Source organism: Narcine bancroftii, chromosome 11 (genome assembly GCF_036971445.1).
Source record: "Narcine bancroftii isolate sNarBan1 chromosome 11, sNarBan1.hap1, whole genome shotgun sequence".
In the NCBI taxonomy this organism is placed as follows: Eukaryota; Metazoa; Chordata; class Chondrichthyes; order Torpediniformes; family Narcinidae; genus Narcine; species Narcine bancroftii.
In genome coordinates this window covers 35,116,628-35,177,575 of record NC_091479.1, presented here as the reverse complement: position 1 = coordinate 35,177,575, position 60,948 = coordinate 35,116,628, and the positions used below count along the sequence as shown (strand labels likewise).

At 45.1% G+C, this 60,948-nt stretch overlaps 2 long non-coding RNA genes across 3 annotated transcripts; both read left to right on the top strand.

Annotated features, from left to right (window-relative positions):
- The first annotated feature begins 2,409 nt into the window (after positions 1–2,409).
- On the top strand, positions 2,410–18,820 carry LOC138745167 (uncharacterized). 2 transcript variants are annotated; one of them, XR_011346083.1, is made up of 3 exons: positions 2,410–2,602; positions 9,899–10,039; positions 18,190–18,820. It is a non-coding gene; the product is annotated as an uncharacterized lncRNA (long non-coding RNA). The 2 variants fall into 2 exon arrangements; XR_011346084.1 differs by lacking the exon at positions 18,190–18,820 and adding an exon at positions 15,258–15,645.
- A 7,851-nt stretch (positions 18,821–26,671) lies between these two features.
- On the top strand, positions 26,672–31,417 carry LOC138745166 (uncharacterized). Its single transcript, XR_011346082.1, has 3 exons — positions 26,672–27,295; positions 27,955–28,035; positions 30,970–31,417. It is a non-coding gene; the product is annotated as an uncharacterized lncRNA (long non-coding RNA).
- The last annotated feature ends 29,531 nt before the right edge of the window (positions 31,418–60,948 follow it).

Genomic DNA, 60,948 nt, shown 5'->3' with positions numbered 1-60,948 from the left:
CCCTCCATCCAGACAGATGTGCTGATCAGCGAGTCGACTCCACTCATCCAGCACCACTGCCATTTCTGCTGCTCGGGCATTTCATCCCACATATTGAATTTGTTATTTCTCCTCTTCTTTTTTCTCAGCAAAGAGAATCAGGTTAATTTGATATTCTTTCTGAATCCCAGTGAAAGGTTATCGACCTGAAGGTTTTAGCTCCAATTACTTTTCCAGTAGATGATCCGCTGAGTATTTCCAGCATTGAGTTTTTATTTTACTGCCTTGGTATATTGTTGAGTACTTTGAATGGGAGAAGAAATGTGGGTTGGGTTAAGTAAAGATGTCTAGAATATGGAGTGGATTTAGAAAAATAGACGTAAAAATGGAGGGTCATGGAAATAGTTAATTCATCTTTTTGAATTTTGGAGTCTCCTGCCGGAAAGCGCAGAATACTCATCGGGCTTAATTCAAACCTGCCGGCAGCAAACTCTTAATGATGTTCCATCTTGTCCTGTGGAGCCCAGCACATATAACCATATGACCGTTTCCAGCATGGAAACGGGTCATATTGGCCCTTCGAGTCTGTTTCAGTTCACATGAACAACTCCACTAGTTTTCACCTCCAACACTCTGGCCATATCCCTCCAACCCCCTCATATCCATGTACACATCCAACCTTCTCTTAAATGACAGCAAGGACCCTGCCGCAATGATCTCTTCTGGAAGATGATTCCATTCTGCCACCACTCTCTGAGTGAAGAAACATCTTCTAAAATTCCTCCTAAAGTTTTGCACCCTTACCTTGAACTCATGCCCTCTTGTTCCAACCACCCCTGCCCTCAGGGGAAAGAGTCTACTCACGTCTAGTCTATCTATTCCTTTCATAATTTTGAATACCTCTATCATAACCCCCTTCATCCATCTACGTTCCAATGAATAAAGTCGCTGTCTCCTTAATCTTTCTCTGTCCTCTAGATGTTGTAAGCCATGTATCATTTTTGTAAATATTTTCTGCACCCTCTCCACCTTATCTATTTCCTTCCTATATTTGGAGACCAGAACTGAAAACAATTCTCCAAACCTGGCCTCACCAATGCCTTAAACAGTTGCAGCATCACTTTCCAGCTATACTCTGGTCTATGATATGATTTCTGAATCCCAGCAGACCATATCTCAGGATAAGACCCACTGTCTTAACGTCCCTCATATGGAAGATTTTGCCTCCCATCTGCACAATTTCTGTGCTTTCTCCATGGTTGATCTTATCATGAGATACCATCAGATCCCATCCATAAGGAAGACATTCCTAAAACGGTGATTATTACCCCTTCTGGGCTTTTTGAATGTCTTAGGATGCCACTTGAGTTGAAGAATGGTGTTCAAACCTGCCAGCGGGTTATAGACACATTGGGCAGAGATTTAGAGTTCCCTTACATCTACTTGGATAACATCTGGTAAAAACAACGGCTTCACGAATATGCTGTCCAGACTGACTATATATCATATTCAGGGTGACATTGATATTTCTGAATTAGCCAGTATCCAGGCAATGGACCCAGATGTTCAGGCATACAGTCTGGCCATTACTAACCTGGACATACAGCAGAGGGCAGCACAACTGGGTGGCCAACCTTACTTTGTGACATGTCTTTGGGCTACATTAGACCAATGTTTCCTGCATCTTGGAGGAAACACCTTATTGACCAGATACACAGCTGATCTCATCCGTCCATCAGAACATTTGTCAAGCGCATGTCAAATAAATATGTATAGTATGGACTGAGAAAAGGCGTCGTGCAATGTGTTTGCACATGTACCTCCTGCCAGACTGCCAAAATTCAGTGCCACACTAAGGCACCTCTTCAACATTTCCCGACGGTATGCAGACAGTTGGAACACGTGCATGTAGACCTGCTTGGACCATTGCCAGAATCTCAAAACATGAGATACATTCTAACAGTTGTAGAACATTTCACGTGCTGGCCAGAGGCCGTCCCGTTGCCATCCAGTGACACTGAGACAAGGGCCAGAGCATTCATCATCAACTGGATGGCTAGATTTGGTTTTCCCACATTAATTCAATCCGCGGAACACAATTCACCCACGTTCCCACCAGCAACTGAAGTCCACTTTTAAGGCCCAACTCACTGGTCCCAATTAGGTTGATGAGTTGCCATGCATTCTTTTGGGAGTGCGCACAGCTCCAAAGTAAGATATGTCTGCATTGTCCACAGAGATGGTTTATGGTACGGTCCTTACAGTTTCATGGGACATTCATTTCACAACCAACTCTGATCTGAACTTCCTTCCACAGCTTCGACATGGTATCGCGATCAGCAAAGCTTTTCCTACCCACTGGCTTGGATCCCCTTAACAGAATGTACCCCACCACTCCTGGATACTGATTTTGTTTTTGTGCGCAGACAGGACCTAGGAGTGCTGTTACAACGACCGTATGAGGGCGTTTTCCACGTGGTGAAGAAGGATGGTTTTGAATATACTTTGGACATTGGGGGACATTCGCAGCTGTTTAGTTGGGACAGACAAAACCTCTGCCCATTTGGATCCCGCTTCACCCTTTCATTGCCCCCAGCCGAGAAGATGAGGGTGTCCACCTAAGGTGCATGCAACTGGTGTTTTACTTTCTGGCGACGGTTCTGGTGGGGGGTGGGGTGTGTATCAGCTATGTAGCGGGCCGAGAGAGCCAGGTTCTTTGGCGGGCACATGAAATCATAAGGCAGACAGCTGGGAACTCATCCATTTAATTGACCGCATGCACGTGGTCCTGCGTGTCAAGGAATGGCACGTTGATCTGTGATTTCCCCTGCCGGAAGGTGCAGGACACTCACAGGGCTTAATTTAAACCTGTGGTCCCGTGGATCTGCAGCAAACTCACAAATGATGTCCCACCTTGACCCATGGAGCCCGGGACACGGTGTAAATAGAAGAAGCCTGTAAAGACCGAATAAAGCAGTTTTGTGTTGACTAACCTGGTATGTGTGTGTGTGTGTGTTGCTTTAGTTGCTCTATCGAAGAAGACGCTACATATATAAATATTTGGGAGGATGATCACCCTTACAGGATACTTTTCATCCATCTCACAGCCTGTGGGAAGAAGCTATTCCCCAGCATGTAAGTCCTGATTTTGATGATGGACGTGGTTAAAGATGCTGTTCACTAGATCAAAATGGTCTTTGTACTATTCCTTGAGCCCAATTTGAACAACACTCCCAGTAAATGTCATCTACAGAAAAAGGGAGACCCCAGTGATCCTCACTACTCTGCATCATTGCTGTCTGATGCTATACAGCAACTAGACCATCCAAAGGTCGAGACTCAACTGCGCTCCTGTAAAATCTCAGTTTGAGAGCCATTAGCCTTGACTTTCTCAGGCTCCTTGGGAAGTGTAGGCCCTTCCTGACTGATAAGGAGGTGTGATCGTTCTGTGTATTAATACATGTGCTGTATGGATGGGAATTTTATGTGATTGTATTGTCTATTCTTGCTCTTTAACAATCTTTAGTGGATAGAAGTAGTCATTGTACTTTAGGATGTACAATCATGTACAGATTGTCTTTAAATAGCCATTTGGCCCAGATGTCTATTCAGTCCAAGAATACTTTCCATCACAGGCAGATTTTAAGCAATAACACCATTCATACTTAAACAAACATTGTTTTTAATTTTCTTTTTAAAAAAAACAGGATCAAACTTTAACTTATCACTGTTAACAGCCTTCCATTACCCCCTTCTAATTCGAAGTGCAGGTGTATTTAATGTGCATAAAGTTCTTTGACACAACTCTAAGTTCACCGGTGTCTATCAATTCTTATACTGTGCATAGAATTCAACATTTATGAATTTGAATATGAATGATAAGCTCTGGTGCTTAAAAGTAAATGTTTACCCTCCAGGAAAGCTCTTGTTGGTTTCAGAGAGGGATTTCCTGCTCATTGGACACACATAAACTGATTCCCTCTGATCAGCCACTTTGGTGTCTTGCCAAAGAACCTTGACCCATAAGGGTTTTCCAAATGATAACCTCTTCTGCAGGTCACCATTGATTTCCTTTTGTTTCCCTTATTTCAGGTGAAACATCATTTCTAGCCAGCCATTTCCTGTTTTTCAACAGGCTGAACTGAGAACTCACGACCCGTCTTAAAAACAAGATGCTGGCTTGCCATCTCTCTCTCTCTCTCTCTCTCTCTCTCTCTCTCTTTTAGAAAAAGCCTATTTGGTCTCTCTTCTCTGCTTGCAAAACCACATGACCTTCTTAGAATAGCAAACTGGTATCAGCCAGATGACTGCACTGGACTCAAACTTCTGAGTCCATTAATCTGTTGCTTTAAAACAATAATCCATTTACACCTGCTTTTGAAATTCTTTAGCAAAACAGTCTCCTTGTTTTGTCTTTGTAAAGACTCTCGGCGCCTGAATGACTCACTCTCAACAAAGCTCTTGTATTTTAAATAAGAGCTGTTTTGTGCAGTGTATGTGTTTGTTTGTGACCTAAACGACTCCTCCAATCCATCTCTTTCAAAAACATCTCTATATACAATGTAAAATATATAATCTGTCACAGGACAGATGCAGCAGAGGAGCTGTGATAAAATCGATGGTGTCCTTGCAAAAACAAAAAGTGGGAAGAGGTATAAGCTGTTGAGTGGAGTTTGTAATAGTTTGAAACTTGAACCTCTCTCTATTTCAGGAGACAATTTACTGTCATGTAATTAAAAAGTGTCATGTCACACAAAATTGCTTTTTTCTTGCTATAAGGCAGACAGACTTACCTCTGGCAGAAATTTCCTGAAATGCTTCTTGCAGTCAGAGAAGGACTGAGTGCTCCCCCCCACCCCCACCACCCCAAACCCTGGGTCAAGTCACTGAGGGTCTGTGGATTCTCTTTTAATGCTCACAGATGTATGCTCCAGTTTTGAACCTCTGACATAATTAGGAACCATTTAGCACTCACTCGTATCCCAGGTCTGATACCTGACACCCTTTTAGCTAGTTTTGACCCAGTCTCTAGCAATCCACAGCCTGGTGTGAGTTCCTTGACTGCTTTGTCCAGAAGCCCACAGCCTGCGTGGGTTCCTCTCCTCAAGTCACCATCAGCCTGCCACCTATGTGGGTCTTTCAGCTACAGAACCCCCCACTGGTCTGCTTCCTTGGTCACTGACCCGTGGATTGAATCCTCTGCTTCTGAGATGTTGGTGGGGTGTGGTCTTTCTGTTTTCTGGTGCCCTGCACTAGTCGTCTGCTTCCCCAGAGTTCACAGTGGCGAAGAAATCTAACAAATCTAAATAAAAAAAAAATTAACTAAGAGGAGAATCTCACATGTCGAGAGGGATGGAAAGGGCATTATTACAAATTGAAGCCTGATATTTGAATATTCAGGTGCCAAATTTGCAAAAGCATAGAGTATATATTTCTCAAGCTATATGTAATTTTTTCCAAAGGAATACAACTTTGAATTTTTGCATGTCATCTTGGCATCCCTAAAAATATATGGGATTTCCAAGTAAGTTCAATACATGTCCTCATCACCGCTAACGTTAATTTAACAAATTTCAATTGATATATTAATAGATTTAATTTGGTCCTTGTTCCTTCCATATTTCTTAATAAAAATAAGGTCAGATTCTGTGGAAAAACATCTCCTATAACTTGTTCCATAAATATTGTAATTCTCCCCAAAAAGATCTTGCATTAGGACAAAGATAAGTTGAATGCAAGAAAGTTGCGATATCTTCACCACACCTAAAACATTGATGTGATAATTCTGATTTTATTCTATTCAATTTCACTGGTGTAAGAAGTAACTGTAGAAGAAAAACTAGTTGTGAATTCCTTCCTCACTGCTGCAGTGTGGAACTTTGGTCAATAGATCCAAAATGCTGCATTGAAGTGAATTAATACAACTCCCCTGGATCTCGTGATCAAGAGAGCAAAAATAAATTACCAAAGTAAGCTTGCGGCAAATATAAAAACCGACTGCAAAAGCTTTTATAAATATGTCAAGAGGAAAAGATTGGTGAAATCCAGAGTAGGTCCCTTGCAGTCAGAATCAGGGGAATATATAATGGGGTGTAAGGAAATGGCAGACCAATTAAATTCTTACTTTCATTCTGTTTTCACAAGAGAGGATACAAATAACCTCCCAAGGATGTTGGGAAACATAGAGACTAATGCAAGGGAGGAACTGAAAGAAATCAGTATCTCTAAGGACATGGTCTTGGGGAAATTGATGGGATTGAAGGCAGATAAATCCCAAGGACCTGATAATCTACATCGTAGGGTACACAAGGAAGTGGCCATTCAGATAGCAGATGCTTTAAGAATTATTTTCCAGAACTCGATAGACTCAGGATCAGTACCCATGGATTGGAGGGTAGCTAATGTTACCCCACTATTTAAAAAGGGGGGTAGAGAAAAAGCAGGGAATTATAGGCTGGTGAGCCTTACATCAGTAGTGGCCAAAATGATGGAATCCATTATTAAGGATGTAATAGCGGAGCATATGACTAGCAGAGAAGGGATCGGACAGAGTCAACATGGATTTACAAAAGGTAAATCGTGCTTGACAAATCTATTGGAATTCTTTGAGATGATGACAGGTAAAATAGATGGGGGAGAGCCAGTGGATGTGGTGTACCTGGACTTCCAAAATGCCTTTGATAAGGTCCCGCATCAACGACTGGCTTCCAAAATCAAGGCTCATGGGATTGGGGGAAAAGTATTGATGTGGATTGAGAACTGGCTGGCAGGTAGAAGACAGAGAGTTGGGATAAATGGCTCATTTTGTGAGTGGCAGGCGGTGACCAGTGGGGTGCCACAGGGATCTGTACTGGGACCCCAGCTATTCACAATTTACATTAATGATCTGGATGAGGGGATTGGATGTAATATCTCCAAATTTGCAGATGACACTAAGCTAGGGGGGTTGTGTGCACAGAAGAGGGGGGCAGGAAGCTCCAGTGTGATTTGGATAAATTGAGGGACTGGGCAGATACATGGCAAATGAATTACAATCTGGATAAATGTGAGGTTATCCACTTTGGTAATACAATCCGGAGGACAGATTACTATTTGAATGGCAATAGATTAAGAGATGGGGAAGTGCAGAGAGACCTAGGGGTACTTGTACACCAGTCTCTGAAGAGGAGCATGCAGGTACAGCAGGTGGTTAAAAAGGCAAATGGTATGTGGCTTTCATATCAAGAGGGTTTGAGTCTAGGAACAAGGATACCTTACTACAGCTGTACAGGGCCTTGGTGAGACTACACCTGGAGTATTGTGTGCAGTTTTGGTCACCTTATCTAAGGAAGGATGTCTTGCAATGGAGGGAGTGCAGAGGTGATTCACCAGGCTGATACCTGGAATGGCAGGAATGACTTATGAGGAAAGATTGCGCAAATTGGGATTGTACTCGCTGGAGTTTAGAAGATTGAGAGGGGATCTCATAGAGACATATAAAATTCTGGCAGGACTGGACAGAATAGATGCAGATGGGATGTTTCCAAGGATGGGAAAATCCAGAACCCGGGGCCATGGTTTGAGGATAATAGGCAAACCATTTAGGACCGAGATGAGGAGGAATTTCTTTACCCAGAGGGTGGTGAATCTGTGGAATTCATTGCCACAGAGGGCAGTAGAGGCAGGTTCATTAAATATATTTAAGAGGGAATTAGATCTATTTCTTCAGTATAAGGGTATTAAAGGTTACGGAGAGAAGGCGGGGACGGGGTACTGAACTTTGAGATCAGCCATGATCTCGTTGAATGGCGGAGCATGCTCGAAGGGTCGAATGACCTACTCCTGCTCCTATCTTCTATGTTTCTATTGCCAAATCAGCTTCCTGAGGAGGTTTTCAAATCCAATAGCCTGAGTCACCTGACTCCACGTGCAGCTTTCAGATAAAATCCTTGCTGATATCTGCTACATGACTGATGTAAAAACAATTATACTGAACTAGTTTATGTCTTGCATTGAGATCCTTATATGGATCTGCCCATATTTGCCAATCAATTAAATTATTCAGATCCATTTCCCACCTTTGTCTCAACTTATGAACTCCTCATTTAAAAGTTCCTACTTGTAATAAAAAGGACATCATCAAATAATTTTTTTTAACAATTCCTCTTATAGGGAGTTCTATTTCAGTACAACATGGTTGGTCCTAACTTATCCTTCAAATATGCTCTTAGTTGGAAATAGCAAAAAGATTGTTATGAGTTATACGATATTTATTTCTCAGTTGCTCAAATGACATTAATTGACCCCTTTCATAACAATCTTCAACATTTATTATCCCCTTACGAAACCAGCTATCCAGAAATTGATGATCTTTAGAAAAAGATACGAGGAATTTGAATCAAAGCCATTCTGGGTGATGTACATCCACTTACACCAATTTCATCATTTATTTTATTCCATATATTAATCAAATGTTTCAACAATTGTGTATCTTTATCACCAACCATTAATTTTGATTCCCACGTACATAAATTCTTCTGATTTTCCCTCTCCTATTTTATTTGATTCTATTTTAACCCTTTCAAAAAAAGAAGCAAGAAATCTCATTTGAGCTGCTCCATAACAATTTTTAAAATGAGGAAGCTGCAGTCCTCTCAATGCAGAATTTGCATTGGGTTACTTGTAACATGGGATTCAATCGGAAATGGATTCATGTGACATAAAACCACGATGCAGAATGTTTTCTAAGAATGGAATACAAGAGGAGGGTTGTCTAGGTCTCCAGCAGGATATAGATCACAAGATATAGGAGAAGAAGTAGGCCCGTCGAGTCTGTTCCACCATTCTTCCATTCAGCCCCACTGCCCAGCTCTCTCCCCGTTACCCTTAATTCCTTGACGTATCAAATACCTATTAATCTCTGCCTTAAATACACACAATGACCTCACGTGGGTTTCACGACCCATTTGCAAAATCAATTTTTCCACATTTGTTTTAAATTGACACCCTTTTATCCTGAAATTATGCTCTCCTGTCCTAGAATCCCCTACCATCGGAAACATCTTTGCCATATGTACTCTGTACAGGCCTTCCATTATTTGAAAAGCATCTGAGGTCCCCCTTATCCTTCTGTACTCCAACTAGTACAGTCGAAGAGTCGACAATTGTTCCTCATACACTAACCCTTTCATTCCTGATATCATTCCAGTAAATCATCTCTGAGCTTCTCCAACACCAGCACATCTTTTCTCAAATACGGCACCCAAAACTCTAATTCTGATTGAATGGAAAGGGAATTCTCCAATGACACAAACACAACGGTTACATGATATTATGTCTTGTTGATATTTACCACTCGGGAAGGTTCTTGTTGGTTTTCAGATAGAGGTGTGTTGTTCAGGGAAGCATGAGTGTTTTTGTGACTCAACGTCCCAGCATCTGAAGTCCGTTATCTCTTCAGAAAAGCTTTATAGCTTTAGCATGGAGCAGAGCTGAGCCACGACTTTGCAGGTATTTAAGGGAGTATGTGGGCAGGGTTTGTTCTGGACCAACAATTTAACCAAATGACTCTGCTTGAAATCAAGATTCAAACCATTTTGAGGAATACAACAGAAATTGTTCAACAAGAGCCTGATGTTCCCTGAGGAGTTTTCTTTCAATAGTGGAAATGATTTTTTGTAAAAAGCCCATTAATATTCCTGATACAGATCTTTGTATTTAACTTTCAGGTTGCTCTCTGTTGTTAACTTGGGGTGACTGGGTGGAATTTTTGCTTTAACCAAGCAGTTCTCTTGCAATTTTCCAGCTGTTGGATGCAATTCAGTTGTTTGCAAGTTTAGCAAGTGGGATTTTGATGTGAAATTGCAACTCACAGCATCATTTTTGTGTTTGAAAATGCCAATGTGAAAATTTTAACTTTAGTCTTCTTGGTTTGCTTAAGTTTAAAGAGGAGATGTTGCGTCAAGCTGAGAAGACAGAGTTGGATGCCCATTTGGCGAATCGGCTGGGCAAAGCAGAAAGCACAAAACGAGGGGCTGAAAAAATAATGAAGCAGACTGAAATGCCGTTGAACCAAACCCAGGTAAAGAATTTAATTTTGTGCAGCGTACTTAAGAGACCAAACAATTTGGGCTTTTAGTGGTGACCTATTTAAATGAACAAAATCTGATTAGAATTGAAGTTTATGGAATGTTTGGAAGTTGCCACAAAAAAATGGAGCATATAAATTAGATAAATGAACAATACAATGAGCCTGGTGTCACAGTATCTGCCTCCCTCTACCGTACATCACTGTTGAACCTTCTCCCCAATATGAACCTGATGTCACAGTATAGGTCAGAGTTTATTGTACATCACTGTTAAACCTTCTCACTACAGTGAATCCAGCATCAGTATATCTGTCCCAGTCTACTGTACATCACCATTAAACGTTCTCCGCACTGTGAACTTGTTGTCACAGAATCTGCCACAGTTTATCATACATCTCATTAAACATTCTCCCCACTGTGAACCTGGTGTCACAGTACCTGACACAGTTTATCGTACATTACTGTTAAACCTTCTCACTGCTGTGAAGCCAATGTCACAGTAACGATCTCAATCATCCATACATCAGCATTAAACCTCTCTCCACTGTGAATCTGGTGTCACTTTGCCTGCCACCCCAATATGAACCTGATGTCAAAGTATCTGACACTGTTAATCGTACATCAATGTTAAACCTTCTCACGAATGTAAATCCTGTCTCAAAGTTTCTGCCTCAGTCTATCGTACATCAACGTTTAACTTTGTCCCCCCTGTGAATCTGGTGTAATAGAATCTTCCTCAGTCTACCGTCCATAACCATTAAACCTTCTCCCCACTGTGAACCTGGTGTCACGGTGTATATCCCAATTTACAGTTTATCACTGTTAAACCTTCTCCCCCCCCCTGTGAACCTGGTGTAATGGAATCTGCCTTAGTCTACCGTCCATCACCGTTAAACCTTCTCCCCACTGTGAACCTGCAGTCACGGTATATATCTCAATTTACAGTATATCACCGTTAAACCTTCCCCCCAACGTGAACCTGGTGTCACAGTATCTGCCTCAGTCTACTGTACATCACCGTTAAACCTTCTCACTACTGTGAACTTGTTGTCACAGGATTGATCTCAGTCTATCGTACATCACTGATAAACCTCTTCCCCACTGTTCACACGGTGTCACGGTATCCATCTCAATTTACCATACATCACTGTTAAACGTTCTCCCCAATATCAACATGATGTCACAGTATCTGACACAGTTTAAAGTAAATCACTGTTAAACCTTCTTAGTACTGTGGAATCCATCTCACATTTTCTGCCTCAGTCTACCGTTCATAAACATTATGAACCTGTGAACCTGGTGTTAAAGTATCTGCCTCAGTTTAACACACATCACCATTAAGCCTTCTTACTGCCCTGAACTCAGCGTCACAGTATATGCCAACGTCTACTGTACTTTACCGTTAAAACATCTCCCCACTCTGAACCTGGTGTCGCAGTATCTCACACAGTTTATTGTACATGACTGTTAAACTGTGTTAATGTTGTGAACCCATTGTCTCAGTATCTCTTATCAGTCTACCATACATCATCGTTAAACCTTTACACATCTGTGAATGGGTGTCACTGTATCTGATACAGTTTATCGGACATTACATTTCAACTTTCTCACTTCTGGGAACCCAGTGTCACAGTAACTGTCTCAGTCTGCCCTACCTTATTGTTGAACCTTCTCCAACTGTGAACCTGGTGGCACAGTTCAGCCTCAGTCTCCCGTATATCACCATTAAACCTCCTCCCCACTGTGAACCTGGTGTCACTGTATCTGACAAAGTTCATCACTGTTAAACCTTCTCCCCACTGTGAGACTGGTGTCACAGTATCTGACACAGTTCATCACTGTTAATCCTTCTCCTCACTGTGAACCTGGTGTCACAGTATCTGACACAGTTCATCACTGTTAAACCTTCTCCCTCTGTGAACCTGGTGTAACAGTATCTGACACAGTTCATATTATATCACTGTAAAACCTTCTCACAAATGTGAATCCTACTATAAAATAATACTCCCCTTCTAAGTCTCATTGTATTCGAATCCCACCTATTTTAAAAATTCCAAAAAAAAGAGAAAAATCAATCCCAAAACAAGCTACTCAAAAGTAGTAGCCCCCTAAAAATCTGGGTGTGGTAAAGTCCACAAGTGGCAGGTGACTAAAGGACTCAGTGTCACCCACCCCCAGTCAGACTTTCACAAAGTCCTGAAACAAAAACATTCAACCCAGTGATTCCAGTCCCAATGATAGTTCCGGATCTTCAATATCGAGAAGACTTTGCGTCAATTCAACTTTTTTCCCATTCTTTCCATATTTTCCAATCTTCCCATTTCCATTCCCATTGACCCTTCCCTTCGGTGACAATGGTGACGATCGCCCATTTCCTCGTACATCTGGCAATGAATTAGCAAATATTAAAGCATCGTGGTCATTCTCAAAAAACTGAGATTGAAAATTCCCATAAAAATCTTTCAATGCTGCCGCATAACGAAAAGCAAATTTATATCCCTTTCGCCACAATACTTCTTAGGCTGAATTAAATTCTCAGACTCTTCTGATAATTTCTTGACTCAGATCTGCATTAAAAAAAAAACCCTATTATTTTGAACCATCAGTGGAGCCTGATTTTGCCGTGCTTTCTGCACCACCAATCGGAGGATCATCTCTCTGTCTTGATATTTAAAACAGCGAATCAAAACTGCTCGTGGTAATTGGCCCGGAAATGGTTTCTTCCTTAATGCTCTGTTCGCTCGATTTAATTCCAGTCCTTCTGGAAAGAATTCCCTGCCCTACACTTCTGGGATCCATTTCTTCAAAACCTTCACTGGATCCGAACCTTCCATATCTTCCGGAAGACCTACTATCTTAACATTATTTCTACGACTTTGGTTTTCTAATGAGTCAAACTTCTTCAATAATTCCTTCTTCTGAATACCCCAATCTACAAAAGGATCTTCCACTATTTCCATTTTTTTCTCTATTACGCTCCACTTGACTCTTGCAATCAAGAAAGCCTCCTCAATCTTTTTAAAATGTTCTTGCACAGTATCCACTGATGGTGTCCATCTCGTAACATCGCTCTTAACTACATTAATATCTTGCTTCATCAAAGTTATTTCTTCACACACAGTGTTCATTTTAGTTTTCATTTCGAAAATCCTTGAGTCATCTGATTAGTCATCTGCATTGATATATTTGATATATCTTCCATGAGTTGAGCAATCCCTTCCAGAATTGGAAACTCAGAATCCAGTCCAGGATCCATCACCTCCCTTTGAGGCTGACCTTCTTTTGCCGCAGTCCCCAGTTCTTCAAGTTCTAATGAAGTTGAGCATCCTCTTCCTCCATAGCAATAGGTCCTCTTCCGGTGCTGCTGCGGGTCTGGACACCCGACAACAGTGTGCCGACCTCGTCAGTTCACCATCGCTCAGGCTCCCCCACAGCCCACACCTTCTCCAAAGGTTTGTGGACCCTCGACGCACCACGCATGCCCGGTAGGGCCACCGACTGCGCAGGTGCGTCTTCTGATGCTACACTGTACCTCTCCTGACCACCAGGCAATGCTGCAGGCTCACGGGCCTGTCCTCGCTCAGCTGGCCCGCCCTCACGCCTGTGTTTACGAGTGCACGAGTCAAAACCGCTGAACTCATCACTAAGCTGGCGCCGACGAAATACTTTGCCGGGCAGGAGTCCTCTGAGGCTTGGGGAATCCAGTCGACAATTCTGTTGCTTCAACTTGAACTCGGCCTCAATTCTTCAACACTTTTGTAAGGTAATTTCTTCTGTAACTGAGTTTTCGATTTTTTCACATTTGCAGCCATTTTGATCCTCCACTATTCCAAAGTCTATAAACAGTATTTTTAATCACTTTTACAACTTTTAAAATTGAGCATTTAATAGTCTAACTGGGGAAGGGTGGAACCACACGTCTATCCTCTGCACCATCTTGTCACAGTATCTGACACAGTTTATAACACTGTTAAACCTTCACATTACTGTGAATGCTGACGCTCAGTTTCTGCCTCAATCTACCGTTCATCAACGTTAAACCTTCTCACCCTGTTAAATTGGTGTTTAAGTATCAGCCTAAGTTTACCACACATCACCATTAAACCTTCTCCCCATTGTGAGACCGGTTTTACTGTATCTGCCACAGTTTATCGTACATCACTATTATATCTTCTCACTACTGTGAACTCGGTGTTACAGAGCCTGCCAGTTTACCGTACATCACCAGTAAACCTTCTCGTCAATGTGAGCCTGGTGTTACTGTATCTACCACAGTTTAGTGTACATCATCATTAAAAATTCTCCCCAATATGAAGCTGGTGTCACTTTATTCGCCAAAGGTTGTCGTACAGCTCTGTCAAACATTTTCCCCACTATGAACCCGGTGTCACAGTAACTGTCTCAGTTTCCCATACATCGCCAATAAAGCTTTTTTTCCCACTCTGAGCCCAGTATCAACGTATCTACGTAGTCTCCTGTACATCACCATTAACCTCCTCCCCACTGTGAACGAAGTATCAGTATCTGCCACAGTTTATTGTACATCATTTTTAAACCTTCTCACCACTGTAAACCTGGAGTCACAGAATCTGCCTTATTCTACCATACATATCTGTTAAACCTTCTCAGTACTGTGAACACAGTGTCACAGTATCTGCCAAAGTCGTCGACTGTACATCACCGTTAAACATTCTCCCCAAGTTAACCCATTCATCACTGTTTTTGCCACCATTTATCGTACATCACAGTTCAACCTCCCCACTGTAAACTTGGAGTCACAGTATATTCCACAGTTTATTGCACATCACTGATATTCTTTCCCCTCGTTGTGAATGCGGTGTTACCATATCTGTGTCAGTCTTCCGTACATCACCATAAACTTCGCCCCAATGTGAACCTGGTGTCACTTTATCTGCCACAGTTAATATTACATCACCGTAAAACCTTCTTCCAACTGTGTACCTGGTATCACGGTATCTACCACAGCTTATCATGCATTACTGTTAAACCTTCTCACTACTGTGAACTTGATGTCACAGTATCTACCACAGCTTATCATGCATTACTGTTAAACCTTCTCACTACTGAAAACTTGGTGTCACAGTATCTGCCAAAGTCTACTGTATATCACTGTTAAATATTCTCCCAACTGTGAACCTGATGTCACAGTGTCTGATACAGTTTATCGTACATTACTGTTAAACCCACCAGATAAGCTCCAGATAGCGAAAGAGGAGTTCTCGCATCTGCAGGAACTGGGGATCATTCGTCCCTCCGACAGTCCTTGGGCCTCGCCGCTTCACCTGGTCCCAAAAGCCTCCGATGGCTGGTGCCCCTGCGAGATTATCGACGGCTTAATGACACGACAGTACCTGACCGTTGCCCCATCCCTCACATTCAGGACTTTATGGCCAATCTGCATGGTGTGAGAGTATTCTCCAAGGTCGATCTGGTGTGCGTGTACCATCAAATCCCATTGCACCCAGAGGACATCCCCAAAACGGCCATCATCACCCCCTTCGGCTTGTTCGAATTTTTATGCATGCCTTTCAGGCTCAAGAACACCGCCCAGACATAAGGCACCTCATGGATACGGTGCGCAGGGATTTTAATTTCGTGTTCATTTATCTGGATGACATTCTTGTCGCCAGCAGAGACTGGGCACAACACAAGTCTCACCTGCACACCCTCTTCTCCCGACTGGCCGAATTCAGCCTAATGATCAGCCCGGCCAAATACCAGTTTTGTGCAGAAGAACATTTGGATGGGATGAAACTAATCCAGAATCCATTGCACAAGATTGGAAAAATTAGATTGAGCGTCTTCAAATACTTGGAAGTTTTGACGTCAACAGACTTTGGAGTAGCCACATTTGCTCAGTTACACCATTTTTCTGATCTAAGTGAAGGTAGTTTTGATCCTGTCAGTTACTGAGTCCTGTGAAATAACCAAGTGCGAGTAGATGGTGGATTTGTAATGGGAAAAGCCAGAGTGGCTCCATTAAAGTCAGTCACAAGACCTTGAATGGAATTGACTGCTGCTATTATGGCGAGCAAAATGGACGCTATGTTAAGAAGAGAATTACAGATGGAGTTAGCAGATCCTGTGTTTTGGACTGATAGAACATCAGTGCTTAAATATATTAATAATGAAATCATGAGGTTTCATCTCTTTGTGACTGACAGAGAGAATGAAAACCTGGACAACAACAAATGGCAGATTTACCACAGGACAGAGTTTCACCTGATGAATTCTCATTTACATCCGTGGAAGTTGATTATTTTGGTCCTTTGCAAGTAAAGTGAGGACGAAGTGTTGAAAAACGATATGGAGTTATTTTCACTTGTTTGACTATGAGAGCAATTCATATTGAAGCAGCGTCATTGCTTGAAACAGACTCTTTTATTAATATTCTTTGGCGTTTTATTCCTAGACGTGGTCAAGTAAAAGAATTATGTTCTGATAATGGATCTAACTTTAAAGGAGCTGAACGAGAATTATGAAAAGTCATTCAAAATTGGAATCAACATCAAATTCCTGATGTATTATTTTAGAAAGAAATTAATTGGATATTTAATCCACCCATAGTTATGGGTGTGGTACGGGTAAGGGTTAGTTGGTTGTGGAGAACGTTTACAAAGGTCTGTACTGGGCAGTACTGGGCAGCAATGCTTAATGTTGTAATGGATGCGGAAGCTCTGGGAAGGGGTAAGGGAGGGACTGGCCAGGAAGTCTGCAGATGCTGGGGCCGAGGGCAATGCACAAACATGCTGGGGAAACTCATGGATAGTTTTGTGAGGAGCAGGTCCTGCATCACGAGTCAAATTGAGTATTTCGAGGAGGTGTCAAAGGAAATAGATGAAGGTCAAGGTCTGTATGTGCTGCACGTGGATTTTAGTAAGGTGCTTGACAAGGTCATCACGGTGGCTTCATTCAGAATGTCGGGAGGCATGGGATCCATGGAGCCTTGGCTGTGTGGATTCAGAATTGGCTTGTCTGCAGTAAACAGAGGGTCGTAGTAGATGGAACAATGACTAGTGGCGCACCAAAGGGATCTGCTCTGGGACCCCTGCTCTTTGTGATTTTTATGAATGATGATTGGAGTGGAAGGGTGGGTACGTCAGGGGATGACACAGAGGTAGAAATATTGTAGACAGTGTAGAAGGTTGTCATGGGGCATCCAGTTTGCAGAGAAGTGACAGATGGAGTTGAATCCTGTAAATACAGATGTACTTAAACAAGCTACTGGTACAGGTTTATTTCCAGAGTCATTTTCAAGGGCACGAATAAAAGTTATTCCAAAGAAGGTTGGAGACCCATTAGAATTAGCTTCATATAGACCAATATCTTTATTGAATGCGGATTACAAGAACGTGAGAGCAGAGCACTTGGTTAGTGACAGGATTATGAACAGTGTGCAGGACAGAGAAATATTTAGATCCTGCTCCATAAATCACTCAAGGTTGCTGTGCAAATTGAGAAGGAGTTTAAGATGGTGTATTGTGTGCTGGCCTTCAGGAGTCAGGGGATTGAGTTCAAGAACCGAGAGGTAACGTTGCAGATATATAAAATTCTAGTCAGACCACACTTGGAATATTGTGTGCATTCCTGGGGCGAGAATACCAGTGGACGTCTAAATAAGCTGAGATGAGGGAACTTTAGACAAGATGTGAGGGGTACATTTTATTCACACAGAATGTAGTGGGTGGCTGGAATGCATTGCCAGGGGTAGTAGTGGAGGCTGGTCCAAACAAGACATGAAAAAGATTTTAATATAGGGACAGGAATAAAAGAAAAACAGAAGGTACTGGTGAGAGGGAGGGAAGAATAATATTGTTGTGGGGTAGGTTCAGATGGGTCAGCTGACGGGACTCGACTGATCCATCCATGATTTGTCCAGCATCTTGCTGCCATGTCATGGTGAACCAGGGAGTTGACTGATGGAGACACAGTACTCTGAGGTCTGAAGATATAGATTGTGGTTTTCTCCATAACACACTTCCTCAGGTAAAGTAGAGGAAGGGAAAGGCCCTAGTGTGCAGGGGTAGGGAGAGGGGTGATGGGGGAAGAGTTGGGGCCCTCCAAAGACATCGTGATCAGGCCACGGAGACAGTATCTCTATCACTCGTATTTCTCTTCCCAGGAGAAGGAGTGATCTCAGAGACAAGACACGAGTCCAGAAGAACATTGCATCCCAGCTGAACAGAGGACGGACAACATCATGATGGCCTGAACCCCTCCCCTTCTCCCTCTGGCCCTGCCAACTCCATTCCCCACCTCTTCCATATTCCTTCACGCACGTCCCCCTCCCATTACTCCCCTACCTCTCCTCCATTACAACCCCCTCCCGCTCACCTTCCCCTTCACCTACCTTCACACCTATGCCCAAAACTCAGCCCTCCTCCCTTCGCCTCCCCTTCCACTCTCCTTTCCCCCTCCACTTCGCCTCCTACCTTTTCCCTCCTTCCCTTCCCCTCCCCTTCCCTTCCAACCCCTAACAGGGGAAGGAGGGATAGGGGAAGGGGGTAGGAGAAAGGGGGTAGTGAGAGGGTAGGGGTAGGTAATGGGGTAGTGGTAGGGGGTGCGGGTATGGGTTAGGGTTAGGGGAAGGGTGTAGGTGTAGAGGATAGGGGTAGGGTTTAGTTTAAGTTTGGGGAAGGTGGGTAGAATTAAGATAAGGGTCATGGACGGGTAGAGGAACAGTTAGGTTTAGGGTTAGGAGATGTGGGCTCGGGTTAGGTCGAGGTTTAGGGTTAGGTTTAGAGTTCGGGGAAGTGGGCTTGTGTTAGGTTTAGGGGAAGGGGGTAAGAGTAGGAGGTAGGGGTGGGGTGTGAGTTGGGGTTTGGGGAAGGTGGGTAGGATTAGGGTTGGGTTTAGGGGACAGCGTAAGGATAGGGTTAGGGGACAGGGTGGAAATAAGAGTTATGTTTGGGGACGTGGTGTAGTGTTTAAGGGTATCGGTAGTGTTAACGTTAAGGTTAGGGTTTGTTAGGGGTTAGGGTTAGGTTGGGGAGGGGAGCGGGGGAGGCGAGCAGGGCACGGGAAATGGGGAGGTGATGGGGAGGGGAATGGGCAGCGGAATGAGGAGGGGTACGGTGTAGAGGAAATGGGAGTTGAATGGAGGAAGGCATCCCTACCCCCTCCCCTCCCCACCCCTACCCCCACATTATCCTTGCCTCCTCTCCTCCTTCCAGAGGAAGCCGGGACTCATTCCGGCCAGAACCTCCCAGTGGTTTCAGAGCCTCCCTTTCAGGAAGTGACTTCGACGCTTGCCGCTGGACATACATCTTGTCTCTTGATTCATTCTATACCGTTGATATTAAATTTAAAAATGGTTTGGTCTTTTGAAGCTTGAACTCAAAAGGCTGGTCCAGATAGACCACAGAAACAGGCCCTTCGGCCCCACTCTCCTGCTGGCTGTGCTGTTGTAATCAGTCCATATTCCTCTCCACCTTTTCATTCTTATCTCCCATCCAGCTCATGTTGCCTTGTCAATCTCACGGCCTGTGGGAAGAAGCTATTTCCCTCCCTGGCTTCTCTCCTTTTATTCCTCCATATCTCCTTCCTGATGGCAGGGGGACATAAATGCTCTTTGCTGGATATCTGTGAGTCTATTTACAGAGCCCATCCCTGCAAAAAATTCAGGGGTCCCTTTCCTTGAGGTTCCACCCATGTTGCCTCTCCCTCAGCACTCTCTCGTCAGAACACAACTGCACCGTCCTTCCCCTCCTCTCCCAGGTCTCAGTATCCCCCTGACAATTCCGGTCAGCTGCCATGTCTACACCCTGTCCCACCTGCTATCAAATGCCCTGCATCCTCCTTCCCCGTTGGTTTCATCCTGTTATCAGGCATCAGGATGGACCCCACCCTGTTAAAACTACCCGTATTCTCTCTGATCTCTCTGCGCCTCTGCCCTCCATCCAGGGGTCTTGGTTGTCTTGTGGTGATGGTGAAGAACAAAGTACCAACTCAAGGAGATGGGGAGCAGTAAGGAGACCCCCAGTTCCAGTAGACAGGGAGAACCACAGAGATGCCCAACTCTGTCAATCCGGTAGAACCTGGTCATCAGGTGCAAGGAGCTCTTGGTACTGCTGCACGTGAGGCAGGTGTGGCCCATCCCCACACCTCCACCCTGTCAATTCCCAAACCACACTTCCTATTCATGTGGGGGTCCAAAATGGATAGAGTCTGGAGGACCATGTACGTCGTCAATCAATGGGGGCATAACCCTAACCAGCATGGCTATTGTGTATGGCTGTGCTTGGAAACAAAGTGCAAGGGCACCAAAAGCCGCTATGTGCTGAGGTTCTACCTGGCTCAGGTGTTGCGAAAGATTGGTCTGGCCCTGATGCCACACAATGTCCTAGTCAGCAGGACTTTGCCCCATCACCTTCATGGGAATGGTTGCATAGACAAACACTATTGACCACAGGGCCATCAGGCAGTGGTCAGCATGGAATTCCTGCTGACACAGAGACTAGGACTTGATGAGATACTGCGGGGTGGTCCCCTGAGCAGAGCATCCAGAGACAGATATCCAGAACTGCTGGAAGACCAGAATCTCAGTGAAAGATGCCCTTTAGTCTGCCTGAAACCCAGATAAGAGAAGCAAACACTAGAAGCCCAAAGCAAAGGGAGGAAGGTTTAGCGGCAATATAAGGGGTACTTATTTTTACACAGAGTTGTGGGTGCCAGGAATGCCTTGCCAGGAGTGGTGATGAAGGCTAAAATATTTGCAGCATTTAAAGGCTTCTTGGACACATGAATGAAGGAAACATAGAAGATAGGAGCAGGAGTAGGTCATTCGACCCTTCGAGCCTGCTCCGCCATTCAATGAGATCATGGCTGATCTTAAAGTTCAGTACCCCGTCCCCGCCTTCTCTCCATAACCTTTAATACCCTTATACTGAAGAAATATATCTAATTCCCTCTTAAATATATTTAATGAACCTGCCTCTACTGCCCTCTGTGGCAATTAATTCCACAGATTCACCACCCTCTGGGTAAAGAAATTCCTCCTCATCTCGGTCCTAAATGGTTTGCCTATTATCCTCAAACCATGACCCCAGGTTCTGGATTTTCCCATAATTGGAAATATCCCTTCTGCATCCATTCTGTCCAGTCCTGCCAGAATTTTATATGTCTCTATGAGATTCCCCTCTCAATCTTCTAAACTCCAGCGAGTACAATCCCAATTTGCGCAATCTTTCCTCATAAGTCATTCCTGCCATTCCAGGTATCAGCCTGGTGAATCCCCTCTGCACTCCCTCCATTGCAAGAATGGAGGGTTATGAAGGAGGAAGGGTCTAGTTTTTATTTTGCTTGGAATTGATAGGTCAGCACAACATCGAGGTCCGAAGGGCATAACTGTTCAACGTTAACCTGCTGGTCTTTTAGCACATGGAGATGTGGGTGAGGGAACGCTGCCCACCGGTCTATTCCAGTTTGCTGAGAGATGCACTGAGGCTTGGCGCAGCCAACACGAGGGCGCTGTGGGGAAGGACTCTAATCCTCCGGGTCTTGAGGGGCGGAGACTAAGGGGAACCCCTTCAACCACAGAGTGCAGGGAGTAACCACAAGGTGTCAAAGGGGTGGAATGATGCTAAACAGAGAACATGTGCAGTGAAGGGAATACAGGCATGCAACACGAGGATGAGAAAAGACATGGAACAGTTGTCCTCTTGGTCAATAATTTTAGAATAAAGTTAATTTTGGGGTGAAAAAGAGAAAAGCCCGAACTCAGTCAACTTTGTTTCATGAGATACACTGTCCAATCCAGGAAAGCTCCTCTGTACCCGTTCAAATTTAACCCGAGGAAACTGTGTTCATGGTGGAAACCTCTGCAAACACACAACCGGACCTACGCACAGAGAGACAAATGATACACGTGCAGTCCCTCCCAAAAAAGAAATAAATTCTGTTGAATGAATAGCAGAGTCATGGAGTCTTTGTCTGAGTCGGTCATCCATCATTCTCCATTCTCACTGCTTGCAGGAAGAATCTGTTTCTGGGCCTGGTGCTACTTGCTCCGATATTCCTCGACCTCTTTCCTGATGAGAAGAGCTGCCAAATGCTGTGGGCAGGTGGAAGGGATCCTTGACGACGTTGACAATGAACCCGGTTTATCCCATTGATATTTGGGGTGGGTGGGTTGGGGGGAGAGAGTCCCCATGATCCTATCTGCCACTCGTGGTCCTGCCAATCATTTTAAAAAAATATTTATAAACTTAAAACCACAACAAATTCACACAATTAATCATAATGCTCATCTAATGTGTGGCATCTATAAAAGAAAGAATAAAGAAACCACCCTCCACCCCCATCCCCAATATCCTACCCCCTCCCACTTCTCTCTTCAACAGAAGTGTCTGCTACAGTGGTGACCTCAGCAGGACCCAGCCCTTCAGTTGGACGTGAAGATCACGGTCCAGGCGGCTCTTCAGATGGTTTGGTTGAAGCTGTCAATGTTCTGGATGTCGCAGCCCCACGTGGGGTTCAAACAGGCCAAGGACCAGTTCCACCTCCAAGAGATCACCACTGATGACATCCATTACTCCTCCATGATGTTCTTGCTCATCAGGACATGGCAGCAAGGCTCATCGACTTCCGACATCAGCCTCCCGAGCAAGGCAAATAGGATGCCCTCATGGAGCTCTTAACCCGCACCTTCAGGCCACGCCTTCATCCTCCACCTCATTCTGTTCCTGCTCTCACTGTTGCATGGCCCAGACAGTCATCCCAACATGACTCCCCTCATGCTATTTCTTTTCAGCTCTCACCAAACGCCCTGGACCCACTTTTCAGGAACTCTTCCCTCTTCCTCCGTATGTCATTGGTATCTCCATGTACCACAACCTCTGGCCCACTTTAGGATGTCTTGGACACCAGCAGCAACACCCCAGACACTGGCACCAGGGAGGCACCACCTGGAAAACGTCCAGGGTCCTAGTCCAACAGTCCTTTTCCTGAGAATCCAGGCAGCAGAGAAATATCAATGGTTGCTCAAAGCAAAATCCTCATTGCGGTGCCCACCAACAAGTTGAGGCACAAAGTTTTGTGGGTCTTTTGGGTTCCTGGTGCCAACATATTCCACATCTCACATCTGTCCCTCCATCTACTGTATAATGTTGCCCAGAAAAAAAAAAACTCTCTGCTTCATTGATGACCTGAACAACAAATGGCTTCTTAAATGGTAAAACACGCTGTTGAACACCACTGCCACTGACCACAAGCACCCCCCAACCCCTCAAAACTGGAAGACCCTTTGAATGACTTGTCCCTGCAATGAAGACAATGGTCTAGTGGAGCCTCGAGCAAAAGAGGCAAGGTCGCCGAGTCCCACACAGCTTCTTGTTCAATTCCCTCCTGGAAGCTGCCTCCCGCGACTCCCCATCTGAGTGTCAGATGCTCGCCTGCTCACCACAGAGAACCAGATGGCAGCAGAGACAGTCACACTCCAGCCACACCTCCCCAACATGTGATGGGTTAAATCTGCGGATGCCACTCACAGCGGACCGATGAAGTGGTACATGGCAGACCGCACAGAGGCCGGGCCCGAAGGGCTGAGCCACTTGCAAGAACAGATCATGTCCTGTCCGAAAGTGACAGCCTCCCACTTGAATGACCCCGAGAAGAGCTTGGCACCATGGCCTGGGGCAAACCGTTCAACACCCTCGATGCAGGACAGCAGGAAAAAGCTTGGTTTACTGACGGCTCCGGCTGGTGGAGGTGCGAAAAACAACGGTGTAAAGTGGGAGCGCTCCAGCCCACCACAGATAAAGTACTGACACAAGAGGGTGAGGAGGAGGGGAGAGCCAACTGTCCAAGCTGGCAGCTGTGGCACTGATCTGAAAAGGGACAACCAGGCGGGCCCAGGAGCCTCTTTTCCGATCAGTGCAACTGGATTTCTGGGCTGTGCCAAACAGCACGTCAGTGTGGATGGGTCGGTGTCAGGAGACAGGGAGGCAGATCCATGGCTGCCTGCTCTGAGGACAACAGCACTGGCAGATCTTCTGAGAGGTGGAACAACAAAAGAATAGTCAGGGTCCACCACGTGGATGGACACACCTCCAGGAAAACCGCTGAAGCTGACGCAATGCCACTGTGGACTGAGCTGCTCAAATATGCTCTGCCACTTTTTTCCCCAAGCAGAGAGACCCTGGAGCCTTGGCAGCATTGGTGCATCATAAATGTGGGCATATGGGGGCACTATGATGGACAGAGGATCTGGGGGTCTCATGATGTTGCAAGAACTGTGATGGCCAAATGCCCTATTTGTCAGCAATTAAAACCAAGGGCCACATTCGCTGGGGTTCGGGAGCTGGCCAAGTCTGATAAATTGACCATATCAGGCCTCTCCCCTGCCAAAATAAAAAGTGATATGTTCTCACGATGGTCAGCACATACTTGGATATCTTGCCAGCGGGCCGACCAAGCACCATTTAAGCGTGCTCCATATGTGGAATACCCTATCGGATAACGTCCGACCAGCAATGGGTGGTGATGCCAAGTATTTGGGGCCACCTGCATATCCCCTACCACCCACAGGCATCCAAGATCAATGACTGAATGAATGACCTGTTCAAGGTATCGTATGTGACAAGTTGTTTGTCAAGTCTTCTATCCATGAGTGGTTGAAGTGTATCGATTAATCCGGCGAGTTTGTGTCTGTGTGTGTCTTTTACTCCTCGTGCGACTTCACTACATGTGTCAATAAAAGACAACTGTGTTCAAATTCGCCACCCTTGGGACCCCTCGAATCAGTTTCACACACATAATAATTGGTGCAGTGAGCAGGGTCCTTCGAGTTCCGACTGAACACAGCTGCAGTGGAGATGCTTTTGAATCAGGACAGGAACTATAGTGCAGGCAGGGAGAACAAGATCTGCGGGTGGACTGATGAGAGTGCAGGGTTGGGGAGCTTGGCAAGCATGCTGGCGGACCACGGCAAACTGGTAGACTGGTCCAAGCTCCTGGATCCACATCTTGAGAAAATAGGTCACCACGTGTTGTCCCACTTCAAGAAGTCGGGGTTCCCAAAATCTAAGGGGAATCAGGGGTGCCTTTTGGCTGCCAGTGTTTCTCCTGAGAAACCAATGTGAGATCATAGAAAGGAAAGATTTGGAGAGGGCCCAGGAAAATAAGGAGATAAAGGTGGTCCAGCAGTGCTGCTGTGCACTGCAGGAGGCAGTACAGACACCCCCAACCTGAGCCACTGATGTCGAGATGAGAGGGACAGAGGTAGCCAACAGGCATGCCGATCAAGGTCAGACTCCCCCCCCCCCCCCAAACCCGAAGTGAGTGAGTTTGTACTGGCCATGGAGCGATTAGCTGAGGCCATTTGCCAGGATTCAGGCATTAAAGGTTTCAGAACAGGCCAGGAAGACCATGAAATCAATTTATTTGCAGAAGTTGTTCTGATATATCTGACAGACCCGACACACTCATTGCCCAAGTTGTGCTCCACCCTGGAGGACTATGGGGAGATCTTTGGGTATAAGTTCTTTTGGGATATGTGCAAAATCATGTCACTTAGGAAGGGGGATTAGAGCCAATGTCAAGAAAATAGTCAACAAATGTGGCGGCAAAATGGAATCAAATATCTAGGAGTTAGAATAGATAACAATGAGTAATTTAGACCAGCTGAATTATTCTCCCCTTGCTTGGGGAAATTGAGGAGGATTTAAATGGTTGGATGTCCCTGCCCATTACACTAGTGGTGTCACAGAGAGGGGAGGTGTCACAGAGGGGGGAGATGATGACACAGAGGGGGTGATGATGTCACTGCATGGGGCAGCCATAGCTGAGTCGTGCCATGGCACAGCAACACGAGAAAGATGCCTCTCCTGGAAGGGGATTCTGGCCCACGTGTCGGAGTAGGACGCTGTCTCATCCCAGGGACCCTCTGATCAACAGGGTTGTGTTTGGAAGCACCCTGCGCCCATGGGTGAGATAAAGAGCCTGTTACAGGCTCCCCTACTGGGACAGAGCCTCCTCTGGCACCATCCTTCACCCAGTGTGGGCAGAGAGAATGGAGGCTGCATTTAATTTCCCCTCTCCCCATCCTGAGTGCAGGGCACTTTATGAGGCAGCTGGGGGGACTGGGGAGGGGAGAACAATGGCATGTGAGGGAATACAGGGGTAGGGTCTGTAGGAGTGGAGGGGAGAACGAAGGAACGGGGTTGCACCACAGGCTAATGTCAAGGGAGATTGGATCAGAGGTAGGGGACATAGGGTTGAGCTGGGGGGATGGGGTGCGAGGGGACGGAAGGCACTGGGGAAACCATGGGGGTGGTGTTGGGTGGGGGATGAGAGCGTGGTAGAGGAATCGGGGCAGGGGAGAGTGTGAGGTGTCTGAGGGAGAAGAGACGTTGCGAGGGGGATGGAAGGTAGACCTTTCAACAGAAATGGGACAGAGCTCCCCCTCCACCTGGAATGGGATCTCTCCACTGAGAGACAGGACCGCTCCTCCACCCGCCCCCCCCCCCCCGGGTTACAAGATCCCTTCCACCCCCACACTCCCCCAACCGGGATAGGATTCTTTCCCCCAGTGGACCTGGATCAAGGTGCTAGAAAGTGTTTCTGCTGCGGCGGACCCAGCAGAGTTGAACGGTGAAGCATGGGGCTCTCTCCGCACCACCTGCTCCCTCAGGCGACGAGGTCTCGCTTGCATCATGGAAGATCACGGTGTTGCTGAGCTTCTGGGAATGTGGAGGGCTTCTGCTAAACCCGTGGTAGGGTTCAGAGTGGTTCATCTCCCAGGGACGTGCTGAAGGTCAAGGATGTCCCGATCCTCTCATGGAGGGAGGGTTGTAGATAAAGTGAACGGCTGCGGAACTGGCCTCAGTCTGAGGAGAGTGATCAAAGAGGGACCTGGGGTGGCAATATTTCTACTGAGAGGCTGGAACGAACCACCAGAGGATAAATTCTGACATTTAGGTGACCCTTGGAAGGGAGTTTGAGGGAGGGGTAGAGACTAACTTGGACAGCAAAGCTGGGTTGGGATAAATGACCTGTTGTGTACTCTCTGGGTGTGTAAATGCTGCTGCTTCTGCCCCAGAGGACATGGCAATAAGGTCACAACAGAGGTGGCCACACCGGGTCATGGACCCAACGTCCCCAAGGTGGTGTCCTGCACAGATGATAAAATCATCGACAATGGATCATTCGGTGTGGTGGACCAGGCAAGGCTGGTGGACTCCGGAGAGCTGATTGCCATCAAGAAGATCTTGCAGGACAAGAGATTCAAGGTGAGGGGGAGGAGCAGTTGTGTGGAAATGGAACACCCTGATATTTAACTTTAGGCCTACAGCACGTTCACAGGCCCTTGCGACACATGAGCCCGTTTCACACAATTACACCCAATTGACAAACACCCAAACACATTTTTGAAGGGTGGGTGGAAAGAGGAGCATCTGACAGAGACCAAAGCAGCCATGGGGTTTGGAAACAGAGAAAGTCTCACAATCCCACAACAGCACCCCCCGTTCCCACACACAACCCCCCACCCCACACACACACACACACACACACACACACACACACACACACACACACACACACACACACACACACACACACACACACACACACACACACACACACACACACACACACCTGGCAAATATCAGAGATTTTCTGCAAATTAATTGTTTAGTAGAAGCTGGGAAAACAATCATAAAAACTGAAATGATACTTCATTGAACCCCCTGACGAGTCCCCACTCCAGCGACACGAAAAGTCCCCCCCACTGACTCTCGAAAAGTCCCCCACTTCGGCCTCCCTTGGAGTTCCCCACCTCTGACCTCTTGACGAATCTCCTCCCCGCCTCCCCCCTCAACTTGGACAAGTCGCCCCTCAGGGCCCCGACCCATCGCCCAGCCTTGCTGATGTTCCTCTCTCGCCATAGAACCGCAAACTGCAGATCGTGTGAAAGTTGGATCACACCATCATCGTCCCTCTTCTCAACTTCTACTCCTCTGTAGTCAAGGTAAGATCCTCATTTGCTGCTACCTTCCCCATTCCTTCAATCGATCTGTCTCGCTGCAGCCTCTCTGTTCCCTCCATCCTGCCCCTCTGACCAGTGCCGAATCCTTGACGCTGGCTGCCCTGCTCCTCACATATTAACTCATGACCTCTTGCCATTTCAACTCCAGACAGCAGCAGCCAAGACCACAAGACAAGGTCGCCAAATTCGGCCACTCAGCCCCTCCAGTCTGTTTCCCCAATTCATTTTACGAATGTATTTTCCCCCATAACTCACTTCCCCAGAACCTTTTGGTGCCCTTCCAAATCAACGCCTGCTCTGAATCGTCCCAACAACTCAGCCTCCACATATTCGACCCCAGCCAACACCCGGCTGCAAACATTTCTCATCTCGAAACGTCACTGGTTTTTCTCTCCCGGTGAATCCTTGGCTCAAGAGGGAGGGCGGTCAGAGCTGCACATTTTGTGCAGTCTCACCAGACGCCGAATGATGGGGCAGCGGACGGGTCCACTACGGCCTGTTGACGCTCTGCTCGCTGAGCCCTTGGATTCATGCCATGTTGTGTTGAGCAGTGGGGGCATCAGGCCTACAGAGAGCAGGAGGGACTGGCACTCCAGTTGGGAGAGGCACTGGGTGTTGGAGGGTAAACCCAGCTGACATGTTTGTATTGTGTCCAAGAGAAAGAGGAGGTTTATTTGAATCTGGGTCTGGACTATGTTCCTGAGACGGTTCACTGCATGGCCCAGCACTTCAACAAGGCCAAGCAGCCCATTCCCATGATCTACATCAAGGTGGTTGTGGGTCTGGGTGGTCAGGTTGTCCACTGGGGCAAGCTTGGATGGTGGGGTTGGAGGATATAAAGGAGTTTACTGGCTGAGTCTCGCTGGGGACTGGATATCGATGAAGGGTGCATGAGGGTCTCAATGGGTATTGGTGAGGAGAGAAAGGGTAGTGAGGGGAGAAGGGTGGCGAGGATGATGAGGATGGATGTTGATTGGCAGGGAGGGGCCCTTCACCCACATCCCCTTACCCTCAGGATCCAGACCCGGCCAGTGTGGAGGCAGAGTGGGTCATGTTATATCGTTGTGTTGCCAGATGTTCATGTACCAGCTGTAGCAGAACATGGCCTACTTCCATCCTCAGGGGGTTTTCCATTGAGACATCAAGCCCATGAAGATGCTGGTAGATCCCGAGATGGCCTTCTTATTGCTCCTTAATTTCGGCAGGTAGATCCACCCGTGTCTGCCCGTTCACCACCTCAACACGGTCCTGATCCCTCTCCCCAACACGGCCTTGTCCCCTCCCCACCAGCTCTCACCCCTCCCCCACCAGCTCTCTCTCCTCCTCCCTCTCCCAACTTGCCCCTTCCACAGCTTAATAACTTATTCTAAATAAGATTGTGGGGGGCTTAGATGGAATGAACAGCCAGAAAACTTTCCTAAAGTGCCAGGTACAAATCTCAGAGAGCAATGCTTGATGTTCTAATGGATGCGGAAGCTCTGGGAAGGGGTAAGGGAGGGACTGGCCAGTAAGTCTGCAGATGTTGGGGCCGAGGGCAATGCCCAAACATGCTGGGCAAACTCATGGATAGTTTTGTGAGGAGCAGGTCCTGCTTCATGAGTCAAATTGAGTTTTTCGAGGAGATGTCAAAGGAAATAGATGAAGGTCAAGGTCTGTATGTGCTGCACGAGGATTTTAGTAAGGTGCTTGACAAGGTCCCCACGGTGGCCTCATTCAGAATGTCTGGAGGCATGGGATCCATGGAGCCTTGGCTGTGTGGATTCAGAATTGGCTTGTCTGCAGAAAACAGAGGGTAGTAGTAGATGAAACAATGACTAGTGGCGCTCCAAAGGGATCTGCTCTAGGACCCCTGCTCTTTGTGATTTTTATGAATGATGATGGGAGTGGAAGGGTGGGTACGTCAGGGGATGACACAGAGGTAGAGATGTTGGAGACAGTGTAGAAGGTTATCATAGGTCATCCAGTTTGCAGAGAAGTGACAGATGGAGTTCAATCCTGTCAATCAGATGTACTTAAATAAGCAACTGGTCCAGGTTTATTTCCAGAGTCATTTTCAAGGGCACGAATAACAGTTATTCCAAAGAAGGTTTGAGACCCATTAAAAGTAGTTTCATATATACCAATATCTTTATTGAATGCGGATTACAAGAATGTGTGGGCAGAGCACTTGGTTAATGGCATGATTATGAACAGTGTGCAGGACAGAGAAATATTTAGATCCTGCTCCATAAATCACTCAAGGTTGCTGTGCAAATTGAGAGGGAGTTTAAGATGGTGTATTGTGTGCTGGCCTTCAGGAGTCAGGGGATTGAGTTCAAACACCGAGAGGTAACGTTGCAGATGTATAAAATTCTAGTCAGACCACACTTGGAATATTGTGTGCATTCCTGGGGCGAGAAAAGCAGAGGACGTCTAAATAAGGTGAGCTGAGGGAAATTTAGGCAAGACGTGAGGGGTACATTTTATTCACACAGAATGTTGTGGGTGGCTGGAGTGCATTGCCGGGGTAGTAGCGGAGGCTGGTCCAAAAAAGGCATGAAAAGGATTTTAATATGGACAAGAATTAAAGAAAAATGGAGGGTACTGGTGTGAGGGAGGGGAGGGTAACATTGTTGTGGGGTAGGTTCAGATGGATCAGCTGAACGGTCTCGACTGATCCATCCATGATTGTCTAGCATCTTGCTGCCATATCGTGGAGAACCAGGGTGTTGCCTGATGGAGACACTTTGCTCTGAGCCCTGCAGAGAGAGATCATGGTTTTTGCCAAAACACACTTCCTAACGTAGAGCAGAGGAAGGGGAAAGGCTCCAGTGTTCAGGGGTAGGGGGGATAATGGGGGAAGCGTTGGGACCCTCAAAAGTCATTGTGATCAGGCCTCAGAGACAGTATCTCTATCACTCGTATTTCTCTTCCCAGGAGAAGGAGCGATCTCAGAGACAAGACATGAGTCCAGAAGGACCTCGCATCCCAGCTGAACAGAGGACGGAGAATATCATGATGGCCTGAATCCCTCCCCTTCTTCTCCCTCTGGCCCTGCAAACCCCATTCCCTGCCTTTTCCATGTCCCTTCACCCACTTCCCCTCTTCTCCTCTACCCCTCCTCCATCCCAACCCCCTCCCGCTCACCTTCCCCTTCCCCTGCCCTCACACCTATGCCCTAACCCCAGCCCTCCTCCCTTCACCTCCCCCTTCCCCTCTCCCCTTCCCTTCCCCTTACCCCTTCCCCTTCCCCTCCCCCTTCCCATCCCCTAACCCTCCCCCTTCCCCTCCCCTTCTCCTCCTCCCCTTCCCCTCCCCCTTCCCTTTCCCCTTCCTACCCCTAACCTAGGGGAAGGAGGGGGAGGGGAAGGGGGTAGGAAAAAAGGGGTAGTGGAAGGGGGTAAGGGTAGGGGTTGTGGTAAGGGGTAGGGTAGGGGGTAGTGGTAGGGGGTAGTGGTAGGGGGTGTGGGGATGGGGAAGGGGTAGGAGGTAGGGTTAGGGGAAGTGGGTAGGTTGTAAGGGATAGGGTAGGGGGTAGTTGTAGGGGATGTGGGTATGGGGAAGGGGTAGGAGGTAGGGTTAGGGGAAGGGGGTAGTTGTAGGGGGTGCGGGTATGGGGAAGTGGTAGGAGGTAGGGTTAGGGGAAGGGGGTAGGTTGTAAGGGATAGGGGTAGGGTTTAGTTTAGGGTTGGGGAAGTTGGGTAGAGTTAGGGGTAGGGTTACGAGCAGTGTAGAGGTAGCATTAGGGTTAGTGTTAGGAGACATGGGGTAGGGCTTTATCTTGGTTTATGGTTAGGTGTATATTTCGGGGAAGTGGGCTTGTGTTAGGTATAGGGGAAGGGGGTAGGAGCAGGGGGGTAGAGGAGGAGTGAGGTTTGGGGTTAGGGGATGGTGGGTAGCATTAGGGTTGGTGTTAAGTGGCGGCATAGGCGTAGGGATAAAGTTAGGGTTAGTGGACGGGGTGGGGGTAGAGTTAGGGGACGTGGAGTGGTGGTAGGGGGTATCGGTAGTGTTAAGGTTAGGTTTAGGATTTTGTTAGAGGTTAGGGTTAGGAGTAGGAGGAAGGGAAGAGGGAGGGGAATGGGGAGGCGAGCGGGGGACGGGAACTGGGGAAGGGAAGGGGGAGGGGATGTGGGAGGGGAACGGGCAGTGGTAAGGGGAGGGGAACGGGGTAGAGGAAAGGGGAGATGAACGGTGGACGGCATCCCTAGCCCCTCCCCTCCCCTTCCCTTCCCCCGCATTTCCCCTGCCTCTCCTCTCCTCCTTCCAGAAGAAGCTGGGCCTCTTTCCGTCCAGAACCTCCCTGTGGTTTCAGAGCCTCCGTTTCAGGAAGTGCCTTCGACGCTTGCTGCTGGACAGACATCTTGTCTCTTGATTCCTTCTGTACCGTTGATATTAAATTTAAAAATGATTGCATTTTTTAACGCTTGAACTCAAAAGGCTGGTCCAGATAGACAAAACAGAAACAGTCCCTTCAGCCCCTCTCCCCTGCTAGCTGAGCTGTTGTAATCAGTCGATATTCCTCTCACCCTTTTCATTCTTAGCTGCCATCCAGCTCATGTTGCCTTGTCAATCGCACGGCCTGTGGGAAGAAGCTATTTCCCTCCCTGGCTGCTCTGCTTTTATTCCTCCATATCTCCTTCCTGATGGCAGGGGGACAAAGATGCTCTGTGCTGGATATCTATGAGTCTATTTACAGAGCCCATCCCTGCAAACAATGAGGGGACCGTTGCCTTGAGGTGGCACCCATGTTGCCTCTCCCTCAGCACTCTCAGAACACTACTGCACCCTCTTTCCCCTCCTTTCCCAGGTCTCAGTAACCCACTGACAATTCCAGTCAGCTGCCATGTCTATACCCTGCCCACCTAAACCGATGGATCGACCAGCACCTTCTCCCCTCAAGAGTTCGAGGAATCCACTCTCTCGCAATGTCCTGCTATCGAACACAGGTTCCTCCTGTTATCAGGCGCCTGGATGGACCCCACCCTTTTGAAACTACCCGTGTTCTCACTGATCTCTCTGCGCCTCTGCCCTCCATCTAGGGGTCTTGGATTTCTTGTGGGGGTGGTGGTGAACAAAGCACCAACTTAAGGAGATGGGGAGCAGTACAAAGACCCCCAGGTCCAGGAGACAGGGAGAACCACAGAGATGCCCATCTCTGTCATTCGGGTAAAACCTGATTATAAGGTGCAATGTGCAAGGAACTTTCGGTCCTGCTGCACGTGGGCCAGGTTTGGCCCATCCCCACACCACCACCCTGTCAATTCCCAAAACAAATTTCCTATTCATGTGGGGGTCCAAAATGGATAGAGTCTGGAGAAGGACCGTGTACATCGTCAATCAATGGGGACAAGGGTGTAACCAGCATGGCCATAATTGTGTGTGGCTGTGCTTGGAACCAAAGTGCAAGGGCACCAAATGCTGCTATGTGCTGAGGTTCTACCTGGCTCAGGTGTGCGAAAGATTGGCCTGGCCCTGGTGCTGCACAATGTTCCAGTCAGCAGGACTTTGCCCCTTTACCTTCCTGGGAACGGTTTCATAGACAAACACATTTGACCACAAAGCCATCAGGCAGTGGTCAGCAGAGAATGTCTGACACAGAGACTCTAGGACTAGATGGGATACTGCGGGGTGGTCCACGGAGCAGTGCATACAGAGAGAGACATCCAGAACTGCTGGAAAACCAGAAACTCGGTGAAAGATGCCCTTCAGTTTGCCTGAAACCCAGATGGGAGTAGCAAACACTAGAAGACATCTGTCTAAAGCAAAGGGAGGAAGATTTAGGGGAGATATCAGGGGTATTTTCTTTTACCCAGAGTTGTGGGTGTCAAGAATGCCTTGCCAGGAGTAGTGATGAAGGCCAAAACATTAGGGGCATTTTAGGGGTTCTTAGTTACATTGAGGGGCTGAGACCAAGGAGGATATTCTCCAACAGCAGAGGGTGGCAGTAACCACAAGATGTCAAAGTGGTGGCAATGAAGCTAAACAGAGACCGTCTAATGTGACTGTGTGCCTGGCTGCGGGAATTTGGACTTACTTTATAAACCTTGCTAAGTACCAGTTCAGGTTGGAAACGTTCGACTTCCTTGGGGGTCAAATGAACAGGCACAGAACTAAACCCTGCTTGAAAAGGTAGAGGTTGTTAAGTGCTTCCCCAAACCCCACATAATGAAGTAGCTGCAAGAATTCACTGGTACGATTAATTTTTATCACCGATAGTAGTGGCCCACATTATTTTTAAAAAAATTTTATTTAAGATTTTATAACATGAATATCATATAGAATTACATTAAAAAAATTAAGAACAAAATAATAAAATTACAATACAGTATCAGTAATCTAGATAAAGTATACCCTCCCCAATAATTATTACACATTAATAACCCAACTCAAATTAGACCAACCCCCCCTTCCCCCCAAAATAAAGAGTGAAGAATTAATAAAGTTAATAATATATGTGAGAAAAAGAAAAACCCACTTACAAAAAAAAACAAAAACATAACCGATTAAAATACTAACAAAAAGAAAAGTAATTAATACTAAGATATCAGACTTAAAAAACATATTTAAATCAAACTTAAATGCATATATTTAACAAACAGAGTTAAGATTAAACATATATTTAACTCAAACTTAATATAAAAAATTTGTAAAGTTAGTAACATTATCTATCAAAAATTCTTAAACAATAATCAATTCTTAAAAAAAATTGTAGCATGAAAAAAAAGATGAAAAAAACTTTCTCTATAGAGATAAACCTTCACCAAATATCAACTAACTTCACATCTATCATCATATTAGTCACATAAACCACCATCTTAAAACAAAATTCAAACCTCATTAAACATTGTACAATTCAATTTTAGTACTCTTCCACCATTTTTCCCATTTACTCTTGAATAATTATCCAATAAAAGCTCCAATGCCACATTTAAATATCCCCAATCATTATGTTAAAATTCAGATATCCAAATAATAAAAACACATCTACAAAAAAATCTATATCTTCAACAAATGGAGCATAAACCACAAACAAAATTCAAGCCTCATTAAGAATTGTACAATTCAATTTATAACTTTCACCATTATTCCCTTCGTTCTATAACTAAAATAGCAAAATAATATACACCAGAATTACCACTCCTTTCACCTTAAAGTTAAAGAAAAAATATATCAAAAAACTTATCCATCCCATTCACATTTAAATTTCAAATATTCCTTATCTACTGAATAAACTTTACAAAAAAAAACACATCAATTTTTAGTTTTTTAAACAATCAAATACTTTCTTATGCTTTTTTTCATAAACACAAAAAAAAACCCTTCACTCTTTAATCTACTAATACAAAAAAAGGAAAAAAAAAACAGGTAGGAGGTTAAAAATACCCCCTCCCGTCTAAACCGCGCAATGCGGTAACTCCCAAAATAAAATGGGTGTGAGATAACTCACACGTAGCAGATGTCTTTCAGGAAATAGTGCCTATCCAGTTCTCTCCCCCAACTCTCACTTCATCTTAAACTAACATCCTCATTACTTAATATTCCTTTTTTAAAAAAAAAATTAGAAAAAAAAGAACAACTCTTCTTTTAATCAGCTCCAACTACCGAGTCACCATTACAACCATTCCTTCTTGGATCACGGCTCTTTTCTTCCATCTCTTGTCTCCTTAGAGATTGCGGCGGACTACGTCTCTGTTTAAACCGAGTAATTGGCAGCTCTTGAGCAAATGCTATAGCTTCCTTTGGAGAATCAAAGAACGTTGGTTGGCAACCATCTTGAAAAACCTTCAAAACAGCTGGATATCTAAAGGTTGCCTTGTAACCTTTCTTCCACAACAACTCTTTAGCAGGGTTGAATTCCCGTCGTTGGAACATAACTTCTTGACTCAAATCCGCATAGAAGAAAACTCGATTATTTTGAATCATCAAGGGTGATTTTCTCTGTTGTGCATTTCTAATAGCCACTCGTAAAATTATTTCTCTGTCGTAATTATTCAAGCAATGAACCAAAACAGGTCTTGGACTTTGACCTGAAATAGGTCTTCTACGCAAGGCTCTGTGAGCACGTTCCAGTATTATACCTTCCAGGAAATGTTCTTGACCCAGCACCTGCGGAATCCATTCAGTAAAAAATTTTCTTGGGTCTGGTCCCTCCATTCCTTCCAGCAAACCAATAATCTTTATATTGTTCCGTCTGGATTGGTTTTCCAAATAATCAATCTTTCTCACCAAATTTTTATTTTGAGTTTGTAAGTCTTCAACCATTTTGGTCACATCAAGAACTTAATCCTGTATTTCATCTATATCTTCTTCACACGAATTAAATTTATCTCTCACTTCAAGCTGAAAAGCTCCAAACTCAGCCATCTGTTGAGAATGTATTTTCACCAAAGTATTAAACCTAGCACCAAGTTCAGTCATAATCTTAGATAATCCCTGCATTGTATAAGATAATTTAGATTCAAGATTCACAAGAATCTTTTCAATTGGAAGAGATTCTGGCTCAACAGATTCCTGCTTCTTCTGAATAACCAAAGGGTCTTCTGTTGCTTCCTTCATTCTGGTTGCCTTCCTTGTAGTATAGCTGCGTGTGGAAACCCCAGCCACAGCCTTTCCAGCAGTGACTGGAGGACGCTGGCCGGGGTTTTGCCCAGTCCATAATGTGTTAATTTCTCCCAATACATCAAGTTGTATAGATTCTTTTATCTCAAAAGGTGCAGTTTGCAGTGCCACCGCTACAATTGACAAATGCCTTTCCCCAGCCGGTACTTCAACTGATGTTACTACAAGTGGTTCATTCATAACATTGCCGTCAGATGGTACTGCCCATGTGCGAACCTGAGTAACTCTTTGTTCTAAAGGCTGTTTGGCACCCTCTTTAGAGGGCTCTACCGATGTAACATTGATCTCTACATCCGAAAGCTGTACCTCTCTCCTGGGATCCATTTCAGGCTGAGCCCCGGTGTCTTTCCTGTAGGTGGGCTCCAAAACTTGAACTTTTGGAAAATGTAGTTTTTTGATAATCTGTTGTCGTTTTTTTTGCTCTTTTCCACCAATTGTACCATCATAAGTTAAATTAAGAGCACTGAAATTATCTAAACTTTTAAAGAATTTTAACGGGCATTTCTAGACAAAACAATAAGATAGAGTCAGGAAAAGACTGGAAGGCACGACTGATCCTTACGCCATCTTGCCACGCCCCCCGTGGCCCACATCATGCGGAGAAAGGTAAAAACATTACCTGGGACAATGAGGATTTGTAGGCGTTCCAGAAGGCCAAGGACGCACTGGCCAACACAACCCTTGAGGTACACGCCAGGCCAGAGACACCCACCACTCTCACAGTAGATGCTTCCAGCACAGCAGTAGGGGGTGCACTGGAGCAATTCATCGAAGGGGAATGGCAGCCCCTGTCCTTCTTTAGCAGACACCTCTGGCCACTAAACTCAAATACAGCATCTTTGACTGAGAGCAATTGGTGCTGTACCTGACAGTCAGGCAAATAAGGTATTTTTGGAAGGTAGACAATTCAGTGTCTTCATGGACCAGAAGCCATTAACTTTTGCCTTCCATAAAGTGTTGGACCTGTGGTCGGCCAAGCAGCAGCGACTCCTCTCCTATGAGTCTGAGTTCACTACAGACATTCAACACATCATGGGTGACGCACTGCCCCATCCCCGCAATCAAGTCTATCCAGGCCCTGTCCCAGTGAATAGACTACTTAGCCCTCGGCAGGGGACATCAGGACGACCCTGAGATCCTTTGCAAGCAAGACAGCAGTGTCCAGGCTCAGGCTGGAGGATGTTAACATCGATCCTGGTAAGTAGACGCTCCTCTGCGACATTCCAATGGCAAACCCCACCTCATCGTGCCGACAGCATGGAGATGGCAGTTTTATGATGAGGTGCACAACCTGACGCACCCGGCCATCAGTACTGTCAAAATGGTGGTCAATCGGTTGGTCTTGCTGAGCCTCCAGAAACAGGTTGTCAGTGGGCCAAGGCCTGCACACTCTGCCAGATGACCAAAATGCAGACATACATGAAGGCACCATGCCAGACATTCGAGCCAGCACCACATAGGTTCAGCCACATCTACAATGACATTGTAGGGTCACTATCGGCCTCCCGCGGGACGAGTTACCTTCTCACCATGATTGCCTGCTCCCTGAGGTTCCCCGAGGTGGTCCAGCTGGCTGACACAACCACTTGTGTCCTCCATTAAATTGGAAGCGGTAATAAATATAAAGGAAAGTTTGATAATAAATGGTCTCCCTTGCAGTTGGGGTACAATGTATTTCTTGAGATCAGTGGAATCCTGGAGTAAAGACAAAGTGATCCTGTGTTTCCCAAGGATTTGATTGAGTTGTTGGGGTAGTTGTAAGTGGAAGGGCCGAAAGGTCTCCTGCTCCTTCCACTGCCTTTGTTTTCTGTCTTGCGATGCTGATTGGGTTCACCTGTGTGTTCGCTCGCTCGCTGATTGGTCGCTTCAGTTGCGCGAGGCAATGGGTTGATTCAGTGAGGCCGCTATTGGATTGGATGCTGAAGTCGGGTTGGATTGATGGGCGGGTTCGCGGGCTGATTGGCTCTTGCTGTGAAGAGGCGGGACGTTGGCGGCGGTGTCGTCTGCTCGGGGTCTGTCGCGTCGCCGCGGGCCTAAAGGGAAGAAGTTGGCGGCAGCGCCCGGACCTTCCTCAGCCGCGCGGTCCAGGGAAAGCGGGCGACCCGCAGCCCGCCGGGACCCACCCGGGAGTGGCCGGTACCGGCGGGGTGTTTGGGTGGAGCCGAGGCGTCGGTGCAGGGGGCGGGGAGGGGAGGGGGATGAGGGAGAGGGAGGGGGGATGGGAGGGGCGGGAGCGGAGGGGGCGGGGCAGGTCAAGGAGGGGAGGGGGCGGGGCCAGGCAGGGGTAAGGGGGAGGGTGAAAGGGGAGTTGGAGGGCGAGGGGGAGGCTGGGCAAGGAGGGTGAGGGGAGGGGAGGGGGCGGGGCCAGGCAGGGGTAAGGGGGAGGGTGAAGGGGAGTTGGAGGGCGAGGGGGAGGCTGGGCAAGGAGGGTGAGGGGAGGGGAGGGGGCGGGGCCAGGCAGGGGTAAGGGGGAGGGTGAAGGGGAGTTGGAGGGCGAGGGGGAGGCTGGGCAAGGAGGGTGAGGGGAGGGGAGGGGGAGAAGGGCAGGGGAGAGAAGGGCAGGGGGGAGCAGGGCCGGGGGGAGCAGGGCCGGGGGGAGCAGGGCCGGGGGGAGCAGGGCCGGGGGGAGCAGGGCCGGGGGGAGCAGGGCCGGGGGGAGCAGGGCCGGGGGGAGCAGGGCCGGGGGGAGCAGGGCCGGGGGGAGCAGGGCCGGGGGGAGCAGGGCCGGGGGGAGCAGGGCCGGGGGGAGCAGGGCCGGGGGGAGCAGGGCCGGGGGGAGCAGGGCCGGGGGGAGCAGGGCCGGGGGGAGCAGGGCCGGGGGGAGCAGGGCCGGGGGGAGCAGGGCCGGGGGGAGCAGGGCCGGGGGGAGCAGGGCCGGGGGGAGCAGGGCCGGGGGGAGCAGGGCCGGGGGGAGCAGGGCCGGGGGGAGCAGGGCCGGGGGGAGCAGGGCCGGGGGGAGCAGGGCCGGGGGGAGCAGGGCCGGGGGGAGCAGGGCCGGGGGGAGCAGGGCCGGGGGGAGCAGGGCCGGGGGGAGCAGGGCCGGGGGGAGCAGGGCCGGGGGGAGCAGGGCCGGGGGGAGCAGGGCCGGGGGGAGCAGGGCCGGGGGGAGCAGGGCCGGGGGGAGCAGGGCCGGGGGGAGCAGGGCCGGGGGGAGCAGGGCCGGGGGGAGCAGGGCCGGGGGGAGCAGGGCCGGGGGGAGCAGGGCCGGGGGGAGCAGGGCCGGGGGGAGCAGGGCCGGGGGGAGCAGGGCCGGGGGGAGCAGGGCCGGGGGGAGCAGGGCCGGGGGGAGCAGGGCCGGGGGGAGAAGGGCCGGGGGGAGAAGGGCAGGGGGAGGGAACCGCCTGTTTGCCCCAGGTACCCAAGTCCCCTCTCTGTGTGTGTTGGCTTCCTCCTGCCCTCCACCCCCACAATGTAATGGTCCCATTTCTGACCTTCTCTTCCTCATCTTTCCTTGATGAAGGGACAAACCCACAATGTGTTTGATGTCTCTTTCTCTTTGCTCTATGTCTGTTTGACCTGCTGACTCTCTCTAACCCTGTGGCTTTACCCCCTCATCTTTTGCTGGTTGAACCCAACGGAGCTGGAAGAGCTCAATTGGTGAAGGGTTTTATCTGGACTTACGTCATTGGACACCCTGTCGATTTCTTTAAATTGTGGGAAAAGCAACCGAAGGATTTTGAAACCTTGTCATCAGTCCTCTTTCAAACTCGTCTGAATTTCTTGGATGAAGAAACATTGCTCTGAAACTTACTCTGCGAGAGTTTATTTTCCTCTCTTGCAGGGAGGTTTCAGAATCTGTTCCACATGATGAATCTGTTCTCTTTTCAAAGAGACAGTGGAGTGGCCATTTTCTTCCACCAAGATTTCATCAACCCAGTCAAGGGCTGAACTAAGTCACCATTTAAAAATGGTTATTTTGCAAATGCAAGATTACTTTGGCTTTATTCATCAAAAGTGGCCATTTCCATGGTCACAACGAGGCTGCTCTCTTGATCTCAAAGAGACGGTTAGAAATGGTCTTCCTCCTTAAAATCCACTTGTTACTGCAGGCAAAAGGAGAAGACGATGTAACTGTACCTTCTCTGACGACTGTATCTTCAATCCTCTCTTCCCCACAGCATGGACAACAACTTCTGCCTCTCATTTGTAATGTTTCTCCAGAATGGCTTATCCCATGACACGTGCCATCATTTCTGCCTTTAAAGTCCGTTAAGCCTCTTCAAAAGTATGAATCATGAGCCAATGGACTCCAGCCTGTCTGTGCAGGTACTTGAATCAAGAACTCGCTTATTCGAACAGCTGCCATCTCTCAGCACTCTATTGACTTAGTTTCAATTTTAAGAACACAGATAATCAACAGATGGTCTCTCGATTTGATCACCAGTCTTTCCTGACGACACAAATTCTTCCGTTTTTAATAAAGCAAACACTCCAGTATCTCAAGGACCATCATGAAGGTTTTCCTCTTTCAGTTTCAGATGCTGAATGAGCAGACGTTTCATCTCCGTACATGGCTTGCCTTCTGGCATCTCAAAGAATTGTGTGTGTGACCCTGAATCCAACCCACAAAATAACTTGATAATATATATAGACTATTGTAACTGTAAAGATTAATATTCGCACAAAATGGTCCATCATAATTCACAGGACAATGGCATCTTCAAACAATAATTTTCATTGGTAAAGATTAATAACAACACTTTTTACTTCACTCTAACTCCACTCTGCACAAATATATATGTGTGTGTGTGTGTGTGTGTGTGTGCGCGTGTGTGTGTGTGTATCAAAACCAAAACCATTCCAGTTCAGGCAATGTCCATCTCTTTTACTTCCTACAGCTCCTTGGTTTTGGTGGCATTGAGTGCGAGGTTGTTGTTGGTTCATGATTAAACCCTGCTTTCAATCTCCCTCCTGAATGCTGACTCGTTGCCCTCCTCATGCAGCTCATGACTGTGCTATCGTCAGTGAATTTGTAGATGGTGTCGTCATACCAAGCCATGCAGCTGTAGATGTAAAGCGAGTCGAGCAGGGGTGAAATAGGCAACCCTCTGGTGTTTGGGAGCCAATGGAGATTTTGGAAGAGTGGTTCTTGCCAATCCACACTAATTGGGGTCTGGAGGTGAAGAAATTCTGGATCCAATTGCACAGTATGTTATGGAGTCCCAGGACTTTGGAGTTTGCTCATCAGCTTTGATGGGAGGATGGTATGGAATGCCAGACTCTAGTCAATAAAGAGCATTCTGATGGATGCACCTTTGTCGTCTGGGTGTTTCAGGGTTTTGGCAGAGCCAGTGAAGATGGCATCTGCCATAGGTCTGGTACTGCATTAACCAAATTGGAATCGATCCATGTCGCCCCTTGGACAGGAGCTGATGTACTTCAACACCAGCCCCTAATCCACCTCATCACTGGATGTGAGTGTCACTCGTTAATCATCATTTAGGCAGGTTACCCCACTCTTTGTAACTGGTATGTTTCATGCCTGTTTGAAACAGGTGGGTGCCACTCCCTGTCGGAGTGAGATGTTGAAGATATCCATGGCCAGTTGGTCAACACAGGTTATCAGTCCTCTGCTGGGTTCTCCATCCAGGCTTGATCCTTTCCTTTGATTCACTCTCCTGAAGGCAGCCCATGTTGTCATCTTTGGTTACTGATCGCAGCGGATCATCAAGAGATGTAGGGGGAGGGGGGATTTGCGACGGTTCTTCCCTGTACTAGTGGTCATATCATGAGGAGTGAGGCTTTGCCATCTCCCACTGCACCAGATTTGTTTTTGCAGCACTTTATGTCATTTAGGCCCCTGTCACAGCTGATGGGTATCGTTTGTTGTTTCTATTCTCGTGCTGAATCTCCACCACCTGCGAGATGGCTTTCCATGGTTCTTGTGTATCTGATACACATTGCTCCTTGTGTATCTGTATCTCCAAACTGTGATTTGACTCTCAGCAATTTCTGGATATTGTTGTTCATCCAGGATCTCTGGTTGAGAAAACTCCCTGAACAATTTGGTGGGGACACCCTCGTCCACAGTCGTTTTGATAAAGTTCGCTATGGTCCTGGTACAATGATTCAGTTCCTCAGCTGAGTTCTTGAACACGATCCAATCCAGGGACTCGAGGCAGTCCTGCAGCTGGCTTCCCCTCACGTGACCACCTTCTGGTTGTCCTGATCTTGTAAGTGTTGTGAGCAATTTTAGGCCCCATTTCTAAGAGAGGATGTGATGGCCCAGAGGTGGTTTACAAGAATGATCCTGGGGATGAGCGGAAAAATGTTTGAGGAGCATTTGATGGTTCTGGGCCTGTACTCGCCCGAGTTTAGAAAGATGAGGCTGGACCTCATTGAAATCTGCTGAATAGTGAAAGGGCTGGATAGAGAGTATTTTGCCAGTAGTGGGAGAGTTTAGGACCAGTGGGCACAACCTCAGAATAAAAGGATGTCTGCTTAAAATGGAGATGGAGAAACCTTTTCATCTAGAGCAGTGATTTTCAAACTCCTCCTCCACCCCACCCCCACCCCCACCCCCCGGATCATATTCTACTTAATCCTTATGCCAGAAGTGCTCTGTTAGTAAGGGATTACTTAAAGTGGGAGGTGAGTGGAAAGAAAAAGTTTGAAAACCACTGTTTTAAGGGTACCTCATTGACTTGTTCTGTGCGTGGTTTCATAACTCCAGAGGAAATGGGCCAATGACAATTTTTCTCAGGGAAAATTTTCCTTCACAATTGGGTCCACTGCAGTCTTTCTCAGCCTTTTTTCCCATTCATATGCCACTTTAAGCAATCTTTTACTCATTTTTCAACACTCCAAGGAATAAAGTCCCAACCTGTTCAACCTTTCCCTATAGCTCAACTCCTGAAGACCTGGCAGTGTCTAAGTAAATCTTTTCTGCACTCTTTCAATCTAACTAATACCCTTCCTGTAGCTAGGTGACCAGAACTGCACACAATACTCCAAATTCAGCCTCACCAACATCTTATCCAACCTCATCATAACTTCCCAACTCTTATTTTCAATATGTTAATTAATGAAGGCCAAGGTGACAAAAGCTGTCTTTAAAACCCTGTCTTCCTGTGACACCACTTTCATGGAATTATGTAACTGTGTTTTATCTCTTCCTGCCAATTTGTATAACTTCTCTGTTCAATTTCATAATGTTAACTTCTGGACTATTTTACTGTGCCCCTTGATCTCGAGAGTTCTGGCAGAGCAAAGCAATTTTGTTTTTTTTTGTCAGGTCAAATTTTGTCACATTGATCCAAAAACAAGTATTTTCACCATTCCATTTTAGATTTTCTGCAGCTGTCATATTGAACCTCACAGTGATGGCATCATGTTCGTCTTGTTTATCCTTTACCCCTCCATCCAGACAGATGTGTTGATCAACGAGTCAAATCCACTCATCCAGCACCACTGCCATTTCTGCTGCTCGGGCTTTTGATCCCACGTGTTCATTTTGTTATTTCTCCTCTTCTTTTTCTCAGCAAAGAGAATCAGGTTTGTTTGATCATCTTTCTGAATCCCAGTGAAAGGTTATCGACCTGAAGGTTTTAACTCCGATTATTTTTCCAGTAGATGACCTGCTGAGTATTTCCAGCATTGAGTTTTTATTTTATTGCCTTGGTGTATTACTGAGTGCTTTGAATGGGAGAAGAAATGTGGGTTGGGTTTAAGTGAAGATGTCTCGATCATGGAGTGGATTGAGAAAAATAGACATAAAAGGGGAGGGTGCATGGGAATAGTTAATTCATCTTTTGAAATTGTTTTTGAGCTATGATTGTTTTCTGATGTACGCACAGTGTTCAGAATAAAAAAATTATTGTGATGAACATGTCAGAAAATTTGTCATTTTGTGGCAACAATACAGGTGCAAATATTGTTCTAAATTAAATTTTTAAAAAAGAAATCCAATTGTGCAAAATGAAGTGTAAGTGAGGGAGTGACTGTGGTTCCTTGTCCATTCAAAAATCTGATGGCAGAGGGGGAGAAGCTGTGTTTGTACCATTGGGTTTTCGTATTCATGCTCCTGGACCGGTTTTCCTGGTGATCACAGTGTGAAGAAGGCCTGGTCTGGGTTGTGAGGGTCCTTGAGGATAGAGGTTGTTTTCTTGAGACTCTGCCTCTTGGAGAAGTCCTTAATACATGGACCAAGGATGAAAGGGGAAAAGTTTAGTGGAAACATGAGGGGGAGCTTCTCCACACAAGGTGGTGGGAGAGTGGAACAAGCTGCCAGCTGCATGAGGAAATGTGAGCTCAATGTTAGCAATGAAGAGTTTGGACAAGTTCAGGGATACGAGGGAGATGGAGGGTGATGGACTGGATGCTGGTCAGTGGGACAAGGCAGAATAAGAGTTTGGCACAGACTAGAAAAGCTGAAGGGCCTGTATCGGTGCTGTAATGTTCTGTGAATCCATGGAGTGATGCACTGGGTCGTACATCTACAACCCGACAAATCTACCATGGTGCCTGCACAAAAGGACACAATATGCAGCATGTAATGACCAAATGAATAATCTCAATAAATATATGTAGAGGGCCAAGCGGGCACACAGCCCACGTTGTGAACCGTCAGTGACGCAGTTCTCCGATGTCACGCAATACCATAAAACAGCCCACTGGGCACTCATCCATTTAATGGACCACACGTGCATGGTGTTGCATGCTGAGGAACGGCACGTTGATCTGTGGTGTCTCCTGCAGGTAGGTGCAGGACATTCACAGGGCTTCATTTAAACCTGCTGGTTCCATGGATTGATAGCAAACTCTTAATGATGTCTCACCATGTCTCATTTGGCAGCCTTTCATATACCCCAATAATAGTACCCTCATCCTTATGTTTTCATTTTAACCACACTGCTTCCCTTGATGAGCCCTCCTTTATCTTTCTCTGGATTCTAGATGCTGGAAGCCAAGAAACATTTTTGTAAATCTTCTCTGCACTCTCTCCACCTATCTATATCCTTCCTATAACTTGGAGACCAGAACTGAACACAATATTCCAAATCTGACCTCACCAATGCCTTCAACAGTCGCAGCATCATTTTCCAGCTGTACTTTATGCTATGATATATGAAGGCCAGTTTGCCATAACCACCCTGTCTATCTGGCAATCCACCTTCAAGGAACTCTGTACCGTAACTCCAAGATCCCTCTGTTCCTCTGCGTTCCTCGATGCCCTCCCCTTAACTGCATATGTCTTATTTTGGTTATTTTTTCTGGAATGCAGCACCTCACACTTGTCGACATTAAATTCCTTCTGCCATCTTTCAGTCCACTTTTGCAAACAAACCAAATCCTGTAATCAAAGAAAACCTTCCTCACCATCCACCACTCCCCCTATTTTCATATCATCTGCATATTTGCTTACCCAGTTAACCATCCCATTTCATTCCCCAACCACAGATCGAACATTGCCCCCCCGTCGTGGGCATCTCCACATACTGCTGCAAAAAGCAGTCCTGAACACATTGTACAAACTCTAAGCCATCCTGCCCTCTCACTGACTGTGTTTCCCAATCAATGTTAGGAAAATTGAAATCCCCAACCAACACCACCCTATTCCTACTGCAGATGTCAGCTAATTCCTTGCACATTTGCTCTTCTAGTTCTCCCTTCCCATTTGCCAGACTATAATGTACCCCTATAATAGTAACTTAACCCTTCTTATTTTTTAGTTTTGCCCACACTGCCTCCCTCGATGAGACCTCCAGTCTCTTGCCTGAGCACCGCTGTAATATCTTCCCTGACAAGTAATGTGGAATATAAGAGAAGTCTGTAAAGTTTGAATAAAGCAGTCTTGTGTTGACTAACGTGGGTATGTATATGACTTTAGTAGCTGTACTGAAGTTGCCACCAGAAATGGTGAGCCCCGAATGCAAGATTCAGCCGAAGCTTGAATCTCCAGTGATCATGGACACAACGACTGCAGCTGCTGCCACCACGGCTGCAGTTAAACCAGGTTCTGCCTATTTCTCCTGGAATTGACTAGACATGAGCTTTTAAATATGGAGGGCCTGAGTGACAGGGATCCATCTGATCTAATGAATGAGATGCTCGTATTAGCAGATGGCCATTCTCATTGTTTACTTTTTGAGACTCTATTCCTGTCCAAACTCCCGGGTCGTGTCGCAATACCAATCGTTAACATGGATTTCTGCCATCTCCATGATGTAGCGTGGGAGGCTGACAGGCTCGATCATTCTCCAACGCAAGTGCCTGCTCACAAACAGCTGCTTTGATCAGTAGATCCATCTCCTGTGTCCTACAAGCCTCCTATATCTGCAGTTCAGTTAAAGAAGGATGAATGCACGGACAGGCAGTGAGAATAGTGTTTTTACCATCACCAATGGGGCAAAAAGCCCATAAATGTGTCCCGCCATTTATCTATTAGAGAAGAATGGCAGGAAAGGGGAGTCGTTCTCCACAGCCGGCAATGACAGCTACAGAACAGCAGCAGCAAGAGGAGAACATAGAAGACAACGAAAACAAGAAAGAAGAGAAGAAAAAGAAAACAAAGAAACAACAGATGGCCAACCCAGAGGAAGAAGAAGAGGAAGAGCACAGTGAAATGGAAGAAGAAGGGAAAGGCAATGACAATGGATATATTTTCTCTTATTAAAGAATACATGGATTCATTTAAAGAATGGCAAGCACAAGAATTTAGTAATTTAAGAAGAAGAATAAACAGTACAGAAGAGAAAGTGAATAAAATAGATATGACCATATCAGAAATAGGAAAAAGAATGGACAAGATGGAAGAACGAGAAGCAGCAGTAGAAATGGAGGTAGAGGACTTAAAAAAGAAATTAGAAGAATCTAATAAAAAAGTTAAAGAGACACAAGAGCTGTTAGCTCAGAAAATAGATATAATGGAAAATTATAACAGAAGAAATAATATAAAGATAGTGGGCCTTAAGGAAGATGAAGAAGGCAAGAATATGAGAGAGTTTATAAAAGATTGGATCCCCAGGATCTTAGGATGTCCAGAACTACCCCAAGAAATGGAAATAGAAAGGGCACATAGAGCATTAGCCTTTAAACCACAACCACAACAAAAGCCAAGATCCATTTTAGTAAAATTCCTAAGATATACTGCAAGAGAAAAGGTACTGGAGAAAACAATGGAGAAAGTAAGAGAGGACAACAAGCCACTGGAGTACAAAGGGCAAAAAAAATTTATTTATCCAGATATAAGTTTTGAACTTCTGAAGAAGAGAAAGGAGTTCAATACAGCAAAGGCGATTTTATGGAAGAAAGGGTATAAATTTATACTAAAGCATCCAGCAGTATTGAAAATATTTATTCCAGGACAGCAAAACAGACTATTCTCGGATCCAGAGGAAGCACAAAAATTTGCAGAACAATTACAAAATAGACTGAGAGATGATGACGTGTAACGAGAGTACAAAAGACTGCGAACTAAAAAGACGTGTGTATAGGACTATATACATATATAATCTTTGGCTTGGCTTCGCGGACGAAGATTTATGGAGGGGGTAAAAAGTCCACGTCAGCTGCAGGCTCGTTTGTGGCTGACCAGTCCGATGCGGGACAGGCAGACACGATTGCAGCGGTTGCAAGGGAAAATTGGTTGGTTGGGGTTGGGTGTTGGGTTTTTCCTCCTTTGCCTTTTGTCAGTGAGGTGGGCTCTGCGGTCTTCTTCAAAGGAGGCTGCTGCCCGCCAAACTGTGAGGCGCCAAGATGCACGGTTTGAGGCGTTATCAGCCCACTGGCGGTGGTCAATGTGGCAGGCACCAAGAGATTTCTTTAGGCAGTCCTTGTACCTTTTCTTTGGTGCACCTCTGTCACGGTGGCCAGTGGAGAGCTCGCCATATAATACGATCTTGGGAAGGCGATGGTCCTCCATTCTGGAGACGTGACCCATCCAGCGCATTATATTATACATATATAATACATATATTACATAAGTGTATCTGCATTTAAAATAAAATATATAGTGTATAGAGAAGAATTAATGAGGGAAAAAAAGGGGAAGAGAGGAGTAAAGAGGAAATTTAGAGAGTGACCTTTGTTGTATATAAAAATTGAAATCTTTTCTGGGGGGGGGGGCTGGGTAGGGAGAAATTACGGTCACTGCAAAATCAGTTGACGCTTGCGAGTGAATTTGCAAATCCAAATGGAGAGGGGAGATGTGGTGCCCGACAAGGGATAATGGGCAACTCAGGAAGGGAAGGGGACAATGGGGTTAAAGAAATATTAGGTAGGAGAATAAGGGGAATGTTTGATGTGTTAAAAATGTTGTCTTATAAACTGTTCAAAGAAAGAAAGCAGAAATGGATGAGAAGGAAAGGTGAGGAAAGATAAACAAAGTATAAAATGGCTACATTAAACTATATGACTATAAATATTAATGGAATACATAACCAAATCAAAAGGTAGAAACTGCTAAATTTACTGAAAAAAGAAAAAAATTGATATTGCATTTGTGCAAGAAACACACTTAACTGAAGTGGAGCACAAGAAATTAAAGAGAGATTGGATAGGACATGTAACGGCAGCGTCATGTAACTCAAAAGCTAGAGGAGTGGCTATATTAATCAGTAAAAATGTACCAATTAAAATAGAAGAGGAAATAATAGATCCAGCAGGAAGATATGTAATGATAAAATGTCAGATATATTCGGAGTTTTTGAATTTACTTAATATATATTTGCCTAATGAAGAAGATCAAAAATTTATGCAGGATATTTTTTTGAGATAGCAGATACGCAAGGGGATTTCAATCTCAATTTGGATTCAAACATAGATAAAACCGGGAAAAAAATTAACAGAAAGAATAAAGTAACCAAATTTATAATTAAATCGATGCAAGAAATGCAACTTTTGGATATATGGAGGAAACAACACCCAAAGGAAAAGGAACATTCATATTATTCGGATAGACATAAAACATATTCAAGAATAGATTTATTCCTGTTATCAGCTTGTATACAAGATAGAGTTAGGAAAACAGAATATAAAGCTAGAATATTATCGGACCATTCACCCTTGATATTGACAATAGAGTTAGAGGACATCCCTCCAAAAATGTATAGATGGAGATTAAACCCCATGCTACTTAAAAGACAGGAGTTTAGAGAATTCATAGAAAGACAAATTAAAATGTATTTTGAAATAAATATGGAATCAGTGAAGGATAAGTTTATACTATGGGACGCAATGAAAGCGTTCATCAGAGGGCAAATAATAAGTTACGTAACTAAGATGAAGAAGGATTACAATCAGGAAACAGAACAGTTGGAAAAGGAAATAACAGATATAGAGAAAGAATTAGCAATGAAGGAAGACCACAACTAAAAGAAGGGAATTGAAAGATAAAAAAAATAAAATATGAAACATTTCAAACATATAAGGTGGAGAAAAATATAATGAAGACAAAGCAGAAATATTACGAACTAGGAGAAAAAACACACAAAATTCTAGCGTGGCATCTTAACACAGAACAAACTAAAAGAATGGTATTGGCATCAAGGAAATAAGACAAACAGATCACATATAATCCAACGGAAATTAATGAAAAGTTCAGAGAATTCTACGAACAATTATACCAAACTGAAAACAAAGGGAAAGAAGGCAAAATAGATGAATTCTTAACTAAAAGTGAACTACCGAAATTACAAACAGAGGAACAAAATAAATTAATAGAACCATTTGAAATAGTAGAAATACAAGAGACAATAAAAAATCTGCCGAATAATAAGACACCAGGAGAGGATGGATTCCCAATAGAATTCTATAAAACATTTAAAGATTTATTAATTCCTCCCCTCCTGGAAGTAATCAACCAGATTGATAAAACACAAAGCTTACCAGATTCGTGCAAAACAGCAATAATTACAGTAATACCAAAGACAGGGAAAGATCCACTCACACCAGCATCATATCGACCAATATCTCTACTTAACACAGATTACAAGATAATAACTAAATTATTAGCAAACAGATTAGCTGATTATGTACCAAAAATAGTAAGTTTAGACCAAACTGGATTCATAAAAAAAAGACGAACAACAGATAATATTTGTAAGTTTATTAACTTAATTCATGCAGTAGAAGGAAATAAAACTCCAACAGTAGCGGTTGCTTTAGATGCAGAGAAGGCCTTCGACAGAGTAGAATGGAATTATTTATTCAAGGTACTACAAAACTTTAGTTTACCAGAGAAATATATTAATTGGATTAAAGCATTATATAAGGGGCCATTGGCAAGAGTGACAGCAAATGGATATGTATCAAAACATTTTAACTTAAGCAGATCAACAAGGCAGGGATGCCCACTATCGCCCTTATTGTTTGCGTTAGCTATAGAACCACTTGCAGAACTGATAAGAACAGAAAATAAAATAAAAGGGATAAAAATAAAAGGCAAGGAATATAAAATCAGTTTATTTGCAGATGATGTTATAGTATACCCAACGGAACCAGAAACATCAATAAAAGAATTACATAAGAAATTGAAGGAGTATGGAGAAGTGTCGGGATACAAGATTAATGCAAATAAAAGTGAAGCAATGCCAATGAAAATGCGGATTTCTCAAAATTCAAGAAAGAATCACCGTTTAGATGGCAAATGCAAACAATACGATACCTAGGTATACAAATAAGTAAAAACCTCGGCCATCTTTATAAACTCAATTATTATCCACTAATGAAAAAATTACAGGAAGATTTAGAGCATTGGAAAGACTTACCATTAACACTAATAGGAAGGATAAACTGTATTAAAATGAACATTTTCCCAAGGATACAATACCTATTTCAGGCACAGCCAATACACTTGACAGAAAAATTCTTTAAGGAGTTAAAGAAAATAATAAGGAAATTTTTATGGAAAGGGGGGAAACCGAGGATAGCACTAGATAAATTAACAGAATGGTATAGACAAGGAGGCTTACAACTGCCAAATTTTAAAAATTATTATAGAGCTGCACAATTAAGATATCTATCAGATTTTTACCAAACAAAAGAAAAGCCAGATTGCACTAGATTAGAGCTAGACAAAATAGGGGAGAAGATACCTGAACATATATTATATAAATGGGATGAAAAATTGGTAAAACATAGGAATTCCCCAGTATTGCACCATTTGCTTAATATTTGGAAGAAGATTCATGTAGAAAGAAATAAAACAAACTACCAATTATCAAAACTAATACTGACGCAAAATCAGCTAATCCCTTTTATGGTAGATAACCTGTCTTTTAGAGAATGGGAGAAAAAAGGGATTAAAAGAATAGAAAATTGTTTTTCGGGGAATAAATTATTATCCTTTGAACAAATGAAGGATAAATATAATATAACTCAACATACAGTGCTGGCATTTTACTAATTGAAATCCTATTTAAAGGATAAATTGGGAAGTAGTCTGAAGTTACCAGAAGGAAGCAATTTTGAATATCTGATTACAGACACAATGATAATTTAAAAATTTATAACAAACATGTTTATCAAATTACAAGAAAAGGAGAATGAGGAAATAAATGATAAAACTAAACAAAAGTGGGAACAAGATCTAAACATAAAGATAAAAAAGGAAACATGGGAGAGGTTATGTTTAGGAACTATGAGAAAAACAATAAATACGAGATTACGTATGATACAATATAATTGGATACATAGGTTATATATCATTCCTCAAAAGTTAAATAAATGGGATCCAACAGTATCTGACAGATGTTTTCATTGTAAAAAAGAAATAGGAACAACAATTCATCCAATCTGGACATGTGAAAAGGTGAAAAAATTTTGGGAAGATCTAAACCAGATATTAAATAAAATTACAGAAAGGAATATACCAAAAAACCCAGAGATCTTCCTCCTAAGTAACATAAAAAATAAAGAATTTGGACTTGATTTGGAGGGTGTACAAAAATGATTTGTTAAGATAGCCCTAGCTGTAGCAAAAAAATATATTATGTCAAACTGCAAATTAGAAGATAATTTGAAAATACAGCAATGGTATATAGAAATGAATAAATGTATTCCATTAGAAAAAATAACATATAGTTTAAGAAATAATATAACATTATTTGAACAAATATGGGAGCCGAACATGGAATATAATAGAGAAAACCTACTGGGACATCTATCACCTAAAGTGACAAAAAGAAAAGAGAATGGAAAGAATTGACTCAGTGAAAGTTTTTGTTCGTTAATGTTGAGTGACAACATTGTTTGATGGGTTTGATGTATCTTGGACTCAGAGTTTTGAATGGATGGAGGGGGAGGTGGGGGGGGGAGGGGAGGAGGGGGGGAGAAAACGACACTGTATATATTTGAAAGGAGAAATGTGTATATCTTGAATAATGTGATCTATAGTGTGAAAAATAAAAAAAAATTAAAAAAAAGCTAGGAAGAGCCGTGTCCATATCGGTCAAGGGGTGGGAGCTCACAGTATCACCTTGATCCTGAATGTTGAATGTGTAAGTTTATATAATTTCCCCCAAGCTCTTTCGGTTTCTCCCTCCTAATTAGAAGTGTATATTTACTCCCTGCATACTCTGTGTATAGAGGTTTGCCTAACATATCGACCCTGTTGTCATGTTTCCATCCCCGAAATAAAAGTGTGCTTTGTACCTCCGCTTTGGTCTGATACTTAACCTTTGGGACCCACACGAACCCGACAACAATGGAGGAGGGGAAGCAAAGTATTTTATCAATAAATGGAGAGTCAAATCACTAGAAAAAATGACAGATAGATCTGATCAGAATGTGGCAAGAAATTAATGTATGTTTAGGGAAAAAAGGTAGGGATCTCAAGAAAAGCACCAGTGTGTAAAAATGTGTTATTACCTATGAACAGAGGAAATAGAATATTAAATTTGTGGGAAGGAGATTTTATAGACATCAAATATAATATGTGGAAAAAGATTTATATAAATCGAAACAAAGTTGGAAAGAAGATTGAAATATACAAATTCACGAAGAAATAGGGTCAAGATTGTTTCAAGTGTGTTACAAATATGATTTATGTCAGTTATAAAAGTACAATTGTCTACATCAATTCTGCTCTACTCCATATAAATTAAATGGACTTATCTCCAATTATTCCGAGAAATGTTTTCAATGTAATCAGGTGATCGAGACTTTTTTTTTTCCATTTGGTTTGGACCTGTGTAAAAGTGGAAAAATTTTGGAAGGATTTCAGTATATTATTAGGACAAATTATGAAGATAAAAAACCAAAAATGACGTGAGAATATTTGTGCTTGGTCAACTTTATGAAGCAGATACAAAACAGAAGTTGGATAAATATCAAACAAACTTTCTGAGTCCAGTAATAGCAGCAGTGAAGAAATGTGCAGCACTAACGTGGAGAGCAGAGAGTTTTGTAGCGAGGGATGGGACATTGAAATGCAAAACTGTGCCACCATGTAACCATATAACCATTTACAGAGCAGAAACAGGCCATGTCAGCCTTTCGAGTTCACACTGGTTCACTAGAACAACTCCACTAGCTCAATCCTCCCATTCTCCGCCAAAATCCCACCAACCCCCTCACCTCCATGTACACATCCAACCTTCTCTTAAATGACAGAAAGGACCCTGCTGCAACTATCTCATTCGGAAGAACATTCCATTCTGCCACCAGTCTCTGAGTGAAGAAGCATCCTCTAATATTTCTCCTAAAGTTTTGCCCTCTTACCCTTAACTCATGGCCTCTTGTTCCAACCTTCCCTATCCTCAGGGGAATGAGTCTGCTTATGTCTAGTCTATCTATTCCTTTCATAATTTTAAATATCTCCATCAAGTCCCCTCTCAGTCGTCGACATTCCAATGAAAAAAGTCCCAGTCTCCTTTATCACTCCCTGTAATCCAGATGCTGTAAACCAGGCAACATCCTTGTAAATTTTCTCTGCACCCTCTCCACCTTATCTATATCCTTCCTATAGTTCGGAGACTAGAACTGAGCACAGTACTCCAAACCTGACCTCACCAATGCCTTTAACAGCTGCAGCATCACCTCCCAGCTCCTGCACTCTTTCTTTGGCTTGGCTTCACGGATGAAGATTTATGGAGGGGTAATATCCACGTCAGCTGCAGGCTCGTTTGCGGCTGACAAGTCCGATGTGGGACAGGCAGACATGGTTGCAGCAGTTGCAAGTGAAAATTGGTTGGTTGTGGTTGGGTGTTAGGTTTTTCCTCCTTTGTCTTTTGTCAGTGAGGTGGGCTCTGCGGACTTCTTCAAAGGAGGATGCTGCCCGCCAAACTGTGAGGCGCAAAGATGCACGATTTGAGGCGATATCAGCATACTGGCGGTGGTTAATGTGGCAGGCACCAAGAGATTTCTTTAGGCCGTCCTTGTACCTCTTCTTTGGTGCACCTCTGTCTCGGTGGCCAGTGGAGAGCTCGCCATATAACACGATCTTGGGGAGGCAATGGTCCTCCTTTCTGGAGACGTGACCTACCCAGCACAATTGGATCTTCAACAGCGTGGATTCGATGCTGCCGGCCTCTGCCATCTCGAGTACTTTGATGTTGGAGATGAAGTTGCTCCAATGAATGTTGAGGATGGAGCAGAGACAACGCTGGTGGAAGCGTTCTAGGAGCCATAAGTGATGTCGGTAGAGGACCCATGATTCGGAGCCGAACAGGAGTGTGGGTATGAAAACAGCTCTGTAAACGCTAATCTTTGTGAGGTTTTTCAGTTGGTTGTTTTTCCAGACTCTTTTGTGTAGTCTTCCAAAGGCGCTATTTGCCTTGGTGAGTCTGTTGTCTATCTCATTGTCTATCCTTGCATCCGATGAAATGGTGTAGCCGAGATAGGTAAACTAGTTGACCATTTTTAGTTTTGTGTAGCCGATGGAGATGTGGGGGGGGGGGGTGGCTGGTAGTCATGGTGGGGAGTTGGCTGATGGAGGACATCAGTTTTGTTCAGGCTGACTTCCAGGCCAAACATTTTGGCAGTTTCCGCAAAACAGGACGTCAAGCGCTGAAGAGCTGGCTCTGAATAGGCAACTAAAGCGGCATCGTCTGCAAAGAGTTGTTCACGGACAAGTTGCTCTTGTGTCTTGGTGTGAGCTTACAGTACTCCAAACCTGGCCTTACCAATGCCTTTAACAGCTGCAGCATCACCTCCCAGCTCCTGCACTCTACACTATGATTTATGAAGGCCAGCAGACCATATGTCTTCTTAACCACCCTGTCTACCTGGGAATCCACCTTCAGTGAACTCTGTACCATAACTCCAAGATCCCTGTTTCTGCATTCCTCGACCCCCTCCCCTGAACTGCATAGGTCCTATTTTGGTTATTTTTTCCGGAATGTAGCACCTCTAACTTGTCAACATTAAATTCCATCTGCCATCTTTCAGTTCACTTTTCAAAACAAACCAAATCCTGTAATCCAAGAAAATCTTCCTCACCATCCACCACTCCCCCTATTTTCGTATCGTCTGCATATTTGCTTTCCCAGTTAACCACACCATCATCCAAATCATGAATATAAATGTTAAACAACAGGGGACCCAACACTGATCCCTGAGGCACACCGCTAGTCACAGGCTTCCATCCTGACATATAGTTGTCCACCATGACTCCCTGCTGTCTATCTCCCAGCCAACTCTGAACTCATCTCACTATCTATTAATCCCTAGTGATGAACCTTCCTAACTAACCTTACATGCAGTACGTTATCAAAAGCTTTACTAAAATTTAAATAGATCTCGTCAACCGTCCTACCTTCATCCAGTTTTCTTGTCACCTATTCAAAAAACTCAACAAGATTCATCAAACATGATTTTCCCTTCACTAACCCGTGCTGGGTGCCCCTGATCAATCACTGCCTATCAAGATATTTGTACATACTATCTCGAAGAATACCCTCCATAACCATCCCCATCATCTAAGTCAAACTTACTGGCCGATAATGACTTGGCCTACACCTACTGTCTTTTTTGACCAACAGAACTACATTTGCAACCCACCAATCCCGCGCCACCACACCCTCCTCCCGTGATCTTTGAAAAATCGCTGTCAGTGCTCCCGCTATTTGTTCCCTGACCTCCCTTAAATTCCGGCGAAAAATCCCATCAGCACCAGGAGACTTATCCACCTTAATTGACCCCAGAAGCTCCAAAACTCTTGCTTTACTAATCCCTATCCTTTTCATAACTTATCTTGTATAGCCCAATGTCTGCTTCCCTCGTGAATACAGATGAGAAAAATTTGTTCAATATTTCTCCATCTCATACGGTTCCTGACATAGTTCACTGGTCCCATCATCCAGTCGACCTATTCTATGTTTAACCCTCCTTTTACTGTTCACATATCTGAAAAAACCCTGAGGATTCCCTTCGCTTTATTAGCTATAGACACATCCCTTTTAACCTATCTCCTCAATCCCATGTTTTTTATATTTGGTGTAGGTCTCCCTCTTGTCCCGTACCAACTTCTTAATTTCACCAGAAGACTATGGCTCCCTCGAACCTTTAGTCTTCCCCTTTGGCCTGACTGGAACATAAAGATCCTGTTCTCTCAAAATCTCACCACTAAATACCCCACAAATTTTCTCTACATCCTTTCCAGGAAAAAGTTCAGCCCACACAACTCTCTGGAAATCCCTCCACATTTCTCCAAATCTGGCCTTCCCCCACTTGAAGACCTTCAACCTCGGACCCGACCTATCCCTTTCCATCATTAAGCTAAAGCTAATGGACCCATGATCACTGGATCCGCAATTCTCCCTAACGCTCACCTGCATCACCTGCCTCATTGCATTCCTAAACAACAGATCGAACACTGCTCCCACTCTAATTGGCGTCTCAACATATTGCTGCAGAAAGCAATCCTGAACACAATGCTGAGCCATCCTGCCCTTTTACTGACTGCGTTTCCCAATTGATGTTTGGAAAATTGAAATCCCCAACCAACACCATCCTATTTCACTTGCATATCTCACCTATTTGCACATTTGCTCTCCTAGCTCCCTTTCTCCATTTGGAGGCTTATAATATACCCCCATAATAGTAACTTCACCCTTCTTATTTTTCAGCTCTACCCACACTGCCTCTCTTGACGAGCCCTCCAGTCCACCTTGCCTCAGCATTGCTGTAATGTCCTCCCTGACATTTAATGCCACACTTCCCCCTCTTAATCCACCAACTCTGTCACATCTCAAGCAGTGAAATCCTGGAACATTCAACTGCCAGTCACAACCTTCTTTCAACCACGTCTCGCTAATGGCCACAACATCATAATGCCACATGTCAATCCACACCTTTAGCTCATCCAGCTTCCTTACTACGCTCCTCACATTAAAATAAATACAACTCAGGGATTTCCTACATCCTACCTTCTGAATATCCTCCTTTCTACTATTCTCACAATTTTCACTGCAACATCTGTTTACGACTTCCTGCTTTTCCTCCCTCAAATTATTTAAACTTGTCCCTTTCCTTATCCTACTAACCCTCACCCTATAACTCTTGCCCTTTGTCTTTTATCTCTACAGAGGTTGACACCACACCTCTGCCCACCATGGTCTGACTATCCCCCTCCTCAGTATTCAAGGTGGAGTACTGATTTCTGAAGATTACAGACTCGGGTGCTTGCACATGAATTTTCCCCCTTCCTTTCCTCCTCCTAACGGTAACCCACTGCCCCTCATCCCGTGAGCCCCTGTGCGACCACCTGCCTGTAGCCTCATTCTCCCTAACCAGAGTAAGGTCATCGAGCTGCAGCTCATATTTCTTGACCTGGTCCTTCAGGCCACACTCCTTGTCCGTGATGGCCTCACTCTCCTTAACCAGAGGGAGGTCTGGTTGTCTGTCTCTGGATTCTCTGCTCAGAGGACCACCCCGCATTATCCATCAAGTCCTGGTCTCTCTGTGTCAGCAGGAATACCGTGCTGACCACTACCTGATGGCTTTGTGGTCAAAAATGTTTGTCTATGAAAACTTTTCCACAAAGGTGATGTGGCAAAGTCCAGCTGAGTGGAACATTGCACCAATCTTTCAGAACACCTGAGACAGGTAGATCCTTGGTTCATAGCGGCACTCGATGCCCTTGTACTTAGTTTCCATGCTCAGTTTGATGCAACCTCATACGATGAAGGCCACATTGGTTACGCCCTTAACCCCATTGTCATGGAATATATATTTGGGAGAATCTGGTAATATTAGAGTAGGTTAAATACATACACACATTTTAAAACATATCTGATTTGAAATACTGAAGAATTCATATTCAGTTACATCACAGAAACTATGGAGAATGCTATGCACATTTCACAAGTAGCTGCTAATTGAAATGAGGTCATGAAATAAATAGACCATTGTTTTGGTTTGGAGACAGGCTGGCAGGTTGAATATCTACAAAGTGCTGACAGAAAAGTCACCCCTGGGTTTTGTTTAGCTAAGACAACAGCTTGACCAAGAAGGATAACTTCTGTTGTTTGCTGAAGAGGTGGATGGGGGGGGAGGGGTGGTTTGCAAGTGAGAGATTCACATGCAGTTTCAGTTGGAGTGAGAGAGAGAGAAAGGGGTGAAACAAGCTCTCTCAGCCAGAGTGTGCATGGCACTGAAAGCAGTTGAACAGTGCAAGCCAGGAGAAGATTGTAGGAAACAGAAATCTCAAGAGTGGCGGATGGCTGGAAGTGCTATCTGTATGATGTTTCTCTCGGAATAAGTGCAACAGGAAGGAACACTGTGGTAGCCTGAAAGAAAGAGGTTATCATTTGGAAAACCCTGATGGGCCAAGTTTTATCAGCAAGACATTGTGGTGACTAATGGTGGTAGCTTAGTTGTGGAAATCCTGGAACAACAAATCTCTCTCTGCAAACCCTACGGAACTTTCTTGAGTGGCAAAGCCTGATGAACTTTATACATGTTCAATTCTGTCCACAGTCTCAGAATTGCCTACAACTAATGAACTTGGAAGAATGAGAAGTAAGATTGAACTGTGAACCAAATAATTTTTCTTAAATTTACACACACATCATACACATGTGCTTAAATTAGAAGGGGATTAAGGTTAGTTAAGTTAATAGAGATAAGTTAAAGTTTGATTCTGTTTTCATATTAAAAGATAAATAAAACAACTTATTTTTAAATAACGACTTGTCTTGGTGAATGTTTATTGCTGCTGGGTTTTGGGATCCTTTGGGCTCATAACACCATAGTCTGGTGACATACATGGACCTCCTTCCCACTCCATCCATTTTGGATCCCCACATGAAGAGGGAAACTGCTCTGGTAATAGCCAGGGCAGAGGTGTGTGGGATGGGCCACGCCTGCATCACACGCAGCAGTACCGAGAGCACCTTGCACCTGATGACCAGGTTCTTCCCCATCACTGAGAGGGAATGTCATTCCCACAGACCCAGTTTCTGGTGGACTTTTACAATCGGCTCTGACCAATTCTTGTTGCATGCCTTGGCCCCTCCAAGCCAGTTCCCCGACAACTTCAGGTAGTCAGATCTGACTGTGAAGAGGACAGCGGAGTGATTTACCAAAGTGCATTCCTCGCTTTTGTTCCAGTTTACCCTGGAACATAGATTTGTATACTTCCTGGTCCAGCCACTTACAGACTTGTGTACAACTCAGCCGGTCTCCCAGAACTGGGGGGTCTCTGTGCTGCTCCCTGTCTCCTGGAGCTGGGGCACTCTGCACTGTCCCCATCTTGCAGATCTGGGGGTCTCTACACTGCTCCCTGTCTCCTGATATTGGTGCTTTGTTCTCCACCAGTCCCACAATACAATGCTGACCCGTGGACGGAATGTTGAAGTACAGAGGGATCAGTGAAAATATGGGTAGTTTTGCCAGGGTGGGGTCCATACAGGAGCCTGATAACAGAAGGGAACCCGTGGAAGGGGATGAAGGGCGTTCGATGGTGCACCAACAGGACACTGCTGAGGGTGCGGATTCCCTCGGGCTCTCGAGGATAGAAGGCGCTGGTTATTCCAATATTTTAGGTGAGGCAGTGTCCAAATTAGAGCTGGCGCAGGTCATCAAGGGTCGACATAACAGGTGCCTGGAACTGTCATGGGGATACTAAGGGCTGGTAGAGGTAGGTAAGGAGGGGGTAGTTGTGTACCGACGAAGGATAGCTGAGTGAGAGGTCACATGGATGGGACTTCGAGACAAGGAGCCTCTGATTGTCCAGGGATGGGGCCTGTAAATAGACCCGCAGACATCCAGCACACAGCATCTTTGACCCACTACCATCAGGAAGGAGATATGGAGGAACAAAATCAGGCTGTCAGATAGGGAAATAACTTCTTCCCACAGGCCGTGAGATTGACAATGTAATGTGAGTTGAATGGGTCTGTGGAATGAAAA